We start from the raw sequence: 72089 nt of genomic DNA, 5'->3' as shown, positions 1-72089 counted from the left end.
CTTTATGGTATTAGGTAACAACTTATAACTTTTGTTCCTTCCTTCTCCACCGTGAACAATCGCTTCAGTTTCTGAGAAATCTACACGGATTCGAGGTCTTACATTACGACCGTCCTGTGGTAAAATTCAGTAATATAATTAGAATACAGTTCTCATAACTTCATGAAGATTATACGAAGAAACATACCTGAGAAGACCTTGGAGACGATTTTCGTTTATCACCAGAGAGATACTTCAATCTTGGTCGTCCAGAAATCATCTCAGTAGAAGGAGGATCCTTCACTGGAGGCTGACCAGCCATCACGTAATCACGCAATCGCTGAAGTTGTTGATCCCAAAAGTCTATATAACCTGGAGTTACATATGCAAATCTCTCGGAGCAAGGGAACCAGTAATTACTTCCTTCCACATGAGTATGGTCTAAATGGGTTCTAAGATGTTCAAATGATGGCTTCCTCCTTCGAAAAGTTGGAATACACTGATCCATACCCATTTGTCGAGCTGCTCTATCAATATTATATTACTCCACTGAGAGTCCTACGTATATAGCCGATATCAAATGACCAGGGGTGCAACTCAACATGAAAGATCTTTCGCCATCACTCATATTTGCACCATACATCAGCATAACACTCTCTCCAGTATTGAAAGTTGTTGGATGGGAAACATAAGCAGGAACTGATATCCACGGGCGGAAGTTGAACTCAGTTTCATCATCCAACACATCAATGAGACGTGTTTTAGACCGAGGCTTCTTTGTAGACCAACGCATGATCCTGGCATTATCTTTTTCGGAGAAAATGTGACGAGCATCAGCATTCAGTCCTTGCAAAATATTACGTGGAATAGGCGCATAATTCTTGAAGCGCTCCCACATCAAATCTTGAAGAAACATCGTATTTGCATAGCACTCAATCTTCATAAAGCCATTCGATATACTGGAGTCTATAACCAAGGAGTCTAAGTTAGAATACAAAGAACCCAGGAACAGGCTTCCTATTGGGAGTTTCTCACCTTGAGCCATCGTGATAGCAAAGGGGATCACGCAGGGCTTCAACAAGTTTCCACTGTCTTCAAATATGTCTCTCGACAGCCATAAACATAAGAAAGCAGCAATGGGTAACATACCGTCGATGGGTTTGTCATAAATATCGTCCTTTGGCCACCAGCGTGTCAACCAATGAGCATAGCATCCTTTACTGCCAGATGCCTTATTCACTTCCTCTATTGCAGCTGCCAAAATGTTAGAAACCGCAGCCTCCTCATCTGAAAGATCCCCAGGGAGATTGCCTGTGATTGGGATATGCATCAAAGTAGCCACGTCCTCTAAGGTAACGGTAAACTCTCCCCATCTGTATATAAAGGTGCGAGTGGGAATACACCAACGAGCAAGTAGAGCCACAATACCTCTCGCATCATGGAAAATGAATAAGTCTCCAGAAGCCTGAATAGCTCTCGTCACTTGCGCCTGATCGAGCATGGCCCTGACATGAGGGAAACCCAGCATATGTCTCGCCCATCCAGAGAACTTTTCCAAAGGTCGTCGAGAAAGATTAAACTCTATGATTGATGCAAGGAAAATCCCTCGTTCAAGAAAAAACCGGATCACTGTCTTAGGAGTCACCAATTTCTTCTGAGTAACATTTCTGGGATTTATCAGAAGATGATACACTGGAGATTTGAGATGATTCTCAGTTTCCTGCTCAACCTCCGAAAAAAATGCATCATCTATATTCGGGACATTCTTAATTCCAGAGGTTTCATCCTCTTCGTCGCCAATGGAAGTCTCATCCATATGTCTCATCTCTGGAGATATCATCATCAATGCACATTTCATCTCTCGAAGCATCATTCGCTTAGGAGTTGGACATTTTGCGGAGTAACTGTAAAATTCACACTACATTCTACTTCAGTCTTTCGCCCAGATATAAATCAAGGAAGTACAAGCATATAATGGTAACTCTTAACTTTTACGCTTCCACTAACGATAGTGATAGTAATGCTAGAGTTAACACCTCAAAATCGTTCGTTTCTTCGAAAGCTACAAAAAACGAACGAAGCTCAGATTTTTATAAAATCATGAAAACTGCCACCACTGTAGTATCATGAAAACTAAAACATTATTTCATCATAAATGATTGCTTACTTTGAACATTACTTGAAATCAAACTTGGTTTTTGAAAATACATATTTACGAAGACGGGAACAATAACTCACGTTTTCGTTTTGTGAGTCACAACTCACGCAAAAGAAAAAAAAATTCTTTTCCGTGAAGCATGTCACGGTTTTGTTTACAAAAATATTTTTCGTGGACAGACCACGATCTTACATAAAAAAAAAAAAAAAAAAACTCTTTTCCTTCGTATCGTCATCCATCTTTAAAACGAAGGTTTATTTCAATTTTGTGAAAGCTCACACATTATAGGATAAAGTTTTGATTTACATGAAAGCTCATAAACAAAATTTTATCATTGGACACAAGTCCACATATAAAAAAAAAAAATTTCCTTCGTACTATCATCATTCTTTAAAACGAGGGTTTATTTCGATTTTTTGTGAAAATTCACTCCTTTTACGATAAAACCTTGGTTCACATGAAAGCTCATAAACTAAGTTTTATCACTGGACCTAGGTCTATACATAAAAAATCTCTCCTAAATCAAGGATTATTATTAGTTTTCAAAACTATCGATCAAACGAACATATGTTTTCAAAAAACAAGGGTTTTTCGACAAAAAACAAATCCTACTCACATACATGCACATGTGTATATAACTCAAACATGATCGATTCATGAAACTCATAACATCAGCAAAAAAAAATTGCGCTTACCTGGTCGGCGCCGGTCGGTGATCGGACGGCGGCGGTGGCCGGTGATACTCCGGCAAAACAAAATTTCTCCTCTTGCTGTTCACGTAAAGAAGATGGAGAGGTGATGAAGTCTCTGGTCGTGAAAAAAAAGGGATTAATTCCTTTTATACCAAATTTTATTTCCAAAACCTAATTTTATAGGATTTCCTTATTTGGGTCCGGCCCACGAATCCTAAACGACCAAGGTCCCGTCATCCAAATCAGCGGTTCGACACCAATTTATGCTCATCAAACGATGCTCTATCATGCCACTGGGATCCTCATTCAAGTCATGGTTTGCTCGTACTATCGAAATTCGGTAACGTCTTAACTTACGACTAAGTTCAATTACTTGTACTGTATATGACCGGAAAATCACCATTCAATGCTGACTGAGGAACACGGCTTTCCTCACTAAGCAGGGGACTTAATGTAGATGGTGGATTTTCGACAAAGGCTAAAATCGTAAACCCATAATTATACGAACTCCTGATCCAGCAATCAGATGTGAGTATTGAGACATGGGTCTCTCATCGAATCCTCTGACTGAGAATACTTTCTCTCGGAGTACATGCAGATATGTAGTCTCTCGGCTGGACAACGACATATCTCATGAACACTGAACATTTCAGTAATTATTTCTATATAGAATCACGAGATTGACGGCTCCTAGACAGCCTGCTCTGCTAGTATAGAGCGATAACGTCTTCAGGATACAAACAACAGTTTTCCCTGACTATATAAAGGATATGAAGCTCCAGCAAGCTCATGTAAGAATAATTAATGCTCCTAGACAGCTTGCTCTACTAGTATAGAGCCATAAGTTAATTATTCCTAAATTCTTGGATTCATCCACTGAATTTCCGAAAATATTCAAATATTTTCGCAATATTTTGTTACTTCAATCTATGGTTCTTCCCAGCAGAATTCCATGGGTTATTAATTAATATTCAACGCACGGGCATCTGAGCTACCTCTGAGTAAGCCTCGGCTCAAAAGATGCAAGTGTACTCACCGATGATGCACTAATAATCACCACACGAACGAGTATTTCAGAATACGACGAAACGATGAACCTATAAAAAAATAGGAAGGAAAATAATAAATAATTAAAATATTGACCAAGGCGCTGGGAGCATGGGCCCACCGACTGGCCGTCCGTGCCGTGGTCAATCCCACGCCAGTTTTATATTTTTGTCATATTTTCGTTATTTTCCTAGATCTCATGAAAATCCTTTCATTTGAACAAATATCCTTCGTTTTGAGGAAACTCCTCGATTTCGTGGTGTTTCCTTCACACCGAGGAAATAATATAAAATTGGGAAAAACATTGTGGGGCCGTGATTATTGGCCAACCGGCGATGCCTTGATCCCGGCCGGCCCTACACCTCATGGTTCCTCATTATTTTATTATTATTTCCCTAAACTCATGAAAACTCCTTAATCTCATGGTTTTTTATAAATCCATGAAAAATATAATATAAAATTAGGGAAACCCGTGGGACCGGGCCCAAGCCGGCCGGCCATGCCTCAGCCGGTTCCACACGTCTTTTATTTTATTATTATTATTTTAAGGTTTCCTTGATCCCATGAAATTCCTTGATTTCATGGTATTTCTCTCAAATTATGAAAATTCCTTCAAATCATGGAAAAAATACATAAATTAGGGAAAACACACGGGACCGGGCCCCAGCCGGCCGGCTATGCCTCAGCCGGTCCCACACGCCCTTGTTTTATTATTTTTTAATATATTATTTGTTTCTTTGATCCCATGGAAACTCTTTCCCTTCAAGGAAACTCCTTAATTTCAACAAATTCCTTGATTTCATGATATTTTCATAAATTCATGAAAAATATTATAAAATTAGGAAAAGACACCATGTGACTGTGGTTACTGGCCGGCCGGCCACGCCTTGGACTCAGCGGTCCCACGCTTCAACAATCCTTCATTTTATAATTATTTTCCTTCATCTCATGAAGTTTCCTCAATTTCAGCAAAACCCTAATTTTGTCATATTTTCTCGAATGGATGCTCAACCGCACGCCAGAAAATATCAAAATTCTCAGGATTGAGACAAGGACGTGTTGACGACGTGAGCATGTTACCTTGACCGACCAGGGTTGGCTCCTTGGCTCGCAATGAGCCATTCTCATGTATTTTCATGATTTGACCTAATTTGTGCAATTGCACGTATTAGGTCCAAAACTCTTCCAAATAATTTTGTAATTTCATGGAGTGACCGTCAGCCGATCACGTGATGACCCAGGTCCAGTTTCATGACCCCTTGGTCGTCCCTCACCTCTTCAGAATTAATTAGGTTTTATCACCTAAGGCTCAGACGAGCATTTTTTGAATAAATGATTAAACCAGCATTTAATCATTCTTTCATCAACAAATCACCAACTCTTCAAGAGACCTTGGTATTTGCTCACATGAGCATATGGGCGCTACATGGTCGATCCATTATCCCATGTAGTTGATCCCTCCTTCATTCCATGGTTGATTTTGAAATAAACCATCAATTGGTCATCAATTGATCAAATTAGGGTTTTTGAGTCCAAGGATCATAATTCCATATTCGAACACTAATAACTTTACGACGATCTCATGATCATTATTCTTATTAATTATGCTCGGTTCAACTACCAGTATTCTAATTAATATTTTATTTTGGTCACGCTACCAATAATTCATCAGACGAGCAACACTTGCTCAGATAAGCAATATTTGCTCAAATCAAGGAATATTGGTTCAACTATCAATATTCAACAATTCAGAGCAATACTTGCTCGACTCAACTATCAACGTGCGAATTATACTTCTATCTCAACAAACACGTTCAATTCATGAGTTTCATAACATTTTTCAAAATCATGTTCAACTCAGCAAATACATGGACTCATCGTCCCATAAAATCATGAAGTCAACAACTAACTAATTAACCACGAGACGTCAATCGTGTCACATGGGGGATATTAACTAGGGTTTTGGTCTGGCGGTCTACGGCACGTGTGTTCATACACACGATGGAATGTGAGCAAGTCGTGCAATCAGTTGAAGGAGTTAACAAAGAAGTGGATGGAAAATCGACCAAGTCTCCGCACGATGAACAACTGGTTTCAAACACGATTTCCATTTCCCCACTCTTTGATTCCATCAACTGTCATACTTCATGGGATCATGGTGTCTACAATTCCAGCAATATAAATAAGTCTCTGAAATCATGATTGGATACAAGAATCTCACGTCTCACAGACAACACGAGATCAATACCTCATCAATTGAGCAATTACTCTCAACTGAGCAATTTCAATCATTCGGAACTCATCTTATTCAGAATACATAACACACCCACAATATTTGATTACCATTGATTCCACACATTTCTCAGCTTCCCTCCTACAGATCAACCCATCCTCTCTTGTGACTGAATTTACTCTGGAACGGCCATTGTCTTGGTTTAGGCCAGAGTACTACAGATTGATCTCTCGAATTCAAATCACTTCCTTCTTGCAGTGCATCTGTGTGAGGTTGAACATTTCGCTCGGTTCAAGGAGTCTCCTCCGTATAGTCGTCTCCTCAGTCCCGTGAAAACCAGCAAATCGTTTTTCCCCATCTACAAATGGACACTAGCCTTTCTAAGTAGATGGAATTTTGTCTTGACGATGAGGTATTATTGGCTGAGTTGGGATTAGATGTCAACTAAATAGCTTGTTTAGTGTTTATCCTCAATTTTTCAGAAGTATCTATGAGTTGGAGTATCAGTTTTGTAATTATATTCCTGTGTTTTTATTTTATTTCTTTTTACGCATTTTATCTTTATTCTCTTATTTTCTATATGATTTTATGAATTTTCCACCTTAAATTTTACTTTGAATGACTAAACTTTACATTGAGGACAATGTAAAGTTTAAGTGTGGGGGAGTGTTTCTCATATAGAGTTTTTAACCTTGTTAGTTTTCCCTTGTGTGTGTATATATATTTATAAAAATAAAAAAATGATAAACTCCTAAGTCTAAAAACTTGTGCCTTACATTAATGAAAACATCATGGTTGTAGGAGTTGAGGGACCCAACAATAGAGTCTATTCATAAAAGGACAGAGCTCAGGTGTTAAAAATAACATGATAGCTGTTTTTATTTTTCCATTTTTCTCTTGTTTCTCTAAGTGATTTGGTAAGGCACCAACATCGAATTGTTATCATTGCTAGGCTGAAATAGAGTGACTGAGTTACTAAAAAAAAATACCAGCCCATTAGAATAATCGGAATATATATATACAAAAAAAAGGATTGACACTTGGATAGCAATGTGTGTGCGTTATCCCTGTCTCCATCACCTAAACAAGCGTGGAACGCAGGATCCATGGGAATTACCATGTAATTTGCTGATAAGAAGCATGCGCTTGGATCCAAAAGATCTAATCATGTCGTCAATTCGAAAAAAAAATAAAAAAATAAAAAATTATTATTGTTCAATAAAATCGACTGCTGGTTCCCTTGTATATGCCAGCTGAGTTGATTTAGAATTAAGATTATCGACCACTGGTTCCCTTGTATATGCCAGTTTTGTTGATATTAGAAATCAGACCAGTATCTCAATCCATTAGGATTTCTAGGTTTTCTCTTGGCAGTGACCTTCAGACAGATATGGGAAACACCGTTCACCATATCCATCTTCTTAATCTATTCATGTGATTGTGTTAGTTAGAATCCGACTATTGTGGTTATGTTCGACTTCCGGAGTAGAGCCGTGTCACTTATATATGAATATGGATTTTTTTCAGGGTACTTACTCCTGTAGTCACTTATATATAAATTTTTCATAAGTAGTTGGAGTTTGGAAGTAAAGGCTTGTGGGTATATCTCTCGTAAATCCTCACGAGACTATAACTCGTCCGCTAGGGACACCTAGGGGTTTAAAGGATTGTTATACATGCTAAGTGTGACCATAACCTCAACGAAAAGGAGTTGTTATATTTTAATTAGTTTAATTTAATTTGCTCGAGGACTAGCAAAGTCTAAGTGTGGGGCAAATTGATAGGTTTCCTAAACACCTTGATATTTATCTATTGTTTATACCTTCTTTGCTATTTTTCGTGTGAATTATGTATCTTATGTTTACTTTCGAGTGTTTAGGTACTTTGGAGTCATTAGGAGCGAAATAATGAGAAATTATCCATTTGGAGCGTAAAAGAATATTTAGTCATTTCACTTGAGTTATTCAGAGCCCAGTCGAGGATGACGGACAGTGTACATCATCTATACAAGTTAGAAAGAGGGGCACCTCAGCTTGGAAGTATTTATCGGAGAAATAGGTGCCAATAGCGTTTTCATCCTTTACATACCCCTAAAACCAGATCGGGGGTTTTAGTTTTTCTTCATTACATTCCATCAATATTTCAGAGCCGAGTAAGAGAAGAACGACGGATGTAGGAGAAAGAATAGTGAAGTCTTGAATTCAGAGGGGATTTAGGGTGTTAGATTCTATTTTTCTTCTGTTGATTGAAGTAGAAGACGATGATTATCATGGGATTGTCACTTCTGCTACATATCGAGAAGCAAAGAGTTTTTAATGAAGAAATCAGGGAACTGATGAGATTAGTGATGGGTATCTTTGATTTCAAGATTGACGCAGTTAATCTGTGAGAAATTTGGGTTTTATTTTGTAGCAGAGAGCTATGTTGAGAATTCAAATCATTTAATGAAACTAGTGGTGAATCAGGTGATGGGTTTGTTAATGGTGATTGAGAGTATGAAATGGAAGAGATGATGAACTGTGTTAGTCTAAAACTAATGGGTGTTGCAACAGTTAAATTGTTGTAACTGGATGGAGCTGTGATGCTATGGCTAGGTCAAGGTCGTAGTAGAGCTGGTGGTTTTGGTTTCAGTTCTTGCAATACTTCAAGGATTAAGTTTGGTTTCAGTTTGAATGTTATTTCCTAGATGGTTATGTTGGATGGTGATTTTCATGGGTTTGTTGATGTTAGTGGTTGCATCTGGAGTGCATGTCTGGATTTCCATGGTGACCTGAGTATGGTGCTATGTATGAGGTGCGCAGTGTCTGGTGGTCATAACTGTGAATATGAGATGGAAGAGCTGGTGCTAATGGTTGCTGCCGAGGAACTGAGTTGCAGCTAGATTGCAAGTAGATGAGCAGCTGGAGAATCAAAGCAGGAACTGAAATTATGGGTTCGTGGTTCACTGAATCGTGTTCTTGGTAGCTAGAAGCAAGGAGTTAGAAGTGATCGTGTGCAGTTGAGAATTGGTAACGTTATTGGCTGAAGAATTGCAGAGATAAGATGGTGATGATGGTGTGAACTGGATGCTTCGAAGAAATGAATGTTGGTTGTTGTTACAGAGCAGCTGTAATCGGAAGCTGCAGAAAATGGAGTTGAGACTTGTGAGATTATTGTGGCCTGAAATTAATGGGACTTGTGGTTTACCAGGGAATGGTGGTGGATGCTACTGGTGAAACTTCTAGTAGATGGGCAGTTGGAGTCGAAGAAAGTGCAGTTCGAATAAGAATGGAGTTGGCCTGAGCTGTGAAATGTGTAACTGCAGCTGAATTGAAGTTAGTGATGGGGTTTTGATGGAGGTGATATCATTTCATTACATGAGGAAGTGGACCTGAGAAGAAGCTGCAGAATCGGTATGAGCTAGACTGCAGTCAAGATGAGCTGAAAAGAAGATGATGTTGTTCGTTGTGGTGGTTTCCGCTGCTGGAGGAATTGGCCGGAAAGAATGAATGATGAATGGTTTGTGGATTCAGCTTGTTTCAATGAATGGATGTAATGTACATGGAAGATATCACTGTTGTTGTGGCATGAAGGTGTTAATGAAGGATAAAATGCTCCATAGAGGAGTGCACTGTCAGTTCCATGGGATTGACAGTTGAACCGAGTTGACTCAGTCCAGCGAGACAGGTGAGTTGATTCTACATGTGTATCTTCCTCTCTCCGAGAACCAATAAACCTCAATCTAAGTTGAGGGAAGAATCCTATATTAGGAAGGAATCCTTATTTGGACAGAATTCCTAGTTGGGAAAGGGTTTTGTTTATGGCAATACTCTTAGTTAGGAAATAGATTCCTAAGAGGTTTGGGAAACCAATCCAAAGTAAGGATGTATACTTAGATAAGGGAATACTTCCTAGACAAGGTAATATTCCTAGAAAAGGAAATATACCTAGAAAAGGAATTATTCCTAGAAAGGGACATAGTTCCTAGAAGGTTTGAGAAACCAAACTGAAAGATATAAATAGAGATGTTTATCTCATAGCTAAGACAATCTGGAGAGTGTGGTTTGACACCTAGAAAAGGAGGTTTAACACATATACCTAGAGAGAAGTTTGTGAGGCAATTGATTATTGCAAAATCAAGCTAAGAAAACAGTTTAAGGTTGATCTATTGTTTAGAGAGATTGTGAGCGTAAGAAAGAGAGAATTGTAATAGTTTTCTTGTTCATAATCTAGAGAAGATATCTTTCTTCGAATTCCTACTTTGCGTTCTGTTTTCAAAGTTTCCGTCTATTATTATTTTGAATTCCGCCTCTATAATAATAGTCGCCAAGGTATAGAGATCAATACGTATCAAGTTGGTATCAGAGCAAGGTTCGTTCTTTTAGGGAAGATTCTTGTGGTTTATAGTTTTCACTAGGTATTTCTACGTAAAACTTGGTGAGGTGCTCGAGAAGCTAGAAGACGTTAGGAGAACAAGGGAATCAAAGATGGGAAAGTCAGTTGATGATCCTAAGCATAGCAATCCACAAACTATGGAAGAAAAGGTGGCTGAGCTACACAAACAGACATGAAGTCGGTTCAAGTTACCCTTAAGGAATCGACTAAAGGTATTCATTCTCATACACCCAAGCGGAAGGCAAAGAAAAAGACTACGTCTCCATCTGGTGTTTTTGATGAAGAAGAACCGTTCAAAGATAATTGCATCATGGAACAAAGAGTGACTAAGACAAGATGAGGAGATATGGACGCTTTTCAAATTAGATGTCGAGGTCAAGTTTCCAGCAAGGAGAGATGGTTCAGTAGGGTGAAAGGAACTCTCGGGTTCCCTAACCTACAAGTTTAACTTTCACAGGAGTTCAATTACTTGAAGGGGGGCGCATGATACATGTGTATATTCCTCTCTAGGAAAACCAATAAACCTCAAGCTAAGTTGAGGAAAGAATCCTATATTAGGAAGGAATCCTTATTTGGACATAATTCCTAGTTGGGAAAGGGTTTTGTTTTAAGTTATACTCTTAGTTAGGAAATAGATTCCTAAGAGGGTAAGGAAGTATACCTAGATAAGGGAATACTTCCTAGACAAGGTAATATTCCTAGAAAAGGAAATATACCTAGAAAAGGAATTATTCATAGAAAGGGAAATAGTTCCTAGAAGATTTGAGAAACCAAACCTAAAGCTATAAATAGAGATGTTTATGTCATAGATAAGACGATCTGGAGAGTGTGGTTTGACACCTAGAAAAGGCGGTTTAACACACATACTTAGAGAGAAGTTTGTGAGGCAATTGATTATTGCAAAAGCAAGCTAAGAAAACAGTTTAAGGTTGATCAAGTGTTTAGAGAGATTGTGAGCGTAAGAAATAGAGAATTGTAATAGTTTTCTTGTTCATAATCTAGAGAATATATCTTTCTTCGAATTACTACTTTGTGTTCCGTTTTCAAAGTTTACGTCTATTATTATTTTGAATTCCGCCTCTATAATAATAGTCGCCAAAGTACAGAGATCAATACGTATCAGATTCAACCCAGTTAGATGGACTTGGACCTAGGCTTGACTGATGGGTGTTTTAGGAGCCGACTCTTGGCAGAAGATTGGTGCGACCTAAGTTAAGAAATTGAAGGTGCATAGAGAGGATATAAAAGAAGTTTCATCTCTTTTAACTGAGTATCTTTTTACTATCTTTGCTTCTACTTTTATTCTAGGATTTACAAACATGAAAACCTTTCTCTTTCTTCTTGTTATGAACTCCATGAATATGAGCTAGAATATTATCTTGGTTATGGATTAAGTTGATTTCACATAACATGTTTCTTGGTCTTATGAGTTACTTTTGTTTCAATACTATTGTTTACGATTCACCATTAATAGTGTTACATAATTTGAATGCTTGTTTAGTCGAGTCGCGAATCGATTGAGTTTGCTTTCATCGTTATTGCTAGATTAGAGTTTGTTATACGCAAAAGTGATAAATTTCTGATTGCAAGTTGATAGGTGTAGAATACACCGTATTTATTATCTATGGTTTATGCTTTCTTTGCTATTTTTCTTGTAAATTATTTTATTTACGTGTGTTTTTTTGTTATTAGGTACTTTGGAGTCGCATGGAGGAAAAGAAGAAGAAATCACCAAATTTGAGCGCAAAAGGAAAAAATTGTCATTCCATGGACGAACACTATCTGGAGCAGGCCAAGGTTAAGGGGAAACTCTATCTGAAGGAGTACTAAATAGAGATCATCCATGGTTAAGGGGGTTACCATCTGGGTGACCCTTATCTCAATTACTGGGGTGTCTGAATCCTGCCATAAAAACTATACCCTAAATCGAGAGAAGACTTACTCTCATTCATTTCAATCATTTTCACCTGAAATTGAGAAGGAAGAAAAGATGTGCAGCCATAAGCAGAACCGAGAGGTGAAATTGAGAGATTGAATTCGAGATAGAGAAGATGATGGAACATCCATAGATTGGAGATGGGGTTTCTGTGAGAATCTCGGAAAGTTCAAATTCAAGTTGTTAGTGATGAATTCAAAATCGAAGCCGAGCTGTTGGTGAATGAGATAATAATGAAGAAATTAGGGTTTGTGTTGGTGTTGTTGAAATCGAGTAGAAGAAGAGATGAATTCAAGAACAGCAGGGATAGACCAAATCGAGACAAGGGAAGAACATAAAATAGATGGATTTCTGGAATTGAATTACAGGGAGAAGAATGGTGGTGGTCTGAGGTTTTAACAGTTCAATTGTAGACGGAAATAGAAGCTGAGTTTGAGTTGTTGTTGGTGTTATGAAGAAATTCAGAGAATAAGAAAAATGGGTTTTGTTGTGAATCAAAGTAGGATCGAAATGGGTTAGTAGATGATGTTGGTCTGTGCTACTGCTGTTGTTTGTGGAAATCGATTTGAGAATGGGGTTGTGAGATTGTGCTGGGATATTTGCTGATGTAGTGAAGATGGGTTTGATGGTTGATAACCAAGGATGGAGCAGCTGTTGTTGGTGGTCTGAAAGAGTCGAAAGTGAGTTGAAAACAAGGAAGAGATGTTGTTGTGATTGAGAAGCAAATGAGTTGTGAACTGAGCTGAATTGAAACTCTTTTGATGAATGAATGCTTCAACTAGATGTATCTGTTGGATTGTTACAGGGAATTGTCCTGAACTCGGCCTGAGGAATGCCTAGAAATAAATAGAACTCTGTCAGATTTTCATATCGACGAGTTGCCGCTGATGACCGATCCAACTCGTGAGTAAGACGAGTAAGACAGACTCATATCAGCTAAATCAGTAGCTGACTCTCAGACCTTGACTTATCGACTAACGACGACTGTTGGTTTGACAGTTAACTTTAACAGAACATTGACGAAATATTCCTTCTGTGGTGAAGAATCTCAGGCGACCCACATTTAATTTTCCGGCTGAATTCCTGTGATCCTGAGGACTTTTCAGGCGACCAAAAGTACATAAATTTGTGAAGAATTCTCTAGACTCATGGGTTTGAGGAATTGGGCTTGAATTTGGAAGGAGAAGGTGGAAGAATTTTACAAAACAAGGATTTGGAATGTGGAATTATTATGGAAAAAGGAGTCTATTCCTAAGAGGATTTCTAGAAAATTGAAGCATATAAATAGAGAACTTCTCTACTTTTCTCTACACTTTTAGATACAGTTTTACACCTTTTACACACACAACACTTCTGTTTTCTTTATTCTCTGTGTGAACTCCTTAGCATGAGTAGCTAATTTTATTATTGATTGAGGATGAATTCCTAGTTCTTAACATGTTTTGAGTTTTGTTTTAAATCTACTTCGAAGTTTTCACATGATTATCGTTTGTTTTTACTAATAGGAATGTTTATACATTCATGCTTGATTGATTGGTCGTTTAGGATGCATACTAAATTGATTTTTTAATTGATCTAAAGCTAGTGAAAGTTAGGGGATAAGTAATCGTTTCTTGACTATTTACACAAGTAGCAAACACGAGACCCTGCGGAGAGATTCCGTGGAGCAATTTTGTGTGAAAACAACGTTAGCAAGTAGACCTTGATCTAAGAGTCTAACTACTAATATCAACCTAATAAGTTCATAAATCTTAATGTGTTTATTTAAATTACATCTTGAGTGATCTACTACTAGGTGCTTTGGTAAATAGAATCCGGTAGTCGAGAACTTTTGTTTCCGGTGATATAAGGGATTTAGGGGTTTAGCACTGATCTAACTGCTTTACCTACAGTTGGTGATAATTTGTGACTAATAAAAAGTGGAAAAGAACATAACTTGATTCATTGTTTTTCAACGAAGAATGATTCCTTGATCTAACTTCTCTTATTGATTTCGACTTAAACTTTTAATCGCTTTGTTTATTTGTTTTGCTTTATAAATTTTAAAACCGAAACCCCCCTTTGTGACATTATAAGACAACTAAAACCTCTTGCTCCTCGTGGGAACGAACTTGACTATACTATATTACTTGTTAATTAGGTGGAAAAATATTAATTAATTTGTTGTGGTTACGACACGCATCAAATTTTGGCGCCGCTGCCGGGGAGCAGCGGACGATTTTAGTTGTTTTATTTTTATTTTTTTGCTTTATTCTTGCGTTGTTAGATTCTATATCATATCTAACTTAGTTTTTGAGAATCTTATTTCAGGTACCAGTTTTCCATGTATGGTGGACAAGAGCAAGCATATTACAACAATTAATACGGTTTTCAACCTCAACATTATGGCAACTTCCAACCATCCTTAGGATACAATCAAAACCTATCTTTTGGCTATGATCAATTTCTTACAGAACCTTATGACGGGTATGTAAGCGGACAATCACAAGGATGGGAGGATAGTTTTGTTTATGATCAGAAATTCTCTAGTTTTGCAGATAAGATGTGTGCCATGATTGGGGATCTTCAACAAAAGTAGCAAGAATCACTACAAGACCAGCAACCATATGATTGGGAGGAACCACATCGAGAAATTCAAAGGAATTCGGAGAAATTATATGGACAAATTACTCAACTTGATAAAACTAGGGATGAGCAACTCCAACAACTTCAAGACGGCATTGCTAAAATACGAAGAGACATTGATCAATACAAGGAGGAGAGGGATAAAGAAGAATTTTTCTATCAAAGAAATAACTATTCTAATGTTCCTATGGTGTGTAGTGAATATTTGATTGATGATTATGTTGGAAAAGGCCAACCTTTGGAGACTTTTGATGACGCTAGTGTAGCTTACTCAAGCCTTGATCTTAATAATGATCAAACACCTATTCAAAAGGTAGAGCTTGAGAAAGATGCACTTAGTGCTTGGAAAAAATTCCTTAGGGAAAGATATGAGTCCGCGGAAGTGTATGAGCGTTGCAACAATGAGGAAGTTATTCCAACTCCGGTTCATAATAACGATCATTCGCCTATTCAAAAGGAGGAGATTTGGTGTGACTTGCCTATTGTTATAAACGGTATAATACCCTCACAAGAAGATCTTACAATTTATACCAAAGAGAATTATTTTAGTGAATGTCCCGATTCCAATGACGAGGATGTTGAAGAGGTGATGCTTGAGAATGAAACCGAATTGATTGATTTTGTGGAAGACCCAATTGAAATTGCCAGTGATTTTAATGATGCCGAGACTTTGGTTAAGATAGAAAATAATGACGAATGGTTGCAAGATTTGATAGAGGACCACGATATACAAGAGGTAAGTAATTCATATGAATTCTCTAAGGATGAAAAGGATTCCGCAAAACAAGAGATTGTGCAAGGTTTGTATAACACTTTGCATATTGATTCTTATCCTTTACCTCTTATTGGTTTGAATGTATGTGCTTCGAAAGTATTTTTGGATGATTTTGTTTCTAGATATACACCATTGGAAACACTTGACTCTAACACTATGCAGGTTTGCCAAGACGAATACATGGAAGTTCCCAAATTCTATGTTCTTTATACACTTCCGAGTGTGGACAAGAATAAGTGTGGGGGAAATTTCTATCGAGCGATAACATCATTATTATTTTCTTTTGCTAATATTTGTATGAAGCTAGTGTTCGCAAAACAGGTATTATGGGTGGATCCCCAAATTTTCAGATTGTTAGTATATGGGGAATGAATCTTACAAGAGCCAAGTCGGGCCGTCGACTTTAAAACAAGCGCTTCATGGGAGGCAACCCATAGGTTTTGTATTCCTTATCCTTTTGCTTTTTATTATTTTATTTATTTTTCTTGTTCCATATCATGTTAGGATTTCCCACCTTGACTTTACTAGGACGATTCAATTACATTGAGGACAATGTAAGGTTTAAGTGTGGGGGAGTGGTTAAGCATATAAAAAATAAAAAAAATTGCATAAAACCTCCAACTTTTAGAGATTTTAGAGTCACCAGCATACCTCTAGTTATGTTTACATAGAGAATTCTGACCGACATAACTGAACTTGGAAGTGTTAGGGAACTACGTTCGGATTTCTTACTTGTTAGAGTGTTAAATAATGGATTTAATCATGACGGTGGAAAATGAGGTGCAGAGGGAAGTGCATTATTAGAGTTATTGATCAATCATTAGTGGAGACTACCCGTATTTATATCATGTGAGGCACCGACCAAAAATTATCTGTAGCTGACTAAAAAAGCTTTGTTTTGAGTGTATGTCACCGTATGTTAATTCCGGGTAGAATGTTGAGCTACCCAACCTCCCACCAATAGAAGCACTACTCTTTGATCTCTTGAGTGCTAATTTTGTCAATCATGAGGGTGGCGTCTATAGATGAAAGACTCCTTCTTATAGTTCGATTTGCAGTTAGCACCATTCTTTCGACAACAACGGGTCCATAGAAACACCACCATCAACAACAAGGAGCGACATCAAAATCTACAAGGAAAGTTGAAGATGTTTAAGGTTTACAAGCAACAGAACGAGAAAAGGAGAAAATTTCATATTCAAGTAAAGCAACATACAATGAGAAGATTTTACATACATGTTGAAGACTTACAATATAATGAGCATAATTCTATATCTAAGTGCGAAGACTTATTTACAAGAGCAAAGAAAATCAAAAGGTGAGAGTTATTGAAATTTATGATATCGAGACAATACAAGTTGTGAAGAATCAAGTGGTAAAGTACTTTTCCTACGACCATGGTTTGTTTTATTTTCATTTTGTTTCTCTTATCATCAAAAAAAATGATTATAAGAGAAATTTTTGTTATTTTTGGTTTTTATTTATTTAATAAACCGTGGGGAAGGAAAATCTATAAGGAAGTTTCAAGCGACAAGGATTTAAGGTAAAGAGTTACAAATTTTCAAGGAATTATGAAAGTTCGAGTGTTTATCATCAATAGTTGAAGCCGAAGACGAATACCAATAAGATAAAGACGAGGAGCGGAAGACGTTTCTATTGGATGTCGTGAGAGTGGTGTTATCATAATTGACGATCGGATGTGAATGTGAGTAAGTAATATCATCCTCGATAATAGTGGTTGATTTCCTTTCTTAGAGATCGTCAGAAAAATGGTTTTTTAAAATGTTAAAAGATGTGGGTTTTTAAATATTTCGGAAGTTATCCTTCCCACCATTCAACGTGTTGCAGGAATTCTCTTTTCATTCCTACCCGCACACATGTGAGAACCATAAAAGTACATCTTTTGAGTGCAATTTCATAAAACCCTTTTTAGTGAGGCAGAAGTCGAGGCGAAATGCTTATTGATCACTCTCAAACACGCGTTCTCTCATTATGGTGTGGTTATTTCTCACTCAACATTTGAGAATGAGAATATGTTCTTTAGTATTCTAACTTCTTATTACTAGCATGCAGAAACTCTATGTCATCACACCTCTTTGGATGCTTGGGATGCTGGAACGCTTTGAAGTTGTAAGTTTTAGTTGATTTGCTCGAGGACTAGCAAAGTCTAAGTGCGGGGGAATTTGATAGGTGTAGAATACACCAGATTTATTATCTATTGTTTATTCTTTCTTTGTTATTTTTCTTGTAAATTATATATTTTACGTGTGTTTTTGAGTTATTAGGTACTTTGGAGTCGCACGGAGGAAAAGAAGAAGAAATCACCAAATTTGAGCGCAAAAGGAAAAAATTGTCATTCCATGGACGAACACTATCTGGAGCAAGCAAAGGTTAAGGGGAAACTCTATCTGAAGGAGTACTAAATACAGATCAACCATAGTTATGTGGGTTACCATCTGGGTGACCCTTATCTCAATTACTGGGGTGTCTGAATCCTGCGCTAAAAACTATACCCTAAATCGAGAGAAGACTTACTCTCATTCATTTCAATCATTTTCACCTGAAATTGAGAAGGAAGAAAATCTACGCAGCCATAAGCAGAATCGAGAGGTGAAATTAAGAGACTGAATCCGAGATAGAGAAGATGATGGAACAGCCATAGATTGGAGATGGGGTTTCTATGAGAATCTCTAAAAGTTGAAACTCAAGATGTTAGTGATAAATTCAAAATCGAAGACGAGCTGTTAGTGAATGAGATAATAATGAAGAAATTAGGGTTTATGTTGGTGTAGTTGAAATCGAGTAGAAGAAGAGATGGATTCAAGAACAGAAGGGATATATCAAATCGAGACAAGGGAAGAACATGAAATAGATCGATTTCTGGAATTGAATTACAGGGAGAAGAATGGTGGTGGTCTGAGGTTTTAACAGTTCAATTGTAGACGGAAATAAAATCTGATTTTGAGTTGTTGTTGGTGTTATGAAGAAATTCAGAGAATAAGAAAAATGGTTTTTGCTGTGAATCAAAGTAGGATCGAAAATGGGTTAGTAAATGATGTTGGTCTGTGCTACTGCTGTTGTTTGTGGAAATCAATCTGAGAATGGGGTTGTGAGATTGTGCTGGGAGATTTGATGATGCAGTGAAGATGGGTTTGATGGTTGATAACCAAGGATGGAGCAGCTGTTGTTGGTGGTCTGAAAGAGTCGAAAGTGAGTTGAAAACAAGGAAGAGATGTTGTTGTGATTGAGAAGCAAATGGGTTGTGAACTGAGCTAAATTGAAACTCTGTTGATGAATGAATGCTTCAACTAGATGTATGTGTAGGATTGTTACAGGGAATTCTCCTGAACTCGGCCTGAGAAATGCCTAGAAATAAACAGAACTCTGTCGGATTTTCATATCGACGAGTTGCCGCCGATGACCGATCCAACTCGTGAGTAAGACGAGTAAGACAGACTCAGATCAGCTAACTCAGCAGCTGACTCTCAGACCTTGACTTATTGACTAACGACGACTGTTAGTTTGACAGTTAACTTTAACAGAACAGTGACGGAATATTCCTTCTGTGATGAAGAATCTCAGACGACCGACAGGTAATTTTCCGGCCGAATTCCGGTGATACCGAGGTCTTTTCAGGCGACCAAAAGTACATAAATTTGTGAAGAATTCTCTAGACTCATCTAGACTCAAGGGTTTGAGGAATTGGGATTGAATTTGGAAGGAGAAGGTGGAAGAATTTTACAATGACAATGATTTGGAATGTGGAATTATTATGGAAAAAGGAGTCTATTCCTAAGAGGATTGCTAGCAAATTGAAGCATATAAATAGAGAAGTTCTCTACTTTTCTCTACACTTTTACACCTTTTACACACACAACACTTCTCTTTCTTTATTCTTTGTGTGAACTCCTTAGCATGAGTAGTTAATTCTATTATTGATTGAGGATGAATTCCTAGTTCTTAACATGTTTTGAGTTTTTTTTTAAATCTACTTCGAATTTTTCACATGATTATCGTTTGTTTTTACTAATAGGAATGTTTATACATTCATGCTTGATTGATTGGTCGTTTAGGATGCATACTAAATTGATTTGTTAATTGATCTAAAGCTAGTGAAAGTTAGGGGATAAGTAATCGTTTCTTGACTATTTAAACAAGTAGCAAACATGATACCTTGCGGAGGGATTCCATGGAGCAATTGTGTGTGAAAACATCGTTAGCAAGTAGACATTGATCTAAGAGTCTAACTACTAATATCAACCTAATAAGTTCATAAATCTTAATGCGTTTATTTAAATTACATCTTGAGTGATCTACTACTAGGTGTTTTGGTAAATAGAATCTGGTAGTCGAGAACTACCGTATCCGGTGATATAAGGGATTTAAGGGTTTAGTACTGATCTAGCTGCTTTACCTACGGTTGATGATAATCTGTGACTAATAAAAAGTGGAAAAGAACATAACCTGATTCATTTTTTTTGCAACGAAGAAGGATTCCTTGATCTAACTTCTCTTATTGATTTCGACTTAAACTTTTAATCGCTTTGTTTATTTGTTTTGCTTTATAAATTTTAAAGCCGAAACCCCCCCTTTGTGACATTATAAGACAACTAAAACCTCTTGCTCCTCGTGGGAACGAACTTGACTACACTGTATTACTTATTAATTAGGTGGAAAAATATTAATTAATTTGTTGTGGTTACGACACGCATCACAAGTAGCATAATTGTGAATATTGCTTGTAGTGATACATCCTAGTAGTCACAAGTGGATCATAACCTTTGCTAAATCGGATTAGTGCTTTTACACGTTCGATTGCTTTGATTGGCCTGATTTCATAGAACTTAATGCATCTAGGGAATTAAACTTGATTAGTGCTTTTACGCGTTAGGTTGTTCTCTTAGATAGAATTTGTATTCACATCTTTTAATGTGTTTGTTGATGAAAAGAGGAAATTAATAAGATATTCTTGCGATCAAGGTATCCTTGGGGTTTTGATAATTAGAGATTAAATATCAATTCTAGTTATTAAGACAAGAACATGTTTATGAATAAAAACTAATCCTTAACCAATATCTTTACATCTTTGATTTGTTTATTTTTCTTTACTTGCTTTTATTTTAGTTTTTGTTATATAAAAATCAGGAACCCCCCCCCCCCCCCCTGTTTGCCATAAGAAATCAAAACCTATAACAATCCAAGTCTTCTCTGTAGGAACGATCCTTTCTTGCCCTTACTATATAATATATTTTGAGTTGTGAGAAAGTAATATTATTTTTGATGCATACAACAACGATCAAATTTTGGCACCGTTACCGGGAAGGCAGCGGGTTTTTTGTTTTTGGTTTCTTATTTTTGTTTTTAGTTTTGTTTTAGATTTTCATATTTTTTGGTTCTTAACCGAGTTTTGAGAATCTCATTTCAGGTACCAATTTCTATGGACGAAGAATATTGGAGCAATCAGTATTGTTTTCAACCTCAACAACATGACAACTATCACCTTTACGAGGAGTATAATCAAAATTCTACGTACCCTTTTAGTTATATTCTCATACATACCAACCTTCTTACGGTGGGTATGTAAGTGAGCAACCACAAAGAGGAGATGATACTTGTGCTCCTATTAATATTTCTTCTAGTTTGGTATACGAAATGCAACATTTTATAGTCAACATGGAGTCAGCTTGTAGACAACCAAGCATGGAACTAGTTTCATCGACCGAATATGCTCATAATATGTTTGGCCCAATTTCTGATCGTAGTTATAATCATTCATCCATTCAAAGGGAAGACAAAATGCCCAACAATACTAGAGTAAGTATTTCAGATTCTAATTTTGCCTCCGTTGTTCAAAATTAGCTATGAGTTGGAGTATCAGTTTTGTAATTATATTCCTATGTTTTTATTTTATTTATTTTTACGCATTTTATCTTTATTCTCTTATTTTCTATTTTACTTTGAATGATTAAACTTTACATTGAGGACAATGTAAAGTTTAAGTGTGGGGGAGTGTTTCTCATATATAGTTTTTAGCCTTGTTAGTTTTCCCATGTGTATATATATATTTATAAAAAAAAATGATAAACTCGCAAGTCTAGAAACTCGTGCCTTATGTTAATGAAAACATCATGGTTGTAGGAGTTGAGGGACCCAACAATAGAGTCTATTCATCAAAGGACAGAGCTCAGGTGTTAGAAATAACATGATAGGTGTTTTTATTTTTCCATTTTTCTCTTGTTTCTCTAAGTGATTTGGTAGCGCACCAGCATCGAATTATTATCACTGCTAGGCTAAAATACAGTGATTGAGTTACTAAAAAAATACCAGACCATTAGACCAATCGGAATATATATAAACAAAAAAAAAGATTGACACTTGGAAAGAAATGTGTGTGCGTTCTCCCTGTCTTCGTCGCCTAAACAAGCGTGGAACGCAGAATCCATGGGAATTACCATGTAATCTGCTGATAAGAAGCATGCGCTTGGATCCAAAAGATCTAATCATGTCGTCAATTCGGGAAAAAAAAGAGAGAAATTTTTGAAAAAAAAATAATAATTTATTATTGTTCAATAAAATCGATTGTTGGATCCTTGTATATGCCTGCTGAGTTGATTTAGAATTAAAATTATCGACTACTGGTTCCCTTGTATATACCAGTTTTGTTGTTATTAGAAATCAGACCAGTATCTCAATCCATTAGGATTTCTTGGTTTTCTCCATATCTATCTTCTTAATCTATTCATGTGATTGTGGTTAGTTAGATTCCGAGTATTGTGGTTATGTTCAACTTTCGGAGTAGAGCTGTGTCACTTATATATGAATTAGATTTGCATCAGGGTACTTCCTTTTGTAGTCACTTATATATAAATTTTTCATAGGTAGTTGGAGTTTGGAAGTAAAGGTTTTGTGGGTATATCTCTCGTAAACCCTCACGAGACTATAACTCGTCCACTAGGGACACCTAGGAGTTTAAAGGCTTGTTATACATGCTAAGTGTGACCATAACCTCAACGAAAAGGAGTTGTTGTATTTTAATTAATTTTATTTAATTTGCTCGGGAACTAGTAAAGTCTAAGTGTGGGGGAATTTGATAGGTGTCCTAAACACCTTGATATTTATCTATTGTTTATACTTTCTTTTCTATGTTTCCTGTGAATTATGTATCTTATGTTTACTTTTGAGTGTTTAGGTACTTTGGAGTCATTAGGAGCGAAAAAATGAGAAATTAGCCATTTCGAGCGTAAAAGAATATTTAGTCATTTCACTTGAGTTATTCAGAGCCCAGTCGAGGATAACGGGCAGTGTACATCATCTATACAAGTTAGAAAGAGGGGCACTCAGCTTGGCAGTATTTATCGGAGCAATGGGTGCCAATAGTGTTTTCAGCCATTACATACCCCTAAAACTAGATCGAGGGTTTCAGATTTTCTTCATTACATTCCATCAATATTTCAGAGCCGAGTGGGAGAAGAACGACGGATGTAGGAGAAAGAATGGTGAAGTCTTGAATTCAGAGGGGATTTAGGGTGTTAGATTTTATTATTCTTCTGGTGATTGAAGCAGAAGATGATGATTATCATGGGATTGTCACTTATGCTATAGATCGAGAAGCAAAGAGTTTTTAATGGAGAAATCAGGGAAGTGATGAGATTAGTGATGGGTATCTTTGATTTCAAGATTGCGTAGTTAATCTGTGAGAAATTTGGGTTTTATTTTGTGGCAGAGAGTTATATTGAGGATTCGAATCAATTAATGAAACTAGTGGTGAACCAGGTGATGGGTTTGTTAATGGTGATTGAGAGCATGAAATGGAAGAGATGATGAACTGTTGTAGTCTAGAACTAATGGGTCTTGCAGCAGTTAAATTGTTGTAACTGGATGGAGCTGTGATGCTATGACTAGGTCAAGGTGGTAGTAGAGCTGGTGGTTTTGGTTTCAGTTCTTGCAATACTTCAATGATTAAGTTTGGTTTCAGTTTGAATGTTATTTCCTAGATGGGTTATGTTGGATGGTGATTTTCATGGGTTTTTTGATGTTAGTAGATGTTGCTGGAGTGCAGGTCTGTATTTCAATGGTGACTTGAATATGGTGCTATGTATGAGGTGCGCAGTGTCCGGTGGTCATAACTGTGAACATGAGATGGAAGAGCTTGTGCTAATGGTTGCTGCCGAGGAACTGAGTAGCATCTACATTGTAAGTAGATGAGAAGCTGGAGAATCAAAGCAGGAACTGAAATTATGGGTTCATGGTTCACTGAATCGTGTTCTTTGTAGCCAGAAGCAAGGAGTTAGAAGTGATCGTGTACAGTTGAGAACTGGTAATGTTGTTGGCTGAAGAATTGCAGGGATAAGATGGTGATGATGGTGGAATCTGTGGAGTTGCGGGTTGAGATTGGTGTGAACTGGATGCTGTTGATGGTGGATTTTCGTTTAAGGCTAAAATTGTAAAAGCCGAAATTATGCGCTAACATCCTGCAAAGGAAAAAGCCCCTAATAAAATACAAAATACTTCTCTATTGAAAACTTATAGCATTATCAATTAATGCATGACCAGCCTTGTATTTCATGTACTGCTTCACTCTTATCATTATTGGTGCGGCATGACGACTGAGTGTTGCTCTCAGCAGAGCAACACGAATGTCCAAGTATTAAATAAGGAGGCATGTACGAAATACCCGTACAGGCTATAACTCTCGGAGTGTTATACTAGCCCGATCGAGCATCTGGACTGTCCGTATCAGTCTCAGAAACGATCACGACCATCCAACTTCACCAGCATGATTGGATGGCTTAGATCGAATCCATAACCCTCAAGCAAGTATTGGAATGTTCAACACCGGACCAATGCGGACCCCGCATGGTCGGCCTCCCCAAAAGGGTAACATGGCTTTCCAATTCGTATAGCCAAAGCAGCGCGGACGAGAAACCCTAAATTAGTGTTTGCAGCACATTACATGTGTTGCAAATCAGTCTCAACAATCCATCTTCGCAGGCATAGATGGAGGGTGTAGATGTAGATTCAAAGAGCCCAGAGCATGTCAACACAAACACCATGGGCCCGCCTACATACATGACCGATCAGTAAGGACCAAACATGGATGGTCATCCCAATTCGTGCGTCCAAACAACGCATGACGCACGGATGGCAGAACCTTAGTTAGGGTTTTCGATCACGAGAGTCCATTTTCACCTGATCGAACGAAGGGTCTAAGAGTTGGTTAAACAGGTCCAGTGAGGCCCACATATCTCCACACCCGATCGGCCAAGGCATATCATGCCTGGTCGTCTCGATTCGCACGCCCAAACTAGGCGTGGTCACACCTCCCAATTGCAAACTAATCTCAACCACTCAACTTTTCCGGACTCAGATCACGTTTCTATGGGTATTAAGGTATGGACGTGTACACCAGCCCGCCGTCTGTATACCAGACTAATCGGCCAAGACCGACCAAGCTTGGTCGTCCCGAAACGCGCACTCGAAGTTGGCATGACGCGCGGCTTTTGCGGCACCGGATTTCTGTCGCAAACTGATCTCGACCACTCAACTTCGCCGGACAAATTGAGTGTCTTAGATCACACTTTCACGAGACAATGAGGTATGGGAGCCTACACCGGCATGCCGTCTACACGCATGCACGATCGTCCCGGCCAAAATTGCGTCCCAAGCTTGGTTTCGATCAAGCTGAAGAGTGAAGCTTGCGCACCTCTTCATAAACCCTAATTCCACTAACGGTCGCAGATGAGTGTGTCAAAGATCATCTCGTCCGTTCAACTTCACCTGCTTGGTTATACAACCCTGGTCAGGAGTTAACTGGTCAATGAGGCGTCGTGGTGATTATCATCCGCCACTCTACCACACCATGTGGTCGGCCAAGTCAGGACTTGCTTGCGCAGCCTCCAAACCATCACATGAAGTAGGCTGGACATGAAGCTATTTTATGATGCTCAAAAGGCGATGCTTCATACATGCTGAGTATATTCGATGCATTACTTACATAGAATACACACGATACTTCACAAGTATCAACTTCCTAAATAACTTAGTTATTTAACCTAGCATTACATGCTACCTTCTGTGGGTCCCACGATTCACACACTCGAGACATCAATCATGTCACAAACTGGGGGATACATACTGGAGTATTGGTCTGGTGGTTTAGAGCGTGCAGCGCACAACGCGCCATCACAAGAACGTGTCAGGAAGTCATGGACGGTTAGTGATGATGGGAGAAGTGGGCAAGACTGATCGTGTAACACTAACACCCGTAACTCCACTACTCCATCGCTCTACTTTCTCCACTTCCCACGAGATACGTGATAAAGGCTCAATGACTTGTATAAATAGGTTCTCCTCCCTATTTCGACAAGACAAGACAGCAGAAACCAAGTGTTGATACAATCGTATTCCAACACCAGATCTGATAGATTTCATTCTGTAAGCCAGTTCATCTTTATGATACAAGTCATACATAGCCAACACCTTCACAATCTCAACACCTTCTTCGCTTCCCTCCCTAAGATCAACCCCATCTCCTTCACTTTGTGACCGAAGCAAGTCTGGAACGTCCATTTCTTGGTTTAAGCCAGAATTGTACAGACTGATTTCTCAAATCACAAAGCACTCACGTGCAGTGCATTTTTTTAGGGTTTAGATTCATTCCTCATCCACACAATTCAACAGGAATAGTTTTCACCCATAAAAAATTGGCGACCACATCGGGAGGTTAATCTCTCGGTTGTAAAGTCAATTTATTCAAAATCCGATTCAAATTCACCAATTTCGAAGGGGTAGATCTTAGATTCAATTTAATCATAAACCTGTTTCAAGATGGTAGAACTTAGGTCGGGATCAGCAATCAATCCTGATGGAGCTAGTGCGGATAACACTCTTGGTATCGATGTACCTGTCAGTGGAGCTACGATGGTCAATACATCTTGTGGAACCGTCTCTTCTACCACAAAAACCACCGGAGCAGGAGATATTCCAATAAGTGTAACGCCTCCTATCACCAGAGCCATATCAGCCACGAACCCTGGCATCTCTTCAAGTGTAATACCTCCAGCGATCACCAGAACAACAACTTACATTCCTTCACCAGGACGGGAAACCGGAGGAGCAAGAGGAGGACCATCTCAAATTACCATCGCAGACTTGATGGACAGGCAGTAAGCTCTTGCTAAGACTCAAACGGATATGGCTGCAACTCAGAAAAAGGTACTCACATTCTTCAAAACCTTAACTGAACGATTGCCACAAGACTCACGGCAACCCCTGGAGCCAACAAGGGATGCCTTCACGCCCAGAACAGGCGTTTCCACTCAGACCCACATGAATGAAGAAACTCGTGTTGTTCCTGAACGCCCAAGGGAGATGGACCAGTCTCCTAACTTTATCACACATGAATACCTTGAACGACTTCTCCAAAACCGAGGCAAAGGAAGCATGATGGAGGTGCACCAACATCAGCCACCGTACCCTCAAGATGTACAACGAATTCCTCTCCCAAGAGGATACACCTATCCTCAATTCTCTCTCTATGATGGTACTGGTAACGCTCATGAACACATCTCTCGAGTTTTGGAATCATTAGGAGAACATGAATACAATCGTGTTCTCCGCCTGAAAGAATTCTCGAAGTCACTTACCGGAAGGGCGTACACCTGGTACAACAACATCGCGCCTAACAGCATATCCAATTGGGACGGGATGGTCAGTGCTTTCTATAAAAAGTACTTCTTCGTGTCCGAGCAGATCACCTTTTCATACCTGGGGAGAATCTCTCAGCGGAACAGCGAACATCCGAACGATTTCGTTAAAAGGTTCATAACTCAAGCACTAGATTGTCATGATCCGGATATCACTGAACGACAGTTGGTGGAGCTGTGCATCAACGGGATGATACATATACACCGCGCCCTATTGGAAAATCTAGGCTTTCAGACGTTCTCTGAACTCCATGAAGCTGCCAAGCGTTCAGCCACAACTGCCTCAGCGTTACTAAAGAGAACTAGGGTTGTTCGAAACGAAGACCTACGTGAGATTCGAGGAAGCAGACGCCTCACCAACAAACAATACAACACTGGTCCTTCTGTGATCCTGGTAGGCGAAGGAGGAAAAAGGAAAGCTTCAGCAAAAGAACGACAACCCAAGTGTGCGGCTCCGGCACAGACGACCTCATCTCAAAAGGGAGTATTCAAGACTCCTACACAAGGCACCGAAGATGCAGGATTCCCATTCCCCATAAGTGAAGTGATAGAACTCTTGGAGGCATGGCTTCAAGACGACGCTATCAAGCTGCCTCATATCAGACGCCCGCCAACCGAGAAAGATATGGCGGATCCCAAGTACTGCCGCTACCATAGGTTTATCCATCATCCGACTAAAGACTGCAACAGACTGAAGCAAATCTTCAAAGAAAATATAGAGGCAGGAGAACTCCAACTTGGAAACGAAGGTGTTCATAGAGATCATCTCCCTGTCAGGAACTGCATGATTTCCGGGGATTCTGTTCGCAAGACTATACAATCTATGATGGAACATTTGTGCGAGATCTTGTACTTCTCCAAAGCACAGCGTCAGGACATATTTGCAGCCCTCAACCGCGTTGTCTCAGGCAGGCGCTTGTATCTGGAAAAGGAAGCGGTCTCCAGTCCTTACTGTAAAATGCAAGCCAGGGAAACTGGGGACTCTTAACCGTTGCTCGTTTAAGGGATGTTGAGTTCGATAGAACATTGATCGATACGACCTATGAATTCAACATCATCACTCTCCAGACCTTGAAAGCAACAAAGATTTCAAAGCAGGAAGCTACTCACAACCCAACTGTGATTAAGACTCCAGAAGGAGAACTTGGAGACGCATATGGATACATCGATCTTGAAGTTAAATTGGGTGACGTCCTAACGCAAGAAAGGTTCTACATAGTCAAGGAGCATCCTAATTACGACATGATCCTAGGATACTCTTGGATACACGACAACAAGGCAACACTGGAAGTTTGTCCTCTACCGGCTTCGGTACCCGAAAGGATATCCAACAAGCCGTCTGGACCTGGGGATTGTCTGTTTCCGCACCACCTACAACTTGCCAACGTGATACAACTTCCTGGAGAGCGACCGTCAGCGTACATTAAAAGGTTCCGAGCCCAAGTAAGTCTCATCACACAATCCTTTTTGCAACCAATCACTCCTCACTCTAACAAGCACTGGGGACTGGTTCCGACTAACAAACCAACCCCGGCTAAGAGATGTGAATGGGACAATCCCCAAGTAAGTCTCATCACACAATCCTTTTTGCAACCAATCACTCCTCACTCTAACAAGCACTGGGGACTGGTTCCGACTAACAAACCAACCCCGGCCCCTTCAAGCGTTTTATCGAGAACTTAGAGGTTGTCTCGGTCAAAGACGATAAAGCCAAGGTCCAGGCATCTGCACGACCAAACCCATTTGGAATTGGAGATCTGGTGACGAAGACGACTACATTCAAGGTTGGGATCATGACGGTGAAAGTAACCGATCCACCTAGCTCACCCACTGAAAGAGAGGATGAACCATACCTGGTAGCAGACGTTATCCTAGGAGGCTACTGCAAGCTCATCAACGCTGACAAACTGGAAGCCGTAACGATTCACTCGCGATGGCTCAAACCCTACCGTACATAAGACGTTTTGCTACCACTTTCCAGCGTCCTCCAGACTTTAAAACGCTGTGCTGTTTTCTCCAGCGTGTCTTTTTAGAATTACCTTCTCATGTCATATTTGTAATTCCTCCAGAAAATGATTGCAATACTTGCATTCATAATTAGGGTTTCAATTTTCAATTTCAAATTAAATGAAGTATTATTTCCATCCAAGAACTTTTTAACCCCTAAAGGAAGGCACAAATTCCTGAGTCAGCCTAAACCCATTAGAGAAAAACAGAGAAGGAAACCCTAAGCAAACATTTCATAAGAAGTCAAGGAAATAGAATATGTGCGGAAAAGGAAGATGCTTTGAGCCATTCACTCAGCAAGACCAGGGAGATCTCACGTCAGGAGCACATACAGGTCTGTGGTATTCCATTATGACATTATTTCTTTTATCATAAAGAATCACATTCATATGAAGGCACACCATTGCGCCTGAAAAGGTTCAGATGTAATCTTAACAAAGGATTATAACATAAAAACCTTTATTCAAGCAAGCAAAACAAAAGATCCTGGACTCAGCCGCCACTGAGTACAAGGAAGATGTTTATGAATTACGGGAATGTATTTAAAGAGAAAGAAAAGCAAAATCCTAGCAGTCAACAAGTTCTACCGCGTCAGCACCACTACTAGGTCCTGCTTCAACGCCATCACCATCGTGAGCCGTTACTGCTTCTTCCTTCGGATCTTCCTCAGCTTCCGCTTCAGATGTTTCTACAGCAGCACTCTCCACCCCAACATCGTTAGCAGGAACAACTTCCATGTCATCCTCAAAGGCCACAGCAACTTTAGGGATTGTATTGACTGCTTTCAGACGCTCAGGTTCATCTGTGTCAGAATCAAGGATTATCACACCGTCGTGGATTGGATAATCACATTTATCTTCACCAAGAGGTCGTTTGTGTTCAACCCTCCGCCTCTTTAACCGTGATGCAAACCTCTCTGCCCTTGCGCTCACTGAGACTTGCAACGCTTCATCACACCTCAATTGCTCCTCCATGTCGATTGTAGCTGAAAGGGCACGGATATGTCCCCTGACAATACACAGGTGCAGAATGGACATCCCCTGTATAGCACGACCAACTTCGCGAAGTGGGAGATCGATTTTAGCCATTACTTCTTCGTGCGCATCAGCTCTGGGCTTGTCGACTTTGAAACTTTTTTATGGAGAAGGTACAGAATGTTCATCGCCCACCGGTTCCATGATAAGCTGCAAAGAAGAAGAAGTTATGAGCACATAAAAATGTGTATATCATCATCAATCAATCATAAGATCACATAAGTGCGGAGAAATACCTGGATATACGACTATGGATGAGAAGAATCCTTAGAATATATATCTTGCAAGTCAACAGAATCCCAGGAGAAAATAAGTCTTTACTAGCCACCTATGAAGGCTACTGATTCGGGATAATGATCAACGAGGCTTATCGGATATATTTGGGAAAAGCTGTCGTGCAATAGAGGAGAGTACACCCAGTTCAAGAAGTGGGCCAAGCTCTGTCCAGATGTACATGGAGGAAACCAAAAGCGACTCGCCTGACCAAGTCCTGCCTCCTTCATGACCCTAAGCAAGACTTCCAGGACATCACCTGACAATCTATGCGGTAAATACGTATTTACTTTACTTTAGCTTAATTGTTTCAGCATAAAAAATCGTCACCATCTCATGCCTACCCTACAATAGTGTAACATTACGTGCTAGGAAGGGGACTAAATGTTGATGGTGGATTTTCGTTTAAGGCTAAAATTGTAAAAGCCGAAATTATGCGCTTAACATCCTGCAAAGGATAAAGCCCCTGATAAAATACAAAATACTTCTCCATTGAAAACTTATAGCATTATCAATTAATGCATGACCATCCTTGTATTTCCTGTACTGCTTCACTCTTATCATTATTGGTGCGGCATGACGACTGAGTGGTGCTCTCAGCAGAGCAACACGAATCTTCAATCATTAAATAAGGAGGCATGTACGAAATACCCGTACAGGCTATAACTCTCGGAGTGTTATACTAGCCCGATCGAGCATCTGGACTGTCCGTATCAGTCTCAGAAACGATCACGACCATCCAACTTCACCAGCATGATTGGATGGCTTAGATCGAATCCATAACCCTCAAGCAGGTATTGGAATGTTCAACACCGGACCAATGCGTACCCCGCATGGTCGGCCTCCCCAAAAGGTTAGCATGGCTTTCCAATTCGTCCAGCCAAAGCAGCGCGGACGAGAAACCCTAAATTAGTGTTTGCAGCAAATTACATGTGTCGCAAATCAGTCTCAACCATCCCTCTTCGCAGGCATAAATGGAGGGTGTATATTTAGATTCAAAGGGCCCAGAGCATGTCAACACAAACACCGTGGGCCCGCCTACATACATGACCGATCGGTCAGGACCAAACATGGATGGTCGTCCCAATTTGTGCGTCCAAACAAGGCATGACGCACGGCTGGCAGAACCCTAATTAGGGTTTTCGATCACGAGCGTCAATTTTTACCTGATAGAACGAAGGGTCTAGGAGTCGATTAAGCATGTCCAGTGAGTATCAACACGATCACTGTGGGCCCACATATCTCCACACCCGATCGGCCAAGGAATATCATGCCTGGTCGTCTCGATTCGCACGCCAAAACTAGGCGTGGTCACACCTCCCAATTGCAAACTAATCTCGACCACTCAACTTTGCCGGACAAATTGAGTGGCTCAGATCATGTTTCTATGGGGTATTAAGGTATGGACGTGTACACCATCCCGCCGTCTGTATACCAGACTAATCGGCCAAGACCGACCAAGCTTGGTGGTCTCGAAACGCGCGCCCGAAGTTGGCATGACGCGCGGCTTTTGCGGCACCGGATTTCTGTCGCAAATTGATCTCAACCACTCAACTTCGCCGGACAAATTTAGTGGCTTAGATCACACTTTCACGAGACAATGATGTATGGGCGCCTACAACGGCATGCCGTCTACACGCATGCACGATCGACGCGGCCAAAATTGCGTCCCAAGCTTGGTTTCGACCAAGCTGAAGAGTGATGCTTGCGCACCTTTTCATAAACCCTAATTCCACTAACGGTCGCAGATGAGTGTCTCAAAGATCATCTCGTCCGTTCAACTTCACCTGCTTGGTTATACAACCCTGGTCAGGAGTTAACTGGTCAATGAGGTGTCGTGGTGATTATCATCCGCCACTCTACCACACCATGTGGTCGGCCAAGTCAGGACTTGCTTGCGCAGCCTCCAAACCATCACATGAAGTAGGCTGGACATGAAGCTATTTTATGATGCTCAAACAGCGATGCTTCATACATGCTGAGTATATTCGATGCATTACTTACATAGAATACACACGATACTTCACAAGTATCGACTTCCTATATAACTTAGTTATTTAACCTAGCATTACATGCTACCTTATGTGGGTCCCACGATACACACACTCGAGACATCAATCATGTCACAAACTGGGGGATACATACCGGGGTATTGGTCTGGTGGTTTACAGCGTGCAGCGCACAACGCACCATCACAAGAACGTGTCAGGAAGTCATGGACGGTTAGTGATGATGGGAGAAGTGGGAAAGACTGATCGTGTAACACTAATACCAGCAACTCCACTACTCCATCACTCTTCTTTCTCCACTTCCCACGAGATACGTGAGAAAGGCTCAATGACTTGTATAAATAGGTTCTCCTCCCTATTTCGACAAGACAAGATAGCAGAAACCAAGTGTTGATACAATCGTATTCCAACACCAGAACTGATAGCTTTCATTCTGTAAGCCAGTTCAGCTTTCTGATACAAGTCATACATATCCAACACCTTCACAATCTCAACACCTTCTTTGCTTCCCTCCATAAGATCAACCCCATCTCCTTCACTTTGTGACCGAAGCAAGTCTGGAACAGCCATTTTTTGGTTTAGGCCAGAATTGTACAGATTGATTTCTAGAATCACAGAGCACTCCCGTGCAGTGCATTTGTTTAGGGTTTAGATTCATTCCTCATCCACACAATTCGGCAGGAATAATTTTCACCAATAAACAGATGCTTAGAAGAAATCAATGTTGGTTGTTGTTACAGAGCAGCTGTAATCGGAAGCTACATACAATGGAGTTGAGACTTGTGAGATTATTGTGGCCTGAAATTAATGGGACTTGTGGTTTTCCAGGGACTGGTGGTGGATGCCACAGGTGAAATTGCTAGTAGATGGGCAGTTGGAGTCGAAGCAAGTGCAGTTCGAATAAGAATGGAGTTGGCCCGAGCTGTGAAATGTGTAACTGCAGCTGAATTGAAGTTACTGATGGGGTTTTGATGGAGGTGATATCATTTCATTACATGAGGAAATGGACCTGAGAAGAAGCTGCAGAATCGGTATGAGCTGGACTGCAGTCAAGATGAGCTGAAAAGAAGATGATGTTATTCGCTGTGGTGGTTGCCGTTATTAGAGAAATTGGCCGGAAACAATGAATGGTGTGTGGATTGAGATTGTTTCAATGAATGGATGTAATGTGCAGGGAAGATATCACTGTTGTTGTGGCATGAAGGTGCTAATGAAGGATAAAATGCTCCAACAGAGGAGTGCACTGTCAGTTCCATGGGATTTACAGTTTAACCGAGTTGACTCAGTCCAGTGAGATAGGTGAACTGATTCTGATACATGTGTATCTTCCTCTCTCCGGGAACCAATAAACCTCAAGCTAAGTTGAGGGAAGAATCCTATATTAGGAAGGAATCCTTATTTGGACAGAATTCCTAGTTGGGAAAAGGTTTTGTTTTAAGCAATACTCTTAGTTAGGAATAGTTTGGGAAACAAAACCAAAGTAATGATGTATACCTAGATAAGGGAATACTTCCTAGACAAGGTAATATTCCTAGAAAAGGAAATATAACTAGAAAAGGAATTATTCCTAGAAAGGTAAATAGAACCTAGAAGGTTTGAGAAACCAAACCAAAAGCTATAAATAGAGATGTTTATCTCATAGCTAAGACAATCTGGAGAGTGTGGTTTGACACCTATAAAAGGAGGTTTAGCACACATACCTAGAGAGAAGTTTGTGAGGCAATTGATTATTGCAAAAGCAAGCTAAGAAAACAGTTTAAGGTTGATCCATTGTTTAGAGAGATTGTGAGCGTAACAAATAGAGAATTGTAATAGTTTTCTTGTTCATAATCTAGAGAATATATCTTTCTTCGAATTACTACTTTGTGTTCTGTTTTCAAAGTTTCTGTCTATTATTATTCTGAACTCCGCCTCTATAATAATAGTCGCCAAGGTACAGAGATCAATACGTATCAAGTTGGTATCAGAGCAAGGTTCGTTCTTTTAGGGAAGATTCCCGTGGTTTATGGTTTTCACTAGGTCTCTCTATGTAAAACTTGGTGAGGTGCTCGAGAAGCTAGAAGACGTTAGAAGAACAAGGGAATCAAAGATGGGAAAGTCAGTTGATGATCCTAAGCATAACAATCCACAAACTATGGAAGAAAAGGTGGTTGAGCTACAAATAGACACGCAGTCGGTTCAAGTTACCCTTAAGGAATCGACTAAAGGTATTCATTCTCATACACCCAAGCGGAAGGCGAAGAAAAAGACTACGTCTCCATCTGGTGTTTTTGATGAAGAAGAACCACTGAAAGATAATTGCATCATGGAACCAAGAGTGACTAAGACAAGACGAGGAGATATGGACGCTTTTCAAATTAGATGTCGAGGTCAAGTTTCCAACAAGGAGAGATGGTTCAGTAGGGTGAAAGGAACTCTCGGGTTCCCTAACCTCCAAGTTTTAACTTTCACAGGAGTTCAATTACTTGAAGGGGGGCGCATGATACATGTGTATCTTCCTCTCTCCGGAAACCAATAAACCTCAAGCTAAGTTGAGGGAAGAATCCTATATTAGGAAGGAATGCTTATTTGGACAGAATTCCTAGTTGGGGAAATACGCTTAGTTAGGAAATAGATTCCTAAGAGGTTTGGGAAACCAAACCAAAGTAAGGAAGTATACCTAGCTAAAGTAATACTTCCTAGACAAGGTAATATTCCTAGAAAATGAAATATACTTAGAAAAGGAATTATTCATAGAAAGGGAAATAGTTCCTAGAAGGTTTGAGAAACCAAACCAAAAGCTATAAATAGAGATGTTTATCTCATAGCTAAGACAATCTGAAGAGTGTGGTTTGACACCTAGAAAAGGAGGTTTAACACATATACCTAGAGAGAAATTTGTGAGGCAATGGATTATTGAAAAAGCAAGCTAAGAAAATAGTTTAAGGTTGATCCATTGCTTAGAGAGATTGTAAGCGTAAGAAAGAGAGAATTGTAATAGTTTTCTTGTTCATAATCTAGAGAAGATATTTTTCTTCAAATTACTAATTTTTGTTCTGTTTTCAAAGTTTCCGTCTATTATTATTCTGAATTCCGCCTCTATAATAATAGTCGCCAAGGTACAGAGATCAATATGTATCAGATTCAGACCCAGTTAGATGGACTTGGACCTAGGCTTGACTGATGGGTGTTTTAGGAGCCGACTCTTGGAAGAAGATGGGTGCGACCTAAGTTAAGAAATTGAAGGTGCATAGAGAGGATATAAAAGAAGTTTCATCTCTTTTAACTAAGTATCTTTTTACTATCTTTGTTTCTACTTTTATTCTATGATTTAGAAATATGAAAACCTTTCTCTTTTTTCTTGTTATGAACTCCATGAATATGAGCTAGAATATTATCTTGGTTATGGATTAAGTTGATTTCACATAACATGTTTCTTGGTCTTATGAGTTAGTTTTGTTTCAATACTATTGTTTACGATTCACCATTAATAGTGTTACATAATTTGAATGCTTGTTTAGTCGAGTCGCGAATCGATTGAGTTTGCTTTCATCGTTATTGCTAGATTAGAGTTTGTTATACGCAAAAGTGATAAATTTCTGATTGCAAGTAGCTTAATTGTGAATATTGCTTGTAGTGATACATCCTAGTAGTCACAAGTGGATCATAACCTTTGTTAAATCGGATTAGTACTTTTACACGTTCGATTGCTTTGATTGGCCTGATTTCATAGAACTTAATGCATCTAGGGAATCAAACTTGATTAGTGATTTTACACGTTAGGTTGTTCTCTTAGATAGAATTCGTATTCGCATCTTTTAATGTGTTTGTTGATGACAAGAGGAAATTAACGGGATATTCTTGCGATCAAGGTATCCTTGGGCTTTTGATAATTAGAGATTAAATATCAATTCTAATTATTAAGACAAGAACATGTTTGTGAATGAAAACTAATCCTTGACCAATATCTTCACATCTTTGATTTGTTTATATTTCTTTATTTACTTTTATTTTAGTTTTTGTTATATAAAAATCAGAAAACCCCCCCTTGTTTGCCATAAGAAATCAAAACCTATAAGAATCCAAGTCCTCTATGTGGGAACTATCCTTTCTTGCCCTTATTATATGACAAATTTTGAGTAGTGAGAAAGTAATATTATTTTTGACGCATACGAAAACGATCATGCCTGGCAGTATTGGCATAGGTGGGTGATGACCCCTGGCACTAAGTGATGTTGATGAAGACAAAGGGGTTAATGCATATAGCTCTATCCCCTTCTATGTTCGTGACAAATGTGTTGGTGGTGTATAAGAGTGTGGTGACCCATGTCGTTGTGGAGGTACAGTGGCTGCCCGGAAGACGAAGCAGAGTGCCGATAGCAAGTGGGTCCCCGCCAAGGTTAGCTCGAATCCAAAAAAAATGACGCCTGAAGTAATAAGGGAATCAATGACACGTGTACGGATCCAGCATACAAGAGTGATGCAGAAGTCAAAATTGCGCTCGTATACGATGTCAGAGGATTCAAGGGAATTTAAGAATACTATAAATATCCATCCGGGAAGATTAAGAGGTTAAGCATTTTCTGTGTAATCTTAACATTGTACTACTTTCTGGATGAGAGTTATATTCTCTTTCTACTTTTGCATAATCCAGAGCAGTGTAGTTAATATCGGATATCGGTTTATATCGGCCAGGACCGATACACTGGTACGACTTTATATCGGGGATATTGTCGTTCAAATATCGGTATAATATCGGTTCCAAATTTAGATACTATAATTTTATAGCCACCACATGTAGAGTTTGTGGTGTTTGCATTGGATGCACTAGAAGAATCCATAATCAAAACCTAAAACATAAAAAAAAAAAAAATTGAATCAGTAACTATGTTATGGTTATTCAACATTTCAACTTTTTTCAAATCTGTTGTTTCAGACTTCCAAGTTCCAGCTTCCAACCAATCTGTTGTTTCAGACTTCCAACCAATTATAAAAACAGAGTAATTAACCAATCAACTAAAACCCACCTGATTAAGTAAAAATTGATGACTTTTACAATGTTATGCTTCCCTGGTAACATACAAACTATGTTATGCTTTAAGTAAAATACAAATTGATGGCTTTTCCTATAGTTTTTCGAAAAAAAATTGATGTCATTTTACAATTTGATGGGATATTCTGAACAAGTACTTGAATAAAAAACCCAAATTTTTGTATTAAGAGAGACATGCAAACTAAACCCTACAAACTGCCTGTATATGAAAGACATGTTACCCATACCAAAACAACCATTAATCACAAAACAAATCATAATAAAAGCAAAAAAAGGGAGTAATTAGTTATCAAAAGATTCAAAACCCTTACCTTCTGTAAGCCAACGATCTCTGAAATTTAGATGTAATCAAAAGTTCCTTCTTTAGATTGAGATTCTCACTGATGAGATTGAGAAGAAGAACTGATGAAAAACACAATCTCTTTTCCTTTCACTTCAGTTCACTGATGCTTTTTTTCGACTGAAGGACTAAATTTTGGATCGAGTTTAGGGATTTATCCCTTCCCTTCCACGAAAAACCTAAAATGCCCTTATTCTTTACCTAAAACTACTAGAGGAACCGGTACCGGATTATCGGAGGAAATATCGTTTCGTCTAATATCGGACGATATTATCGCCAAGATATTGTATTAAGAGAGACATGCAAACTAAACCCTACAAACTGCATGTATACGAAAGACATGTTACCCATACCAAAACAACCATTAATCACACAAAAAAATGATAATCAAAGCAAACAAAGAGAGTAATTAATTATCAAAAGATTCAAAACCCTAACCTTCTAAAAGCCAACAATCTCTGAAATTTAGATGTAACCAAAAGTTCCTTCTTTAGATTGAGATTCTCACTGATGAGATTGAGAAGAAGCACATGATTGAGAAGAAGAACTGATGAAGAATACAATTTCTTTTCCTTTCACTTCAGTTCACTGATGCTTTTTTTCGACTGAAGAACTAAATTTTGGATCGAGTTTAGGGATTTATCCCTTCCCTTCCACGAAAAACCTAAAATGCCCTTATTCTTTACCTAAAACTATTAGAGGAACCGGTACCGGATTATCGTAGGAAATAACGTTTCGTCTAATATCAGACGATATTATCGCCAAGATATTGTATCTCCGATACAATGCTTATCCTACCGCTCCAAGGCCGATATCCGATATTTCCCCGATATATCGGCCGATACGGCCGATATTGATTACATTGATCCAGAGGTTGATCCTCTTAAATTTATACTATTTTACACTAGTTCAATCAACAATTTATTGTCGCCAATGACATCGTGTTAAACGGTCAACAATCCAAATTCGAAGGTAGAATGTACGATGGGATGTGATCATCACAGTTCGGCATATCATGAGAAATCGTAAATGGGACGGTTTGATTCAAATAATCAGCATCTGAGGTCTGAACTTTTCATTGCGTATAGGTTCAAAAGCTAGATGAAACACATTTTAAAGTTGTTTGAACTCTGGGCCATTACACACCAACTCACGTATATATTTGGACCGACCGACCGGAGGGTCTGAAGGAAGGGAGTCCTTTTGATGGACATTTTTTTGTAAAATGAAACCTCGCGCAAATGTTCAAATAGATAAAAATATTGGTAGTTTGCACTTGATAATATCAAAATACCCCTCCTTTTTAGTCCAATTACTATAACTCTTCATGTATCCTATTTTTTCAGGGGTATAATTGGAAAGCAAACTAGAATATGACATATCTAAAAATTTGTGCCTTGGAATTTTTACAAATTTTATCTCGTTGGAAAGATTTTAAAAAAATCTACGCAATGAGTACAAACAACAATATCAAATTTAGAGTTTTTACGAAAAATTCGGAAGTGTTTATCCTTTTAGGCACAATTTTCGAAAATTGAATGCATACTCATTATTATGTAAACCACCACAAAGGATGCATAACACATTATGCAGCCATATTTTGGTTTATGCATCAACTAATTTTCCGTTTCAGCAAAAGTGATATTTTCACTCATTTTCAGAAAAAAAGATACTTTCACTCCATTTTAGGAAAAGTGATACTTTCACTTCGTTTCAAAAAAAGAGATGCATTTACACCGTCTTAGAAAAATGATACTTTAACCTTTTTAATTTGTAGGAAATACCAATTGGTCCTAAGAATAATATATTAGAGTTAGTTTGGTCCAGTTGACTCAGTCAACTGTCTGTTTGGTCTTTTTTAAAAATATAAATTGTTGTTTAGTCCAAAAAATTATTGTTTGGTCCTAGGATGGACAATACCCACGGGAGATGATGTCATCAATGATGTCACAGTCCTTTGATAGTGGCAAAAATACCCTTTTTTGCTCTTTTTTCTCTCTCTAAATAAAAATAAATAAATAAAAACTTAAAACTTAAATATCTTTTGAACCATATGTCCAAAAATGATAAATTTTATCGGAAAGCCCTCGACGATAGCTTTCCAACGAGTTCATTCTACAAAATGATCTACTTTAATGAACTATTATACGAGTTCATTCTACAAAACAACTACTTTAATGAACTATCATGTTAGTTAGTTCATTCCAAAAAGTAAACTCTTTGTACTAAATAACATACGAGTTCATTCTACAAAATGAACTACCATACGACTTCATTCTACAAAATGAACTGGTATAATGAACTATTATTACGAGTTCATTATACAATATGAACACCTATCACGGGTTCTAACTACAATATGAAACCGTTTACGAATTCATTTTATAAAATGAACTACCATAGTGAACAACTATTACGAGTTCATTCTACAATATGAACTACCATTCTTAATTACTATTACGAGTTCATTTTACAACATGAATTATCAATCCTACAATATGAACAACTATTATTAGTTCATTCGAAATTAAGAACATGTATCACGAGTTCATTCTTCAATATGAACTATAATAATGAACTATCATTACGACTTCATTCATCAAATTGAACTACTATTATGAGTTTATTCTACAAAAAAATAGATAGTATATACGAGTTCATTTTACGAAATGAACTGCTACTATTATGAGTTTATTGTACAAAATAAATTGCTAGTATATACGAGTTCATTTTACGAAATGAACTGCTAGAACTAGAATGAACTACCATATTCAAAAATAGTGTTCATTCTCGGAATTGAACTACTATTATACCGAAAAAAAATTAAAAGCTCTGAAACATAACGACAATGGTACTCGTTGGAAAGCTATCGTCGAAGGCTTTCCGAATATATAAAATTTATTAATTTTCGACTTATATCTTGAGATATTTCATTTATAAGTTTTTATTTATTAAAGTTAAGAAGATAGAGAAATTAGTAGAAAAAATAAAGAAGATAATAAGAGAGAGAAAGAATACTTTATATATTTTAATATTTTTAAATAATTGTGGATCAAATGGAAAAGTTAATTTTTGAAAAGACCAAATAGACATGAGACCAGGTAAAAAAAGATCAAATTATATTTTTTGCTTTTAATTTTTCTTCCTTTGAAAAGTGATACTTTCACTTTTTCAACTTGACCTATTTTAGTCAAAAATGAAACTATGAAAATATCAGTTTTCCTAACACGGAAGTATATGCTATCCGTCCGAAATAGTTATTTGTTTCGCTTTTTTTTTTCGGTCGCTTCTACCATCGTGGCAGCCGCGTTCTAGTATTAAAGTGAATCATGTGTCATGACTAATCTTGCGATTCAGACTCGGAGGAAAGGCTATTTTCTTAGTTGCTGATCCTCCCTCCATCGTCTTCTCTAATTCCCCTTTGATTCATTCAATCAATGGAGGTCTTTGTATCAGGAGTTCAAACCTTATCTGAAACTGGTGTCACTCATGTTCCATCTCAGTACATACAACCACCACAGGATCGACCTCATCAACCAATAACAACTTCTTCCTCAGATTCTCTCAACATACCCATTATTGATTTATTCAATTTCAATCCGCAACATTCAAACGATGTGCGTGCAGAACTTGGTCGAGCTTGTAGTGATTGGGGTGCTTTTCAAATTACAAATCATGGGATTTCAAATTCACTAATCAAAGATATGATTGACGTAGGTTTGACTTTCTTTAGCGAGTGTTCAATTACAGAGAAATCTAAGTATTCTTGTGATCCAAATTCTGCTGCTTCGGAAGGATATGGAAGTCGAATGCTAGTCAAAGAAGATAGTGTCTTGGATTGGCGAGATTATTTTGATCATCATACTTTTCCATTATCTCGTCGAAACCCTAATCGATGGCCAGATTTTCCTACTAATTATAGGTATTGGTCTCAAAGTACCTCAAAATCAATCTTCATGCACGATGTAATGTTTGATTTATTTATTTTCATTCTTATCCCATGATGTAATGTTTGACTTTCGACAGAGGAGTTGTGGAGGAATATAGTAATCAAATAAAGGAACTTGCGCTGAAGTTGATGAGCATGATATCTGAAAATCTAGGTTTACAATCTTCATGCATCGAACATATAATTGGAGAGGTTTATCAGAATATAACTATCAGTTATTACCCTCCTTGTCCGCAGCCAGAACTTACTCTGGGGTTACAGTCACATTCTGATATAGGTGCCATAACTCTTTTGATACAAGATGATGTTGGGGGTCTTGAGGTTTTGAAGGACGAAAAATGGGTGACTGTTCAGCCTGTGTCTGATGCAATTGTTGTCATTTTGGCTGACCAAACCGAGGTAATTTTTCTTTGTTCGTTTTGATGTTATGATTCAGTGATATACTCGGAACAAGTGAGGCTTAGAGTCAGGGCCCTATTAGTATAGACATGTGAATTGTTACACCATAATCTAGTTGTGGTAGTGTTATTTCGTTGGTGCACCATATAATCCAGTAGTTGATGGATTTTGAGTATGCATTTCATTAGTGAAGTATATGTGGCTACACTCTGTGGGATAGACTAGTCCAAGAACCACACTGTGTCGCTGCTGCATCAAGAAATTATGGAAGACGTTACTTTCTCTTTCATCTCCACAGACACCCCATATCGTGAAAGAGAGGGGTTTTGCATGCCAATTATTTCACAAAGATCAGGTACAAATGAGCAATACACCTGAGCTTTAACGCAAAAAAGCCACCATCTTGCGTTAAGAAGTTGTGCCTAAAGGGCTCACAAGTGGCTGTTTACTACCTTAAGTAACGCTTAACTCTCTCTAAGTTTTGCGACTACTGTGTCTTTATGTTTTTACAATTGCCTTAGGTGTCTTTATACATAGAAGGAATGACCAGCAAGGGGCACTAGCTTTTGACAAACATCTGTTCAAGGGGTAGTTATAAAACCAACCATAAAGCTTCATAATTGATCCCACTTTCATGAACTCTTGACACTTGTCCTGGGTGGTTAGAACATCCCAGTACAGTCATAAAAGAGTCTATGATTGATCCCAAGTCCTCTCATTACTCTGTCATCTGTGTAAAACCATCTTGCACATAACACCTCTGTACAGCCTACCTGTGCAGCATCCGTCATAACTAGTTGGCCAATGAGTCCCTGACTGCTGTCCAACTATAGTAGCACGTTTCGGCGCATCATTGCGTTCCTTGTTCTGTCCAAGCCTTTCTCTTGACTTGAGCAAGTACTTGATCATGCCATGATCAATTCCATGTCCTTCATTCAAATCTTTGACATCCAACCCAATGTTGCGTAACTCTTTGGCATTGTCTTGTCTTCCACTTTGTCGGATACATGTGGCGCCATAAGTATGCCAACTGACTAGGGTCTAACACCAACCCTGGTGGAAAGTTGCATCTCTTCAAAACACTACTTGGTGGGCCATGTGTTAGTAGAGGTTTCCCCCTAACATTCTTATGCTGCAGGTTTTAACTTTGAAAATTCTTGTAAGTAGCCGAAGTAGTGTGCTCATTTTGGTTTCCTTATTCTTCTCGTACAGTCGAACTTGGGGGCGTATGAGAGGGCTGTTGTTGTGATGTATATTACAGTAGCAATTTTGCATTTGTAAGTCTTTTAGGTCTAGGTTGGGAATGCATTGACTTTATCAACTTTAGGTCTGCCAGGGACACTAATAGTTGAATTGTTTGGGTTTAGGGCCATAATAAACGAGGAAACCCATAGGAGATTCATAAATCATAAGCTTCAACGTTTTGTATAATGTCCTGCCTGTTGCTGCTTCTCTTGGCTGAGTTGCATAGGCGCTGTGGTTTTCTATAGTTGGGATCTGCACACCATCACGGCCGTTTCCTCCACCAAACCTACCCCTATCTGTTGGTATCAGAGTTTACACTTTATTTTGTTGATGCATCTTGTATTTATAGTTACTTCCTCCTACAAGATCACTTGGCTGATGATGCGATGTTTATCAATAGTGAGAAGAATTCATGGAAGGCCGTTGATTTCATGATCCTGTCTGATTGAGCCAACAAAGGGGAAATGCTGTGCTTTATTATTCATTAAATAAGAACCAGATTAATGAAACCCATTTGGTTTGCTTGTAGATTATGACCAATGGCAAGTACCGAAGCGCAGTACATCGGGCTGTAAGCAATTCTCATCGAGCGCGGCTCTCAGTGGGGACGTTTCATGACCCAGGTAAGATTAGGAGAATTGCACCAGCTGCTCAGCTTGTAGACAAGGACACTCTAGCTAGATATAAAGAAGTTGTATATGGAGAATATGTTTCAAATTGGTACTCCAAAGGCCCCGAAGGAAAAAGAAATATTGATTTCCTATTAATTGATCCCCTATTACTTAACCAACAGTAGTGATTCTTCTTCTTAGCTGAATGAAGCAATCTTGTGGGTGGAGAGAGCGGATATTTATGTTTGATATATGTTTGTGTTTAATGGGGTATGGTTTTTTGTTTTCTCTGCCTGATTTCCCTTTGCTACTATCTGGTACACACAAATGTATATTCAGTATATCCAACTGCAAGCATAAAATGATTTGAAGTCATAGTTATTGTTGTGTTGGTCTTATGGACAAAGTAGAAAACAGTAGATGTTAATTCCAGGTTAAAACAGTTGATTACCATGTCCATTGTGATTTTATAAGATGAAGTAATACAGGTAACAAAAATAGGACTCAGCTTTGTATATGACCCATGGTTCCTTCAAAAAATGGAACTAGGTGTTTCAGAGAATCATACTACGCGCCTCTTGTAGTTTTATTCCAGTTTCCGCTCCTCTTTAGAGGAAAACAATGTAGCTTAAACTTGTGTTTTTAATCCTGACCCTAATTTGACAAGATATTGTGGCTGTTATATTTCACTAAATAGACGTCCTTCATTTCACTTAATAGACGTCCCTCATTTTTAATTGTTAGAGACAACATATATTCATAGTGAGCTATCTTTTCTAAAGAAGAAATGATTTGAGATTTTAAATCATTTTTTTTGTTGATGAAATCCTTCACCATACCTCTAAAGTTATTATCAAAATGACAAACATACACGAGGCAGTTAGAGGAAGAACCTTCTTCATCATTTGTAGATCTCTCGTTCTTTTTCCTTGAGGATTTGATTCCTTCACAGAGATACACATTAATTGCTTCACTTGCATCCCTTTTTGTGGTACCTCTAGTTACAGGAGCCATTAAACTGTATCTTTCAAAGGTAAAAGAAGTGAAGGCATTTTGATCACAGATGAATATAAATAGATCAATGGACAGCCAAACCCTAGAAGAGCTTTGAAAAAGTCTTTCACGGTTCATGATCCATTATCTATTTTAACTAAGAAGATCTTTTCTTAACATAAAAAATAAGACATTAACAATTATACAAAACTTGAGCAACCTTGATGCAATCCTCATTTTCTCAATTAAAGATGAGGATGCAGACGTCGCTAGAATTAGATAGTGACGGAGTGAGCCGAATGCTCACATCTTTTATCACATAGTGAAAGGTTTGTTGTATAAACAGTCTTCTTACCTCGTTTGAATCTGGTTCTCTTAGATTTCTTCTATTCTTCAGGAGTACCTTGTTGATTACCCAGGGCCAGATCCATCTTTTGCATGTCATTTTGAAGCTTGACAATCCTTTTGTTGTTCCTCTTGAATTTCCAACACTTATCTTGGACATGATTTGCATTTCCACAAACGAACAAATCAAGGAAGATTTATTGTCTTGCTTATTTTGCCTCCTGTTTATCACAACAAACATCATCACTCAAAACCGGCTGGAACAAAGGACTTGTTTGTGCTCACAGTTTTGCTTTTGAACCCTAAACCATTTGTGTTTCCAAAAGAATTCTGGCCGAATAACATTGTTGAGATTTTGTCAGAACTTCCAGACAACCTTTGCGGGTCACACTTAAGAGTATTAATATCTTTTTCTTTCAGAGATAGGGTCCTGGAGAATTCATCATTAAGACAATCTATCTCAAGATTTTTCACCCGAAGCAATGATTCAAGTTTCTCCAGTGAAGCTTTTAGTTAGAGATTTTCTTGGTGAAATTCTTCACACAAATCCAGGAACTAAAAAATCTCAGTGTCAGACTCAAACTCTGAATCAAAATTTGAGTAGGAAGAAGTTTTTGTTGCAAGAGCTGAAAGTTCATTGCACACATCGGAAGCATGCAAGATATTGACAACATGGGATGATTTTTCTTGTACTGAATCATCTGAAGCATTAATCGGAGAGAGACGTTTCACACATCTTTTGCTTTTTTTTTACAATATCCTTGATCTTTTGTGTAATCAGTGGTTTATCAAAATCAGCATGATTGGAACAACATTCATCATCCCAAGACAAGTTAGAAGATTCGCTTGAGTTGGTCACAACATTGAACACAGATGTTCTGACTGTGTTCTGATCAAGATCAAGTATTTTTATCTTTCCAACAAGAGTATTTCTGGAAAGCGTATCAAGGTTATTTCCCTCAACGAGAGCATGTTTATTAGAATCGTATTTGGCTGGCAACAATCTGAAAATTTTCATCACAATGTCCTTTTCAGGAATAGTCTTACCCAACGCAAAAAAATGCATTGACAATTTCAGACACTTTGTGATTAAACTCATCAAAAGAATCTCCATCAGCCATACGAAGGTTTTCCCAATCAGAACATAGGTTTTGAAGCCTAGCTTCTTTCTCAGAGGAATTTCCTTCGAATACAGTTTCTAAGATATGGGGCAGTGGCATGTATGCTAGCATTTAATCCGTCAGAATTTTACTTCGCAGCAAGAATCTCGCCAGGTTCATATCTACCAATATCCTTTGGAACAGTTACATCGCCTTCTGCAGCAACAGAAGGATCATAGCCATTAACAACACGTACCCATGTTTGAAAATCACGATCTTGAAGAAAAGCACGCATAGGAATTTTCCACCATGAGTAATTTGATCCAACAAAGACTGGTGGTAAGTTTATAGAGATAACACTTCTGTCCATAGAGTCAGATTGCTACAAAGACAGACTTATGAGTTCTTAAACGTGTTTGCCTGCTCTGATACCAATTGAAAAAGTGGGGGTCTAACAACCTCACCCAATATTTTGTTTAGGCAATCTGTATGGACAAACTCCAATATAATTCCAAGAGAATCAACTAGACAGTCAGACTCAATCAATGGAAATATATCCAAGATTTGTATCTCTGTTTCACAATGTAATCAGCAAATCAAACGGATAGAAATCAGCAAGCCTGAAAAAACTTAAACGGTACCAACGACCAATGTTCAAGTATCAATCAATTTATATCAACAACCAAAGGTTGGATTATCTAATTGATTTAACTATGCACAACCTGTGATATTTCAATTATATAAAAAATATAATGCGGAAAAAAAAAATAACACGGACACCAGAAATTTTGTTAACGAGGAAACCGTAAATGCAGAAAAACCCCGGCACCTAGTCCAGATTTGAACACCACACTGTATTAAGCCGCTACAGACACTAGCCTACTCCAAATTAACTTCGGACTGGAATGTAGTTGAGCCCTAACCAATCTCACACTGATCATGGTATAGTCGCGTTCCTTACGCCTCTGAATCCCAGCAGGACTCTACGCACTTGATTCCCTTTGCTGATCTCAACCACAACTAAGAGTTGCTACGACCCAAAGTCGAAGACTTGATAAACCAATCTGTATCACTTAGAAAAGTCTATTGAATAGATAAATATGTCTCCCACAGAAATACCTATGAGTTATGTTCCGTCTTTTGATAAATCAAGGTGAACAGGAACCAATTGATATATGGGACTTATATTCCCGAAGAACAACCAAGTAATATCAATCACCTCACAATAATCTTAATCCTATGGTAGCGAAACAAGATATCGTGGAATCACAAACGATGAGACAAAGATGTTTGTGACTACTTTTTATCTTGCCTATCGGAGATTAAATCTCGAGCAAATATTAAAGAAGATAGTACTCAATGCGATAGAAACAGCAAGATCAGAACACGCAACTGCAGAGAAAATAGTTGGGTTTGGCAGGAGAATCGACTCTAGCCGCAACTACTATCACATAAGAGGTGTCGGGATTAGGTTTCCCAGTTTCTAAAGTTCCCCCTTGTATAGTCTTCAAATCAAGGTTACCTTGGTAACAAAGCATTCAATATTAACTGTTAGATGAAAACCTGATTAGACTCAAGCTAATATATTTCAACCGTTAGATCGAATTTAGCTTGTTACACACAAATGAAAAGTGACTTCATTTAGACATGGGTAACCGTACCTAAACGTGTACACCTTGTTGGCTCCACAATAGTTAACCGAAGTTAGCCATATGAACACTCTCATATCAACCTTGTTCATCTTAACACAACTAGTTCAAATGACTCAAATGAAACTAGTTCAAGAGTTGTTCAATTGTTTATATTCTCATAAAAGTATACAAGACACAATTGAAGCAAAATCGATTTTCATTCACTCGAATCAATTCATAAACATTATAGCCAAGGTTTGCAAAAGATTGCATTCCTTATTATATAAATATATTATTTCATGAACAAACCGATTTTAGAACACAACCTACTCAAGTATGCAAACGGGTACGCATACCTAAGTGGCCGGACTTAGTTTGGGTTCGCTAGTATGCGAACGGGTACATATACCTTCCAAACTCAGTTGGGTTTCCGGACATGAACTTACGCCAGTACGCATATGGGTATGCATACTAAGTTCCCGAACTTTCATTAAACCAACCAGTACGCATACAGGTTTGCATACTATAGTTCCCGGACTTGGAATAACTGCAACAGTTAGCATACAAGTACGCATATTGTGTTATATCCAATCATGGTTAATATTTGAGTAATGGATGAGTTCAAGTCTCCACATACCTTTTGTTGATGAAGTTTCACAAGCTCCCCTTAGTAGTTCTTCGTCTTCAATCAATGAACGATGTGAAGTCTAAAGCTCAACTACCCTTTCTATCATAATCCGAGACTTAGCTATAAGTAGACTAGAAATCAAGACTTATAGTTTTGGAAAATAAACTTGACAAACAAGCTTGAGATAGCAACGGTTGCGAGTTCGACCGAGCAGTGCTCTAACACAAGTGTCAATCAATTTATATCAACAACCGAAGGTTGGATTATCTAATTGATAGAACTACGCGCAACCTGTGATATTTTAATTATATAAACAAATATAATGCGGAAAAGAAATAACACAGACACAAGAAATTTTGTTAACGAGGAAATCGCAAATGCAGAAAAATCCCGGGACCTAGTCCAGATTTAAACACCATACTGTATTGAGCCACTACAGATACTAGCCTACTCCAAGTTAACTTTGCGATTGGAATGTAGTTGAGCCCTAACCAATCACACATTGATCAAGGTACAATCGCGTTCCTTACGCCTCTGAATCCCAGAAGGAATCTGCGTACTTGGTTCCCTTAGCTGATCTCACCCGCAACTAAGAGTTGCTACGACCCAAAGTCGAAGACTTGATAAACCAATCTGTCTCACACAAAAAAGTCTATTGAATAGATAAATCTGTCTCCCACATAAATACCTATGAATTTTGTTCCGTCTTTTGATAAATCAAGGTAAACAGGCACCAATTGATACGCCGGACTTATGTTCACGAAGAACAGCCTAGTAATATCAATCACCTCACAATAATCTTAATCGCATGGTAGCGAAACAAGATATCGTGGAATCACAAACGATGAGACGAAGATGTTTGTGACTACTTTTTATCTTGCCTATCGGAGATTACATCTCGAGAAAATCTTAGAGAAGATAGTACTCAAGACGATAAAATAAAGCAAGATCAGAACACGCAACTACAGAGAAAATAGTTGGGTATGGCTTCACAATCCCAATGAAGTCTTTAAGTCGTTAACATATAATGGTTTTAGAAAAACCTAGGTTAAAGGAGAATCGACCCTAGTCGCAACTAGTATCACACAAGAGGTGTGGGGATTCTATTTCCCAGTTACTAGAGTTCTCCCTTATATAGTCTTCAAATCAGGGTTTGCAATCAATGCTACCTTGGTAACAAAGCATTAAATATTCACCGTTAGATGAAAAACTGATTAGACTCAAGCTAATATCTTTCAAACGTTAGATCGAACTTAGCTTGTTATACACAAATCAAAAGTGACTTCATTTAGATATGAGTAATCGTACCTAAACATGTACACCTTGTTGGATCAACAATAGTTAACCAAAGTTAGCCATATGAACACTTTCATATCAACCTTGTTCATCTTAACCCAACTAGTTCAAATGACTCAAATGAAACTAGTTATAAAGTTGTTCAATTGTTTATATTCTCATAGAAGTATACAAGACACAATTGAAACAAAATCGATTTTGATTCACTCGAATCAATTCATGAACATTATAGCCATGGTTTGCAAAGAATTGCATTCCTTAATTTATAAATGTATTAGTTCATGAACAATTCGATTTTAGAACATAACCCACTCAAGTATGCAAACGGGCACGCATACCAAAGTAGCCGGACTTGGTCTGGGTTCGCCAGTATGTGAACAGGTACGCATACTGTCGTACACCACCAAAATCAGTTGAATTCTCGAACTTGAACTGTTACGTCGGTACGCATACGGGTATGCATGCTAAGTTCCCGGACTTTCAACTAACCAACCAGTACGCGTACGGGTATGCATACTATGGTTCCCGGACTTTGATTAACTTGCAACAGTTATCATACAAGTACGCATACTGTGTTATATCCAATCATGGTTAATTTTTCTAAACTCCCATTTCAATCATTGAAACATTCTTAGAAGACGACAATAGCCGTCTCTCACACACTATTAGATTCAAAGCAATTTTCAAGTGATCAAATGACCAATACGAAACATTCCGAGTCTACACCAAATGACTGTCTCACACAAATCATATAAGATGTTACCAGGCGATTTTCACGTGATCATCTTTTGACTTTCGTCAAGAATATAAGATGGACTTGGTTAAAGTGAAAGATTACCAGCACATATTTAAAGAAATATGTAAGCGAGTTAAACTCATTCGAAATATCAAATGTGTATAATCGAAGTCTATATAGCTATACGACTTTTGTCTCAAATAGGAGATAGAGTAGAAATATACTTTTGAGTGATAGATGAGTTCAAGTCCCCACATACCTTTTGTTGACGAAGTTCCACAAGATCCCCTTAGTAGTTCTTGGTCTTCAATCAATGAACGTCGTGAAGTATAAAGCTCAACTACACATTATATCCTAATCCCAGACTTAGCTATAAGTAGACTAGAAATCAAGACTTATAGTTTTGGCAACTAAACTTGACAAACAAGCTTGAGATAGCAACGCTTGCGAGTTCGACCGAGCAGTGATCTAACAACAGTACCTAAATATGTATATTGAGTTGGCTCAATAACAGTTAACCGAAGTTAGCCATATGAACACTTTTCTCTTAACCATGTTCATCTTAACACTTTCTAGATCAAATGATAATCAAATGAATCTAATTGTGTTACTCATAGAGTTGTTCAATTATTTATATTCTCGTAGAAGTATACAAAATCGTATTGATTCAAAACAATCAGTTCATGAACATTTCAGCCACGGTTTGCAAAGATTGCATTCCTTAATATATAAATGTATTTGTTCATGAGTATGAAAACATACTTTGCGGTTTTTAGAACTTGAACCACTTAAGTTTGCAAACGGGTACGCAAACTGAAGTTCCAGACATTGGCCTTAAATCAAAAGTTTGCAAATGGGTATGCAAAATTTGTCTCCGGACCGAACTCAGTTGAAACCGTTTGCGAACGGGTACGCGAACTTGGTTCCCGGACTTCAACAGTTAAATTTGTTTGCGAACGGGTATGCAAACTTAAGTACTCTGACTTAAACTGTTGAATCAGTTTGCGAACGGGTACACAAACTTAACTTCCGGGTCCTAAATCTTATCAAAACAGTTTGCACACTTTGTACACAAACCGTCATGTATCCAGATATGGGTTAATTGTTCTAAACTTCTGGTCCTAAATTATATTATCTTATGAGCAATTTTCAAGTGATCGAATGATCAATACGAAACATTCTGAGTCTACATCAAATGACTGTCTCACACAAATCATGTAACATGTTACAAGGCGATTTTCACATGATCATCTTTTGACTTTCGTCAAGAATAATTATGAACGTAGTTAAAGCAAAAAGCTTTCCAACACATATTTCGAGAAACATATAAGCGAGTTAAACTCAGCTCGAAATATCAAATGTGGATAAAGTAAAGTCTATATAGTTATACGACTTAATATCAATAGGAGATAAAATAGAATAGACTTTTGAGTGATAGATGAGTTCAAGTCTCCACATACCTTTTGTTGATAAAGTTCATCCAATATCCCCTTAGTAGATCTTCGTCTTCAATCGATGAACGTTGTGAAGTCTAAAGCTCAACTACACATTTTATCCTAATTCGAGACATAACTCTAATTAGACTAGAAATCAAGACTTATAGTTTTGACAACTAAAATTGACAAACAAGCTTGAGATAGAAACGCTTGCGAGTTCGACCGAGCAGTGCTCTAAAAGCCTCCCCCTTTGTCAATTTTAGTGACAAAACTATCAATACATATGGATTACAAAATAAATAAACTTTGTAGCTTCTCATCCAGATGCTTGATTTCCTTGGCTCGTCAATATTCCTTGAGTTCTTCGTCAGTCCAAGTACTTCAGTGATTCTGAACGTGTTCAACTCAACATCATAGTTGTTGAAGATCCGTAGCCATAACAATACGAAAACAGTTGTTCTTAAATATTGTTATACAATGTCATAGTATTATTACACAACATCAAAGTTCAATTGTATCACAACTTTGACAATAATACTACGATGATATGTATAACTCCCCCTTAGTCAATACTTCATCTCACAATGAAAACCACTCCCGCTTACATAATGATCCGTAAACCATATGTATGTAGTGTGAACTACAAAATAATTCTCCCCCTTTTTGTCAATATAAATTGTAAAAGGTAAGGAAACTAGCGGGATCATAATGAAATTCTCAAAGAGATTATTCATGACTAGAAGAGAATATATCTATTAGAGCACTACTCGGTCGAACTCGCAAGCGTTGCTATCTCAAGCTTGTTTGTCAATGTTAGTGATCAAAACTATAAGTCTTGATTTCTAGTTTACTTATAGTGATGTCTCGGACTAGGATAGATTGTGTAGTTGAGCATTAGACTTCACGACGTTCATCAATTGAAGACGAAAAACTACTAAAGATAACTTGTGGAACTTCATCAACAAAAGGTATGTGTAGACTAAAACTCATCTATCACTTGGAAAGTTTATTTCTACTCTATCTCCTATATTGAGACAAAAGTCGTATTACTATATAGTATTCGATTATACACATTTGAGATTTCGAGTTGAGTTTAACTCGCTTACATATTTCTCGAAATATGTGTTGGTAAGCTTTCGCTTCAACCTGTGTAAAAACGGCTATTGTCATCCTCTAAGAAAGTTTCAATGATTGAAATAGAGTTTAGATTACTTAACCATCATTGGATTATGAACATAGTATGCATTCTTGCATGTATGTGATCCATGACCGGAGTTATAGTATGGATACCTGTATGCTACCTGTTAGTTGTGAAATTACGAGTACCTAAGTACACATACCCGTACGCGTACTGGCGAAGGGTTTGGGTCCGGAAATTTCTGCTGTGTTTGAAAGTATGCATACCGGTTTGCATACTGGCGAACCCAAACTCAGACCGTCTATTTTAAATATGCGTACCCGTTTGCATACTTGAGTGGTTAAATTTCTAAAATTAGTTTGTTCATGAACTAATACATTTATATAATAAAGAATGCATTCTTTGCAAACCGTGGCTATAATGTTCATGAATTGATTTGAGTGAATCAAACCGATTTTGCTTCAATTGTGTTCTTATATACTTCTATGAGAATATAACAGTTGAACAACTCTTTAACTAGTCATTTGAGTCATTTGAACTGGTTGTGGTTAAGATGAATAAGGCTGATATGAGAGTCTTCACATAGCTAACTTCGGTTAACTACTGTTGAGCCAACCTAGTGTACATGTTTAGGTACGGCTACTCAAACCTAAATGAAGGTACATTTAATTTGTGTATAACAAGCTAAGTTCGATCTAATAGTTGAAATATATTAGCTTGAATCTAATCAAATTTTCATCTAACGGTGAATATTGAATGCTTTGTTACCAAGGTAACTAAGATTACAAACCCTGATTTGAAAGCTCTATAAGGGAGAACCTTGCAACTGGGAAACCTAATCCCCACACCTCCTGTGTGATGCTAGTTGCGACTAGAGTCAATTCTCCTTTAACCACAGGTTTTTCACTAAACCCTGTAGGTTAACGACTTAAAGACTGAATTGGGATTGTGAAGCCAGACCCAGTTATTTTCTCTGTAGTTGCTTGTTCTGATCTTTCCATGTTCTATCGTATCGAGTACTATCTTCTCTAAGATTTGCTCGAGATTGATTCTCCGATAGGAAAGATAAAAAGTAGTCACAAACATCTTCGTCTCATCGTTTGTGATTCCACAATATCTTGTTTCTCTACAATACGATTTAAGATTATTGTGAGGTGATTGACAATACTAGGCTGTTCTTCGGGAATATACGTCTGGTTTATCAATTGGTTCATGTGCACCTTGATTTATCAAAAAACGGAACAAAACTCATAGGTATTTCTGTGGGAGACATATTTATCTATTCCAATATACTTTTCTGTGTGAGACAGATTTGTTTATCAAGTCTTCGACTTTGGGTTGTAGCAACTCGTGGTTGTGAGTGAGATCAGCTAAGGAAATCAAGTGCGTAGAATCCTGTTGGGGTTCAGAGATGTAAGGAGCGCAACTGTACCTTGATCAGTGTGAGCTAGATTGATTAGGGCTCAACTACATTCCAGTCCGAAGTTCATTGGTAGTAGGCTAGTGTATGTAGCGGCTTAATACAGTGTGGTGTTCAAAGATGGACTAGGTCCCGGGTTTTTTCTGCATTTGCGGTTTTCCTCGTTAACAAAATTCTGGTGTATGTGTTATTTCTTTTCCGCATTATATTTTTTTATATAATAGAAATATCACAGGTTGTGCGTTAAGATCAATCAATTAGATAGTCCAACCTTTGGTTCTTTATATAAATTGATTGACACTTGAACATTGGTCTTTGGTACTGTTCAAGTTATTTCTCTTATTCAATCGGGCTCGCAAATTACTATTTGCTGATTGCAGATTGAATTGAGAAATTGAGATATAAACTCTTTGATATACTTTTCTCTTGATTGAGTTTGACTGTCTAGTTGATTCTCTTGAAAGTATATGGGAGTTTGTCTATTCAGATTGCCGAACAAAATATTGGGTGTGGTTGTTAGACCCCCGCTTTTTCAATTGGTATCAGAGCAGGAAACCACTCTTAAGATCTCATATGTCTGTGTTTGTAAGAAGTATCTCACAAATTACACAGAGATGTCTTCCAAAGTTTTTGATTATGTCAAAAATCTTGGGTTTTCCTCAAAGGATAACTCCTTAGTAGATTCTTCTGAATCCCGAGGGAAAACCAAGAAACTTGACATCATGTCAAAAGCAGAAATAGGACTCACCAGATCGTTAAAAAAATCGGTTGATATCATTGATTTTCAAGACTCTTGAAGAAAACAATGATCAGCTCATTGATGAATTCGAGAAATCTATTGAAAGAGAACGTGAACTCTATTGCTTTATTGAATCTCTCTCTAACAATATCGAAAAATGGGTTCAAGAAACTACTCTACAGCGTGAAAAGATTAGTATGCTTGAAGATATTGTTAGAGAGGACTCAATTAGAGAAGAACGTTTAATCAAGGCTCATTCATCAGAAATAAACAATCATCATGTTGAAAAAGAGAAACTTGTTACATCTCTTCGATGTGCCCAAGAACAGTGTAACACCTTGAAAATGCGGGGGTCTAACAACCACACCCAACAATTCATTTGGAAATCTGAGAGGACTTACTCCAACACACTTTCTAGAGAATCAACTAGACACTCAGACTCAATATAGAATAAAGTATATCAAAGAGTTTAATATCTCTAACTCTTAATTCAATCCGCAATCAGCAAATAGAAATCTGCGAGTCTGATTGAATATAAGAGGAATTACTTGAACGGTACCAAAGACCAATGTTCAAGTGTCAATCAATGTAAATCAACAACCCAAGGTTGGATATTCTAATTGATTGATTTTAACGCACAACCTGTGATATTACAATTATATAACAAAATATAATGCGGAAAAGAAATAACACAGACACCAGAATTTTGTTAACGAGGAAACCGCAAATGCAGAAAAACCCCAGGACCTAGTCCAGATTGAACACCATATTGTATTAAGCCGCTACAGACACTAGCCTATTACCAATTAACTTCAGACTGGACTGTAGTTGAACCCTAATCAATCTCACATTGATTCAAGGTACAGTTACGCTCCTTACGTCTCTGATCCCAGCAGGATACTATGCACTTGATTCCCTTAGTTGATCTCACCCACAACTAAGAGTTTCTACGACCCAAAGTCGAAGACTTGATAAACAAATCTGTCTCACACAGAAAAGTCTATACGATTGAATAAATCCGTCTCCCACAGAAATACCCAAGAGTTTTTGTTCCGTCTTTTGATAAATCAAGGTGAACAGTAACCAATTGATAAACCAGACTTATATTCCCGAAGAAAAGCCTAGTATTATGAATCACCTCACATTAAACTTAATCGACTAGTGAAACACGTTATTGTGGAATCACAAACGATGAGACGAAGGTGTTTGTGATTACTTTTATATCTTGCCTATCAGAGATATAAATTTCAAGCCCATTTAACAATTACACTCAATCACAATAGGAACAGCAAGATCAGATCACACAACTACAAAGAGAATAGTTGGGTCTGGCTTCACAATCACAATAAAGTCTTCAAGTCGTTAACCTACAGGGTCTCGAGAAGAAACGTAAGGTTAAAGGAGAATCGACTCTAGTTATGCAACTAGTAGCACACAGGAGGTGTGGGGATTAGGTTTCCCAGTTGGTAGAGTTCTCCTTTATATAGTTTTCAAATCAGGGTTTGCAATCCAAGTTACCTTGGTAACAAAGCATTCAATATTCACCGTTAGATGAAAAACCTGATTCAACCAAGCTAATATCTTTCAACCATTAGATCGAACTTAGATTGTTACACAAAAATGAAATGTGCCCTCATTTAGGTTTATGTAACCGTACCTAAACGTATACACCATGTTGGTTCACAAATAGTTAACCGAGGTTAGCCATATGATTACTCTCATATCAACCTTATTCATCTTAACCATGATTAGTTCAAATGACTCAAATGAAACTAGTTAAAGAGTTGTTCAATTGCTATATTCTCATGGATTTATACAAGAACACAATTGAAACAAAATCGGTTTGATTCACTCGAATCGATACATGAACATTATAGCCATAGTTTGCAAAGATTGCATTCCTTATTGATAAATGTTTTAGGTTCATGTAAAACCGATTTTAGAAAGTAACCACTTAAGCATGTGTACGGGTATGCGTACTTAAGTAACTGAATTTGAGTTTGTTTTTAGTTTTCAAACTCATCAGAAATTCACGGACGTGAACTTTCCGCCAGTATGCGTACGGGTACACATACTTTAGGTAACCGGATGAGTTTGGTTTTGGTTTTTAAGCTCACCAGAAAAGAAGGATTTCTTTGGACATAACCAAATTACATGAAAACATGAATTTGAGTCCAAAGTATTCAATTGAATTATCCACAAAAGAATTCATGATTAATCCAATCGAAATGCACAATTAAATTAACCACAAGAAAACCCATGATTGATTCAATCGGAATTTCACAACTAAATTAACCACAAGAAAGTGATCAATTCAATTGGACATGCTCGTCATAAGAGAACTACGGAGCAACAACTAAACTGACCACAAGAGAATGATCAATTCAATTGGTCATGCTAAAACATAATAAAACTGTTAGAGCATAGCTCGGTCGACCTCGCATGCGTTGCTATATCAAGCATGTTTGTCAATGTTAGTGATCAAAACTATGAGTCTTGATTTCTAGTCTATTATAGCTATGTCTCGGACTAGGATAGAAAAGTGTAGTTGAGCTCAAGGACTTCATGGCGATTCATCATACAACGACGAATATCTACTCAAGGAACCGCGGAACTTCCTCAACAAAAAGGTATATGGAGACTTGAACTTAGCTATCACTCTAAAGTCTATCTATTCTATCTCCTACTTCTTATGAGACAAAAAGTCGTATGCTATATAGACTGGATCATACACATTTGACATTTAGATTTGAGTATTCACTACTTATCTTTTTCTCAAAATCGTGTGTTGGTAAAGCGTTTCGCTTTGATCAAGTTTATCTTCATCTAGTGACGAAAGTCATGAAAAGTTTCAATTACTTTGAGAATTGCTCTGACGTGAAACGGTCTGTGAATAACGTCTATATAACGTCCTCTGAGAATGTCTCAATTATTGGAATGAGAGTTTAGATTACATAACCATGTATTCCTTAATCCGAAGTTTTCGAACTTTGTTGATTAAGAGAAACCGGAGGAATTGGATTTGCTAATTACGTGAACCCAGTTTGCGAACTCATTCCGCGAACTGTCGGAAGTTCTTGTACCGAGAATTTCTGCTGGGATTCCAAATTCGTTCGTGAAGTTCAAGTCCGCGAACTGGCGGAAGTCTCTTTGCCGATATTTTCTGCTGAGTTTGGAAAACTCTGCCGGTTGCCTTAAGTCCGCGAACTTGTTTGTGATCTTAAGTGGTTATCATCTAAAGATGTGCTCTGAACACGAAACTTAAATTACTAAGGAATGCTTTATGCAAACCGTGGCTATAAAGTTCATGAGCCGATTCAATCGAATCGAATCATCTTTGTTTCAATTGTGTCTTGTGTAGTTACATAAGATCTCATAGCAATTGAACAACTTTCTAACTAGTTCATTTGAGTCAATTGAACTAGATATGGTGAAGAAGAACTAGGTTAATATGAATTGCTCATATGGTTAACCTTTTGGGTTACTATGTTGAACCAACATACACGTACACGTTTGGGCACGATTTTCTCAAAGCTAAGTTTTCGATCTAACGGTTGAGAAATATTAGCTTGAATCTAAATCAGGTTTTCATCTAACAGTGAATATGGATTGCTTTGTAACTAAGGAAAACCCCTGATTTGAAGGCTATATAAAGAAGACATCTAGCATTGTGCAAAACTAATCCCCACACGTCTGTGTGATACTAGTGCGCTCTCTAGAGTCGATTCTCCTTTAACCTTTGGTTTTCTTCTCTAAAACCAGGTTAACGACTTAAATACTTCATTGGGATTGTGAAGCCAGAACGATACTACTTTATCGTATTTGTGTGACCTGATCTTGCATCTTCTATCGTACGAGTACAATCTATTGATTGTCTTGAGATCGTGAGAGTTCTCCGATAGGCAAGATAAAGAAGTCACAAACATCTTCGACTCATTGTTTGTGATTCCTCGACAAACCGCTTGTGTAGTCAAGAAGGATTGTTGAGAGGTGATTGATTAATCTAGGCTGTTCACCGAGAATATAAGACATGATTATGAATTGGTTCCTGTTCACCTTGATTTTATATCTTAAGACGGAACAAAAACCTAGGGTTTTTTTGTGGGAGACAGATTTATCCTTTGATAGAATTTTCTATGTGAGACAGATTTTTTTATTATCAAGTCTGCGATTTTGGGTTGCAGCGACTCTTAGTTGTGGGTGAGATCAGCTAAGGGAATCAAGTGCGCAATATCCTGCTGGGATCAGAGGCGTAGGAGTACAACTGTACCTTGAATCGGTGGGAGACTGATTGGGGTTCAACTATAGTCCAGTCCGAAGTTAGCTTGTAGTAGGCTAGTGTTTGTAGCGGCTTAATACAGTGTGTATTCGATCTGGACTAGGTCCCGGGATATTTCTGCATTTGCGGTTTCCTCGTTAACAAAACTTCTGGTGTCTGTGTTATTTCTTTTTCGCGTTATATTTTTTATATAATTGAAATAATACAGGTTGTGCGTTAAAGATCATCAATTGGAAATCCAACCTTTGGTTGTTGATTGATATTGATTGATCCTTGGACATTGGTCTTTGGTACCGTCCAAGTTATCTCTCTTTGATAAAGACTCGCAGATTTCCATTTGCTTGATTAAAGATCAAATCGAGAGATTGAGATATAAACTCTTTGATATATCTTTTTATTCATTGAGTTTAACTGTCTAGTTGATTCTGAGAAAAAGTATATTGGAGTTTGTCCATACAGATTGCTAAGCGAAATATTGGGTGGTGTTGTTAGAACCCCACTTTTTCAATTGGTATCAGAGCAGGCAAACACGTTTAAGGCCTAACAAGTCTGTGTTTGTAGCGATCTGACTCTATGGACAGAGGTGCTATCTCTGTTAACGTACCACCAGTCTTCGATGGCTCCAATTACTTATGGTGGAAAATTGCTATGTGAGCTTTTCTTCAATCGCGTGATTTTCAATCATGGGTATATGTGGTTAATGTCTATGATGCTCCCGGTGTGGCAGTTGGTGATGTAAATGTTCCCAAACCTATTGGTGAATACACCGTTGTTGAGATAACTGCTGCAAAGCGAAATTCCGACCGTTTGAATGCTATCATACATGCCATTACCCCAAATCTTCAGCATCATGTGACAAATTGCACTAGATCTAAAGATGCTTGGGATATCATAGAAACCGTATTTGAAGGCAACTCCAGTGAAAAGGATGCTAGGCTTCAAAACCTTAATTCCGATTGGGAGAACTTTCGTATGGAAGATGAAGAAACATTTGATGAGTTTAATCACAAAGTGTATGAAATTGTTAATGCATATTTTGCATTGGGTAAGAATATTCCTGAAAAGTACATTGTGATGAATATTCTCAGATCGTTGCCATCTAGATACGAGTCTAAGAAGCATGCCATCGTTGAGGAGAATAACCTCGATAATATTTCCAGAAACACCTTGGTTGGAAAGCTTAAGATCTTTGACCATGAGCATACATCCAAAGTCGGTAAGGACGTTGCCTTTAAAACACAAAAGAACACTAAATTACTTGCCAAAGGTAAGAGCGTTCATGTATCTGGGGATGATCAGTCTGAGGATGATTTTTCGGATGAAGATCTTGACAAATCAGTCTCCTTGATCACAAGACAGTTTAAGGATCTTCCGTTGAAGAGAAGTAAGCGGTTTTCAAGAGACAAACCTAAGTCATCAGACAAACCTCACGGTCGTGTACCTCCTAAAAACAAGGATGCTGACGAGGCTGATGACGAGGACATGCCTCAGTGCTTTAAGTGTAAGGGTTTTGGACATTTTTCTAACGAATGCCCAAATCGTAGAAAATACACTAGGAAAAAAGGTCTAGCTGTAACACTTGATGAAATGTCTGAAACCTATGATTCCGATGAAGATAGTAAATCAAGTGTAGGGCTTCTTTGTGAAAACATCGATTTTGATAAGTGTAGCAATACATATATCAACCTCAATGGGTTCGTAGAAGAGGGAAACCCAATCAAGCTGGAAGATTCACTGAATCCTTTAACTGGAAAGCCTATCAGTGATGTTTCAGGATCAACTGTATGTCTAGCTGCTTGCATATCTCAGATACCTGAATACTATCCAAGATTGACGTGCTCGTTTTGTTCGATGAAGGGAAACGAACTATCAAGGTGTTACAAATACAAGCACCAAATAAGGCACGCCAGCAAACTTCAACGAAGAGCAGATCGATTAGCAAGGAAGCTGAAACTTGCTCAGAAAACCGCCTAGGTACATAGGATCTTATCTTCGTCTAATAAGTTGGTTTCCAATGATAGAATAAGACCATTTAAAAAGAAAATATGGCAAATCGTTTTGATAGACAGAGATCAGCGGATTCCTCCCATGAGGAAAAAGATGGAAAAATTGTTGTTCATTGCAACACAACTTGATTGTGTTGTTGGGAAAATCTTGTCTCATGTGCCTGTTCGAAAAGAGACAAGATTGAGTACTGATCCAGGCTTCAGAAAAGTTTTTCCTTCTTTTCTTAGTTTTGTTATATTTTTGTCTATCAAATAAAAAAAAAGGGTTATTTTCAACAATTCCACTCTTTATAGGGTTTTTAGAGTTGGGCGTATACGAACCTGTCAATAGGTTTCGAACCCACATTCCTTTTTTTCCTTTTGACATCCTTTATAAGACTGCTTGTTGAGTTAAGTGATTCCATCACACAAATCCAGTTGTTCATAACTGTTCTCAAAGCACCATGTCTTCAGATGGAAAGGATTTCAACATGATTGTTAAGTCTTCAATCAAGGGAAAAGAGAAATCTCCTGTTTCTAAGTCCCTGAAAAGAAAAAGAAGGAATACAAGAAAACCCAGGGCTGTTCCTTCTAACTCTCAGAAGTTTTCCGATGTTCTTGATGAGTTAAAGGAAATAAGAAGGGAGATTTATGAAATAAAGACATTCGTGTCTAAATATTTGGAAATTCAGAGGTCCCTAATTCGACCTCTTCAGCCAAGACAGTTCGTGGGTATTGACACTTATCTCCGTGAACCTTATGTCCCGATGGTTGTCGATAACAAGGAGTTCGGGAATGATAAAGAATTTCTCAAAGGAATTGTTGCCTAGTATGTCTTATTTTTGGATTAGTTGGAAGAATAACTAGTGCTTTGAATAGCGAAGTTTGTGACTACACATAGTTATTTTTGTTTTCATCTTCTTATGTTTATTTTTTTAGGTTTATTGGTTTTTAAACTCTAAATATATTTGGAGGATGATATTATTGCAGTATTAATCTGTTATGAAGTATTGCAATATTTTTATGGGATATGTATTGTTTGCGTCCATGAACTTGAAGGTCCTATGGGATATTGTGTCAAAAGTAAAGTCGTTCATAAATTGATATTCGTATTGATGAAAGGACGAATGGACTTTTGACGATTACAAAAGTTATGCCTATGCAGTCATTTGTTTGATGGAAAATAAGATGAAATCTTTTGTTTGACAAGGATAAAGTATATTATGTCGTTATGCAAATAGTGATGGAAAATAGAATAGATCCTTGTATGTTATCCACGGTATTGATCTTCATTGATCCATTTTGTTATGTTTTACCGTGAAGGCTCCATTGTGTATCTTATGTTGAGCATCTTACAACTATATCTATTAATATTGGTCTTGTTGGTTGTTCCATGAGATGCTATATGTTGAGCATTCTTGAACTAAATTAATCATCTTGATTGGTTATTTAGTTATTTGCTCTCAAAGTCTTCTTTTGTCGAGCAAAATCTTTTGACAATTAAATTGATTGCTTCGGTGATTAGTTTGGTTGTGTATTCCAATTAGATTAATTACAGGTTCTCTTGTAATTAATCTAGTTGAGTTTTTCATATATTCCACAAGTTCTTGTGTTGAGTATATGAACGACTATACTGATAGACACATTTTTGTGTCTAATTTGTCCTCAATGTCCGTATTGTTGGAACTCTATTTTTGTACTAATATTGTATTTTTATGTATTTTTAGGAAATAAACATTTTTGGAAAATTCGGCTTGAAAAGTTGATTTTAGCACCCGAAGGACAAGTGTTATTCGGACTCTCGCTTTTGGATAAAGGGTAACCTAATTACTAAGGGGAAACCACTGTTTGCTAAGGGGACACCTTCTTCACGATTTGAAAAAATAAAACTGGCGGGAAAATTGGTTCATCAACTGGCAGAATTTCAATCGACAAAATGAAGGTGTTGTGGTGCGATTCAATGTCTCAAACTTGGTAGGAAGATGTGATATAGCTTAAGGAACACAGTATGGGTGTCAGAATCGATCAATTTAGGCTGGAATTCTCGGTTCGATTCACCAAACTCAAAACAGAGCAACACACACTGAACACGAGCTCAAGTGTGTTTCTGCTGTGCATGGAGTGATGTGGAGGTGCGGGAAAGCTTCTGAGGCATGAAGAAACTAATTTGGAGCGTTTTGGGAGCGAGTTAACGTGTGGAAATTCTATAAATGGTAAGTATTCTCATTTTTGGACAGCAAAGAATAATCGAATTAAAGAGAAAATATACGCAATCAAAGGTCGAATTTCATCCATGTGGTAATTTCATTAATTCTTTTATTTACTTTTTGCACAAATTTTAATTGAATTAAGATTTTAAATTAATTACTTGTGATTTAATTTGATGGAGTATGCTTAGTCCTAGGGATTTTTGATATGCCATGCTTAAGAAATACAAGTAATATTTTATAAAATCTATCTTGGCAATAAACTAGAGTTAATATTTGTTTTGTTTTTGAACTATAATTGCTAGAATTAATTTCTGAACCATTTGAAGAAAAAAAACGGCCGAATCTTTAGTCCCAGTACTCTTGCCCATATTGTTAATATTTTTTGTATATATTTTTATTTTTATATCTTTACAAGTCCGAGCAACGAACTTTTACTACCACTTTCAACACTACAATCAAAATGGCGCCGCCGACGCGGACTTGTATATAGATTTATTTTTATTTTTTTTAGGTTTATTTTTTTTATTTTTTGTTCCTTTTTACTTTGTATTTTTTTTCTTTGATTTACAGGTTCGAAATGGAGCACTAAGGACTTGGAGAGGAAAAAGCTTAAAGCGAAAAGCGAAAAGAGAAGAAAAAGGACAATTTTAGGATTTAATTTTTAATTTTTAATTTTTGATTTTTAATTTTTAATTTTTTTTAGAGTGTGTGAGGAAAACTGTAATTTTTTTTATTTATTTTGGACTTTGGACTTTAAACAATTGGACTTTATTTTTTTTTTAACCCTACGGAAGGGTATTATTAAACAAAAAAAAAATTATATAAACTGTGTGCAGGGAAGGACGACGATTACTATATCATCTCGGCCCCTCGGGTTCGTACATGACATAGGAGTCGTGGCCCGAGTCGACTTCAACGGTTCATCCCCCGTCTGGTACGGGAGGTAAGTCCATCGAAACACTCGCGAATCTCCTGTCAGCGGGTTTACTGTATTCCTTAAGGTGATTCATTGATTGAGGACGAATTTGGACTGTTTTTAAATTCCTAGTAAAGGGCAAGGCCTGGCCAATACAAGATAAGGGTTCATATTTCATCACCGCTCCCTTCTTGCCCGCCTTAGGAAAACGAAACCTAACGCGAACCCAAGCTTAAAACTTGACTAGAACGAGACCGATAGGGTAACGTGCTTATTAGGAAAAATTTTCGAAGGATATTGGTTACTTTCTTAAGCACACCTTGAAGTTCATAATGGTTTCTGTGAGTTGAATGCGTGACTGCACCGCCTTGTGATAGCGGTGAGGCCTTGGGTATCAAAGCTCCACTGAGCTTCCCTCGCCTCAATTCAACTTACTTTGACTCGGATTGATTCCAGAGGGGTTTGCTTAAATTATAACGAATTCCCCTTCGAGAGATAGAAGCAAGTCTAGAAACAATCTAAGTGGAGCCATCATGCTTGTTGTTTGCTAGATTTTATAGGTTTGATTTGGTCGAGTCAGCCTTGTTTGTGGTTGTGTAGAATTCCCTTGCAATTAAGAATGTCGAACTGGTATGATAGAAGCCAATACAATGAGTATCGACCTGAATTTGAATATGGACATCATCAGTTTTATGACCACGGTGGGAATAGTAGTTGGGAACGCCAACCTTTTTAAGGTTATGGTTCATACCATAGTGAGCCCAATTACTATCCACACACGAATTGGTCTTACGAGCAAGAAAATCAGGAATATTATAGTACTAGTCATGCGTTTTTGGAAAATTACTTAAAAACTAGTCCTGATTATGACATTTCTAAACCTGTTCAATCTCTAGAAGAAACCTACCAACAAATTCGAAGGGAGTATGAACGTGCAGTTCGTTCAAGAGAAGAGAGTACACAACGGTCTAAGATATTCAATGAGACTTGTGAACGTATAAGTGTTACGCCCAGTGAAATTCAAGCACGTTTAGAGGAAGAAAATGAACAATTAGCTAATGCTGCTCAAAATAATCTAAATTTCCAAAATAGTGTTTCCAATTCTACCCTTGATATCAATAGTGAATATTTGCCCAATCTAGAGAACGAGGTTAGAATAAAAGACACTACTTATTTAGATAAGGTTCAATCATCTTTGTACTATTATGATGATGAGGATAGTAGTAATGAAGAATCTGAAATATGTAGGCATAGTGATCAGGAATCTATTAATCCAATTGAGCTTTATAATGATTATATTATTTCTAGTTCAAATCCAAATAATTTTTATGATTATTCACCTATTCAAAAGGACGAGGATTTGATTAGGGATACCACCGTTTTAGACGATGTAGTTTTTCCTTTTGATTACGAAGCCGATAGTGGTTTAGAGGAACGGGTTCATTTCGAAAATACTGTTTTAGAGTCTAGCGACTTAGAAACAATAGTCTTGGAAGAAGAAGATAGACCCGTAGAGATGAGTAAAGATGAACTACCTGATAATAACTTAGAAGAATCTCTTGAATATTTTGAAGGACTCTGAAGATACGAAAATTCAAGAAATAATTAGAGGTCTATCTAGAGACACTGAAAACTCTAAGTTTGGGGGTGATTATCACTTCCCTAGTGCCTTACCTTTAACTCTCAGAAAGTACCTACACTTAGGACTTGATTTTTGTGCCTCGACCATTTTACAAGATTACCTTCATACTCGTTTTCCCGAGCCTAATGATGTCCATGAAGGAGTTCAGTCGTTAGAAACCCATCCTCTGGTTGATGTGGTTTTCCCAGGCTATGATCCCCAGATTGACTTTGTTTTCCCACCAAATAGTTTTCTTCCAACTGTGGGAACGTTTATATTCCAAATGTGTCGAATATTAAGTTGTGAGACTAGACCTAAATGCTTTAGGAAATTAGAATCGACACATTTGCTTAAGAATGACCACTACTCTCATTTTGGTCAATTATGTAAGTCAAATCTTATTGACTTAGAGGATCCTCAGTTATTTAGGTTATTATTGTGCGCTTCTAAGATCATATCTGAGTTTTTCCAGACTCTAGGACCTAATGATTCGGATCCCACCTATGAAGAAACGCAGCCAATGAAAATTTTCTATTTAGACCCTTTCATAAAACCCGAACCTGAACCACAATTAGATATAAATTTCTTAATCAGGAAACTAAGTAAGGGCATGCTAGTATTGTTCACTTTCTTGGTTCATTGCAGTTTCCTTTGGTCAGCTCTATTTAGTTTTGAAGACCCACAGTTATTTCGACTGTTATTTTATGGTTCGAGTTGACTAATCCTTTCCTAAGTCTGGCTGAAGACTTTAAACTTAGCACTTCTTGGGAGGTATCCCATGCTCAAGCGACACGTTAATATCTTTCCTTATCTCTTTTGCTTCATTGGTAACAGTTTCTCATTGTTCATGCTTTTAATTTCATCTTTAGAACATTGAGGACAATGTTAGATTTAAGTTTGGGGGTATGGGAGAAACTTTTTAGTTGCATAATAAATAAACTCCAGAGCCTAGAAATGTATGCCTATTAAGGATTGCACTAACTAATCTAAGTGGATGGAAGCATTTTGGTTGTAGGAGTTGAGGAACCAATATGATTAGATGGAAACATCTAAAGAGTCTATTCATAAAAGCACATAGCTCAGGTGTTAGAAATAACATGATAGTTTCACCATATCTCGTTGAGTCCTTTTCACTTCTATTTTTATTTTATTTTGTTTTTAAACTATGTTTCTCTAAGTGATTAGGTGGGGCTCACGATTCAAGTTGTTACCAATGCTAGGGTGAATTAGAGTGATTGAGATACCAAAAAAAAAAAAATGGTAGTTACCAAAAAGTTGAAAAAAAATTATTATGAAAAAAAAAAAAAATTTGAGACCAGACCATTTGACCAAAAGGAATAAATTCAATAAAGTCGACCACTGGCACCCTTGTATATGCCTGTGTGTTGATATTAGTCAGACTAGTATCTCAATCCATTAGGATAGGTTCATTTTGGCGGAGGCCTTCGGACAGATATGGGAAACGCCGTTCACTTAGTAAACATCAAAACCATCTACATTTTTCTATATCCATCTCTTTTTCTATCCATATGATTAGTCTGACTTCGAGTATGATGTCCATCGTGAAACTACCTTAGTAGAGCTCTGTCACTTATATGAATTTTAGTATGCTTGAGTGAAAACTCGTGTACAGTAATTGGAATTTCGCATCAGGGTACTTCCTTCTGTAATTAATAAGTATGCCAACCAAGGAGGTTCTTTAGTGATTTTCAAGATTTTGCGTAAATAGCTAGGGTCTGGAGTAAAGGTTTTGTGGGTACACCTCTGGTAAACCCTCCGGAGACAACACTCCGCCACTAAGGCCACCTAGGGGTTCAAATGATTTTCCTTTCTAGAATAAATTTGCTCGAGGACTAGCAAATAATAAGTTTGGGGGTATTTGATAGACACGATGTTTGTGTCTAATTTGTCCTCAATGTCCGTATTGTTGGAACTCTATTTTTGTACTAATATTGTGTTTTTATGTATTTTTAGGAAATAAACATTTTTGGAAAATTCGGCTCGAAAAGTTGATTTTGGCACCCGGAGGAAAAGTGTTATTCGGACTCTCGCTTTTGGATAAAGGGTAACCTTATTACTAAGGGGACACCACTGTTTGCTAAGGGGATACCTTCTTCACGATTTGAAAAAATAAAATTGGCGGGAAAATTGGTTCATCAACTGGCATAATTTCAATCGACAAAATGAAGGTGTTGTGGTGCGATTCAATGGCTCAAACTTGGTAGGAAGATGTGATATAGCTTAAGGAACATAGTATGGGTTTCAGAATCGATCAATTTAGGCTGGAATTCTCAGTTCGATTCACCAAACTCAAAACAGAGCAACACACACTGAACACGAGCTCAAGTGTGTTTATGATGTGCATGGAGTGATGTGGAGGTGTGGGAAAGCTTTTGAGGCATGAAGAAACTAATTTGGAGTGTTTTGGGAGCGAGTTAACGTGTGGAAATTCTATAAATGGTAAGTATTCTCATTTTTTGGAAGCAAAGAATAATCGAATTAAAGAGAAAATATACGCAATCAATGGTCGGATTTCTTGCTCCAAAACACTATAAATACAAGTATCGGTCATTGGGAAGAGGGGTCGAGATTTTGGGGTCGAGAGGAGGTCCAGAGAAGCAGAAATCAAGAGTTGATGAAACTCTGTTGCTGCTGCTGCTGCTGATGAAGAACACCAAGAACACGAAGAACAGACTCGCAAGGACAATGGTTTATCAACAGAGTCTAAGACGCACAGACGTTGGTCGCAGTGCTGTCTAAACATCAGCAGCACTTGTGTTTTATCGTTCATTCCGTGACGCTTTTTGTGCGTCGCAGATTACAGTTTTACACCATTTTCTCCTTTTCTCTCCATTGTAAACACCATTTGAGCTATAAAAATATATTTTGAGCGTGTTTTCATCATGAGGAGCTAAAACCCAACACTGGGACGACGGAGGAGGCTAAATTTCATCCTTGGGGTAATTTATTTTATTCTTTTTTATGACTTTTGCATTAATCTAAAATTGAAATATGATTTGAATTAATTGGTTGTTATTTAATTTGATGATGTATGCTTAGCTTAGTTATTTTGATACATCATGCTTAGGACTTACAATCAATGTTTTAAGAATCTATCTTGGAAAAATCAGAGTCCATGTTAATTTTATTGAGTTTTAAATTGTCAAAGAATATAAAATGAACATTGTGTAGTGAATTCGGCCAAATCCTTAGTCCCAGTACCTCTCGCTCATTGTTAATATTTTTGTATATTTTTTATTTTTAAATCTTTACAAGTCCGAGCAATGAACTTTTACTACCACTTTCAAAACTATAACATAGACTAATCATGTTCTATTGGTTGATATAGTCATATATTCCGTAAGGTTTTCCTTATGTTGAGTATTTGAACGATTAAGGTAGTCATCTCTGTGTGGTTATCTTAGTCGTAGCTCCGTAAGTTTACTTGTGTTGAGCACAATCAATTAAATTGATCACTTTTGTGGTTTGATTTAGTTGCGTATTCCGATTAAATTAATCATGGGTTTACTTGTGATTAATTTGATTGAGTTTTGGATATAGAAAATCATTTCCATGGTTTTTGGTGTCCAATTAAAAAATCCTTCTTTTCTTTCGAAATTAAGGTCGCTCTTGTTGTTCTTTCGGGAATGACATCAAATGGGGGAGATTTCTTTTGAACTTGTGCTTAATGGTAATATCTTGCGGGGTATGCAGCTGTGGAATTTTATAGGGGTTATCTTGTATCTTAAAACTCCTTGATGAATGCATTTAGCTTCGGCTTTATGATTGCATCTAAATTAAGTTGGTATGTAATTTTTTCTTTTAGTCTATGAAATGTCTCTTGTGGAAATTTCATTATGATCCCGTTCTTTTACCTTAGCCAATTTTATTGACAAAAAGGGGGAGAAATAATGTAGTTCACACTTCAAATACATATGGTTTTCGGATCATTGTGTAAGGGGGAGTGGTTTCATGATCGAGATGGAGTATTGACTAAGGGGGAGTGATACATATCACCATAGTATTGTTGTTAAAGTCGTGATGCAATTGGACTTTGATGTTACATAATGATACTATGACACTATATAATAATGATCGAGAATCTCGATTTCTCTCATTGTTATAGCTACGGATCTTCAACAACGGTGGTTCTAAACTTACAACCTTTAGGATCATTGGAGCACTTGGAAGGACGAAGATTTCAAGGAACGTTGAAGATTAGACTATGGAATAGGAGCCACTAAAGTTTATCTTTTTTGTATTCCATATGTATTAACAGTTTTGTCACTAAAATTGACAAAGGGGGAGATTGTTAGAGCATAGATCGGTCGACCTCGCATGCGTTTTTATATCAAGCATGTTTGTCAATGTTAGTGATCAAAACTATGAGTCTTGATTTCTAGTCTATTATAGCTAAGTCTCGGACTAGGATAGAAAAGTGTAGTTGAGCTCAAGGACTTCATGGCGATTCATCATACAACGACGAAAATCTACTCAAGGAACCGTGGAACTTCATCAACAAAAAGGTATGTGGAGACTTGAACTTATCTATCACTCAAAAGTCTATCTATTCTATCTCCTACTTCTTATGAGGCAAAAAGTCGTATGTTATATAGACTGGATCATACACATTTGACATTTCTAGTTGAGTATTCACTACTTATCTTTTTCTCGAAATCGTGTGTTGGTAAAGCGTTTCGCTTTGATCAAGTTTATCTTCATCTAGTGACGAAAGTCATGAAAAGTTTCAATTACTTTGAGAATTTCTCTGACGTGAAACGGTCTGTGAATAACGGCTATATAACGTCCTCTGAGAATGTCTCAATGATTGGAATGAGATTTTAGATTACATAACCATGTATTCCTTAATCCGAAATTGTCTAACTTTGTTGATTGAGAGAGACCGGAGGAATTGGCTTTGCCAAGTCCGCGAACCCAGTTTGCGAACTCAGCCCGCGAACTGTCGGAAGTTCTTGTACCGAGAATTTCTGCTGGGATCCCAAATTCGTTCGTGAAGTTCAAGTCCGCGAACTCAGTCCGCGAACCTAGTCCGCGAACTGGCGGAAGTCTCTTTGCCGAGATTTCTGCTGAGTTTGGAAAACTCTGCCGGTTGCCTTAAGTCCGCGAACTTGTTTGTGAGATTAAATGGTTATGATCTAAAGATGAGCTCTGAACATGAAACTTAAATTACTA

The 72089-nt window shown here is 37.7% G+C and overlaps 1 protein-coding gene across 1 annotated transcript; it reads left to right on the top strand.

The window, feature by feature from the left end:
* Positions 1 to 41552: 41552 nt before the first annotated feature.
* On the top strand, positions 41553 to 44800 carry LOC113309954 (probable 2-oxoglutarate-dependent dioxygenase ANS). Its single transcript, XM_026558480.1, has 3 exons — positions 41553 to 42141; positions 42246 to 42567; positions 44342 to 44800. The coding sequence occupies exons 1-3, from the start codon at positions 41657 to 41659 to the stop codon at positions 44606 to 44608; spliced, it is 1074 nt and encodes a 357-aa protein (XP_026414265.1). The 5' UTR covers positions 41553 to 41656; the 3' UTR covers positions 44609 to 44800.
* The last annotated feature ends 27289 nt before the right edge of the window (positions 44801 to 72089 follow it).

The sequence above is a fragment of the Papaver somniferum genome, chromosome 1 (genome assembly GCF_003573695.1).
Source record: "Papaver somniferum cultivar HN1 chromosome 1, ASM357369v1, whole genome shotgun sequence".
NCBI classification, from domain to species: Eukaryota; Viridiplantae; Streptophyta; class Magnoliopsida; order Ranunculales; family Papaveraceae; genus Papaver; species Papaver somniferum.
Note: the sequence above shows the minus strand (reverse complement) of the source record. Positions and strands in the feature narration are given on the sequence as shown.

Coding starts and splice junctions, on each gene's coding strand:
- LOC113309954 (XM_026558480.1), top strand. CDS start 41,657: ATGGAGGTCTTTGTATCAGGAGTTCAAACCTTATCTGAAACTGGTGTC. Junction 42,142..42,245: donor GATTTTCCTACTAATTATAG/GTATTGGTCTCA, acceptor GACTTTCGACAG/AGGAGTTGTGGAGGAATATA. Junction 42,568..44,341: donor TTTTGGCTGACCAAACCGAG/GTAATTTTTCTT, acceptor GTTTGCTTGTAG/ATTATGACCAATGGCAAGTA.